This window comes from Ranitomeya variabilis, chromosome 3 (genome assembly GCF_051348905.1).
Source record: "Ranitomeya variabilis isolate aRanVar5 chromosome 3, aRanVar5.hap1, whole genome shotgun sequence".
NCBI classification, from domain to species: Eukaryota; Metazoa; Chordata; class Amphibia; order Anura; family Dendrobatidae; genus Ranitomeya; species Ranitomeya variabilis.
In genome coordinates this window covers 681,937,916-682,010,004 of record NC_135234.1, presented here as the reverse complement: position 1 = coordinate 682,010,004, position 72,089 = coordinate 681,937,916, and the positions used below count along the sequence as shown (strand labels likewise).

The following is a 72,089-nucleotide window of genomic DNA, read 5'->3' as shown; positions in this document are numbered from 1 at the left end:
CATTTATAACAGGACACCCTCATTAATTTGGCTGAATTTTAATTCTAGACAAAATAAAAGGGCACACAGTGGCTTCTGCAATGGGGTGCTTGAAGGGAATGGGCACAGCTACATGAAAAGTAAGTCGTCCACAGGTTCTCATAAAGACGAAGGATCTTGAATAGTGTGCGGGGAGGAAACGAGGCATTTCTACATAATTGGAGGACCAATTTTGATGTTTGCTATGGTTCCCCCTCAGTCTTCCATTAGGCATGGACCTTGCTTCTGGTAGTATGCCGCCATGTTTTCCTAATATCATATAAAACCATTATGATATTAGGGAAGTATCTTGCCTCTTGGACTCCCTTTAAATATAACTGTATGCCTTCTTCTGAAATGCCGCAGTGCTCCGAGTACAACACAGCAGGCTGAAATAATAGCGCCAGTGGTTCGCGCACCAGGTATCCGCTGTAATGTGTGCCCCCAGGTCTGTGTGACGCTTCTGCTCTTCTGTCCTCACCATTGCACAAGCTGGCGGATTGTATCTCTGCAGTGTTAGATGTGATGGTTCCCCACCACCGATGTGTGTGACTGTGCCCCAAAATATGTTGTGTGTTCTGCGCCGAGCGTGAAAAGTGACATGAGAGTGTGTCCCCTGGGGCGAGGGTGTGCGGAGTATGTTCATACAGCGTGTCTGCTCTGGGGAATGCTGTATGTCTGCATGTCTCATGTGTGGAGCAGCATTTTTACGGTATTTGTGTGGATCTTTGTGATAATGGTGTAACAGTGTGATACAAAGCCAGACACATCTGCTTTATCTGGGCAATTTACAGAATGACAAGGGAAAGCAGCAAAGGTCAGATCTGAGCTCTGTGTCTCTTCCAGATGATTGTCTTTCACTTTATCTCCAAGTCTCACCTTGCCGTAAAGCAGAAGTTACAAGCGGACAATGCTCCAGAGCCAGGTAGCCATGACACACCTGAGCTACTAATGATTCATCTGTACTTCAAGGAGGAACATATCTCCGAGTCCAGATGACCAGCTCACCCTCCAATCTGGCCAGACCGTAAAAAAATAGATAATAGGTGCAAAAACTTGATAAATATGGCTTCCTGCAATCGCTTCCTATATCACGTGTTGTTATGTGCCCACTGAAGATCAATGTTCTGGCAACAGAATGGCAGATGTGCAGGCGTGCCCGTCATCCAGAGGTCTTGGCATGACAATGCATCATGCAGTGGAGCAGATCTGGGTGTACTTTTTTTTAAAGAAAAAGCTATAATAAAATAGAGGGATTGTCTAGGAATTTAGAAATTGATGACGTATTCTTTGGATAGGTCATCAATATCAGATTGGTGGGGTCCAATGCCTAGCGCCCCCACATATCAGCTGTGTACACTGTGTTGTGGCTGTTCTCGAGGTGTCACTGCCTTTTAAAGGGAACCTGTCTTCTCAAATAACGCTATTAGCCTGAAGATATGGGGTTAATCTGCAGGGTAATAGCATTCTGATACCATGTGGTCGCCGCACTGAGAGCCCCACTGCCAGGAGGAAATTAACTTTATTCCTCCTTAGAGACTTGTTCTTTCAGTCACAGAGGCGGCGCTTTCATGATTTCAGTCACCAATCAGTGTATAGAGAGAGGTGGCTGTAACCACGTCCCTGCAACTGACTGACAGCCAGCCATAATGCTGAGCGTGCTGTCAGTCAGTGCCAGGGGCGCGTTTACAGCCACCGCTCTCTATACACTGATCGGTGACTGAAACCGTGTCGGCACCACCCCTGTGACTGAAAGAGGGAAGCTGCCAGGAGGAATAAAGATAATTTCCTCCTGGCAGCGGGGCTCTCAGTGCCGGCGCCAACTAGTGTCAGAAAACTATTAACCTGCAGATTAACTCCATATCTGCAGGTTTATAGCATTATTTTACACGACAGGTTCCCTTTAAAGCTGAAAGGTATGTGCCAATGTCGACAGAGGAAAAGTTCATGTGTTTCAGTACGTGTCACTGTGAATGTTTTCTGGTTTCCCAGATTGTAAAGTTCTGCAGATTGCTGTATTCCGCTGCAATAAATGACTGCTCTTATCAGTGTTTGTAGTGCCTGGCTAGTTGCTGTGGTGCTCTGTAGATGTTTCTTCCTGTAGGGGGCGTTATGTGTTCACAAATACATTTCTGCAGCCTCCAGAGTCCTCCACTCCTCTTATAGTGTAAACTGCTGGACAGGTCATGAATCCTGCGGCAGTCGGATACAATATTAGATCAGAAATACTCGATCTCGTATATACGGAGGTCCCCTGTTTTTCCTTTTATTTTTCACGTTGAGCTAGTTGTTTGTTCCTTAAATGCAATAATTCCCGGGTTTTTTTTATGTCTTCTATCTATTGTAGTGCTACTTATCAAGAGCAGATCTTTCATTTTTTTTATTTATCATGTTTGCTTGTGTAGTGCCATCATATTCTGCTGCGCAGTACAGACATTATTATCACTGTCCCCATTGGGTTTCGCACTCTAAATTCACTATCACTATGTCTTTGGAATGTGGGAGGAAACCGGAGAACCTGGAGGAAACCCACGCAAACACTGGGAGAACATACAAACTCCATGGGACAACCCCTTTAAGGTGGCCGCATAGCTGAGATAGCCGTCAGCTAACTACTCAGATAATAACTTTTCTTCTCATCTTTGCATGCATACCATTTACAAAAACCTCTGGCTGCAGCTTATCAACCACAGGAGCAAATGATCGGGCATGTTGAAATCCAGTATGCCTGATCCTTTTCTCCCCAACATTTAAAGATTTGTAAGAGCTAGGCCGCCCCCATACACATTTGGAAAGTCTTACCCCTAAAGTGTGTTCACATATTCATTCTCTGCTTTATCAGACTCGTACATCACCTTCCCTCCCAATAAAAGTGTTTAGCATTTGGGGACTCCATATAGTTCCAACTATCCAATCCCTTTAAGTAGCAATAAAATGTGTCAATTATAGCTTACACTTGCTCATTAGTAACATCACGCATGGTTAATTTTAGAAAATGGATGAAGGCCCGATACATAAATTGGGTCTAACCCTGCAACAATTATGACTAATCGTTAATTTGCTAATTATCCCCTAAAATGTGATACACCCATGCATCAATGATCTGTTCCAGAGTCAGCCTTGTTTTATAGGCCCCTTTATATTGTGTCATGTCAGGATATTGCCCCTCAGGAGGACCCTGCAAAGTCCTCGCCACCTCTGAAATTATCTGACTCCTAGGAGTCTGGGGATTAAGTGTTCAGATAACCTGCAGCACCCCCACAGGGGGAAAGAGGCATTACATGGTGATTTCTGAAATGAGTGGCCTGTCTATGTAATATAAACATATGCTGGATCCTCGAGAAATAGAGAAGAAATAGGTACTGATGTGACAAATAAACACTGCTAGTAATAAGTGAATGTGATGGGGAAACAAGAGCCATAATATTATCTAATTCTTCTGCACGTCTCCCACTTTCATCCACAGGGTGGTGCACTGTCGGGTAACATGTGCCGGGCGTGGTAGTAGTGCAGGGTTGGCTTAGCCCCGTCGGTACGCCTTCTGTTTGCTGTTGGACAGGCATGTGTGTGCTCGCCTGGAGCGCTGGGAATACATTATTCCACTTGTCCACCTCCTATTGGCTGCTATGTCCCATCATCCAGCAAGTTCCCAGTGTGACACGGAGCCGGCACTCCAGCGAGCAGAACTTCAGAGGGACGCGCTGCTGTTTGTTCTCATGCAGGTGGTATTACCTGATAGCCAAAGAATGTGACTCATCGGCTCGCTCCGCACTACTTGGCAACCACTCTGTTTACTGTATATACAGAATCCTCCCGATAACACTGGGGTATTGATGGCGACGTCTCATACATCTCCAAGAAATAATGTATAGTTCGGAAGGAGGAATAACCAGTTATTGACTAACCGAACAGGGACGCTCCATCTTGGCCTCACATTAAACATTTCATCAAAATAATTATCCGCAATTTGCTGATTTCTTTTTTTATGTAATATCTGTATGGGAAATATTTTATTATAGCGCAATGTAGGAGACATTCAAGGAAATAAAACAGGGCTGCTTCCTTTTAGAAATGGCGCCACACCTGCTCATGACTTGTGTCTGATATTGCAGCCCTGTTCCATTGAGGCTACACGAGTTAGCATTTTTTGATCAAAGAACAAAAGCTATCCAACCACGTCAAGGTGTACCTAAGTATGGATGGTCCCTAACCACTAAATGTAATACCTCTCCATGTGCCAAACCAGCCTCGTGAATGGGGAGTGAAAAGGAAGCCAGGCGTAGGACTCAATGAAAACCTTGTTTGGGAAACATGGGTGGATAAGGGTGCTGGAAGGGGTAGGACATATAGTAGTTAGGTACCACCAATATTTAGGTACACCTTGACGTGGTTGGATGGCTTTTGCGCTCTTTGATCAAGAAACGCTAACTATCGTTTTTAACGTTTACAGAAATATTGTAATATTGGAGTTCATGTATTCATTAGTGATGAGCGTACGTGCTTGGATAAGGTGTTATCCGAGCATATTGGGCGTGCTCGAATATTATGTTCGAGTCCCTGCGGCTGCATGTCTCCCGGCTGTTAGACAGCTGCAATGCATGCTTTGTTCAGCAATCCCTGCATGTGTTGCAGCTGTCTAACAGCCATGAGCCATGCAGCAGTGGGGACTCTAACATAATATATGAGCATGCCCAATATGCTCGGATAACACCTCATCCGAGCATGTATGCTCATCACTACTACACATTAGTCGCAGTGTATTGACGCATGATGTATGTGTATGTTCGTCTATTGGCCACATAGCGTATTTCTGCACCTGTGCATTAATTTAATACTAAAGGTGTGAGGCCCCTATTTTTTCTTTTTTGTGAGCTGCAATACCACACACAACCTATGCACAGGTGTGGCACTGTTTTTTTGAGGAAAGCAGCTGTGTTTTTCTTTTTATGGAGAACCACTGTAAATTTCCAGCTGCCCCCAATACCCATTAGTACTCTATGGCTGTCTCTTTTTATGTATCCCCTTCAGACCACACTGCACCTATGCCTGTCTGTCACATCACCTGATGTAACTGTAGTCTTTGCTATTATAATGGACATAGCCTTTGTTGGGAAGTATATATTGGTTTTTGTAGTGGTCTTTGTAGAGTACTTTGTCGTATTTATCATTAATACCTTGTTGTCTATTATTTTAAGATTTTTCAATAAATATTATGTTTTATGAGACTTTATAGCACTATCTGTCTGGTATTCATCATTAAGCAGTGCGTCTCTGTGTGTGGGTTCTACATATGCTCATGGTTTTGTTGGCATTAACATCCAATTCCAAAGCAGGTACAATCCGTTTCCTCTTTTCAGAAACGATTTCTTTGCCATAGCATGGATGTTTGTAGGCGTTTGTACCTTCTCCGTATCTGTGCTGAGACAGTGACGATTCATCAGTAATGTGGCCCAATGTCCTTCATTTCATGAACCTGCTGCTGAGCTTTGCGCTATCGGAACCATTGGAATAGGTGATGAGCTATTTGCTGTTCACTTCTGCATTCTTTGTGCCGAAAATACTTTGTGTGCCAGCAACTTTACACACAGGCACGTGTAGTTTTTTCTGTTTCTACTGCATGTTTTTTATGGAGATATTCCCACTAGAAACATTTACGGGAGAAAACTATTCCCAACATATAATGGCAAGTTGAATGTCTATAAACCTGTACAAAAAGAAATCCATAAGATCCAAAGATCTCCTTAAACACGGACGGTCCATGACGAAGAACGAGACAGTTCGAAATGCATAGATTTTTCACACTGCTGTAATCCTGGACATATTATTTTAAAAATAATTTTTAAATACTGAAGATTTTTACATTCAGAACTGCTGAATTGCGTATTTAAGGAGATCATGCGGATTTTATGGATTTCTTCTTAAAGGGTTTGTCCAGAACTATATTATTTTTTTAGTATCGGCTTAAATCCTAAATAGCTCTGAGCTGTTTCACATCAACAGAGCAGCTCTTCTTCCGGGCTGCTTCATCAAAGGGGCGTGTCCATCAGCGTCTTGCTGGTTTACAGCCAGCTCTCAAAGTTAGACAGTGAAAAGCTGGCTGTCAATTAGCATGATGTCAGCAGTCACGCCCCATCAACAGTGCAAAGTGGAAGAGAAGCCATGGCTCTGTCGATGTGACATCAGCGAAAGCTGCTGAATCGCCAGCAGTGCAGGGTATCCGCTCTGTGATGGTTGTAAGGTGGCTACCGGACACATAGTTAATTGGAGATATATATCACAAAGGTGTATGTCCTCTGTGATATAAACCTGGAGAAATTCTCTTGTACACATAGTACTAAGAGGGGTTAATCAGACATGACAGGTTGGTTGGGAGCAGCAGAAGATTCCAACCCTGAGTGTGGTTCACATTGTAAAATGAGGCCTGTTTGTGTCACAAATGTCAGTGTGTGGAGATTTGCAGACCTCCAGGATTGTATGCCTTTGCTAAAGGACTAAAAAACCAGACTCTTAGCCAAGCAGGTGAACCCGCATTATTTTATGGACTGTTTACTTTGTTTCACTATGTGCCGGACAAGGGCTGCATGATGAAACCTGCACCTCGCCACCCTGCCTGATGTCACTATTACTTCAGAAGGATCATGTAGTGTGGTCTCTCCATTTGCACCAACTTGACGCTCCGCACCCCCTGGGGACAGGTATGGTCAGCTCGGCACAGTTTTAACCAGACACCCACTTTCCACATGGGTGCAGGGAAACAGGGCGCGAGATTATGTGGCCCACGCCGTCATTGACGTGGCACCACACTCACTCACAACCCTGACAGGCTGAGAGGCTCCTTTCACTAGCACCAGAGAAACAGCACATGGTCAGCCCGGTAGGACTGCCACCAGTCACTTGTTACATATAATCCCATTAACAGACCAGGCTTATATGGGGCCAGGAACCAGCCCTGGTAGCATGGAAAGTTAAGCCGAGAACACAGACGGGTGGATTGAGATAAAACAGCGGCCCCCAAGGTTAAATTATATATTTAATCACCTAAAGCGCACACTAGACAATACACTATATTGACAATGGTTATAGATATACAATAGATAGATATGTAAGTACAGTAGTAGTAGACCAAAGTATGCAGAATATAAGAGTCAGATTAAAGGCCTGGCTTGCGAGGGAGGGGCTGCCACATGGGAGGCTTGTGGTCCCCTGTATTCTTTGGCTTCTCCCCACGCGATATGTCATTGTGACCTCCCCAGAAAAAAGCAATAGCACACGCTGTACATTTAACCCATGTCGCTAACTCCCCTCCTGCACTCTGGGCTGAACCTAAATCCCCTCCCCTTGCCTCTGGCAGCTAAAAACTCCAAAACCTAAGATGGGTCATAACTCCTTAATGCAAGCAAGCCTTTTGTCCTAAGCTTAGCTCGCTCAAGGTGTGAGATCTGTCACTCACAGCTTTTTGAGGCTTGACCACATGGAGAGCTAGGTGTCCTGTTACAGCTGCACATAATTCCCTTCCAAACAGGATACAAATGATTGACATGAAACTATATCTTCATTATTCTTCACAGGCTGTATTTACGTTTTCCTGTGACATGGTTTATGAGAACTGAAATAAACCAAACGGACTTTTAAATAGAAATGGTTCCTGTGATACCTCATATCACTCCCAAGTGAGAAGCATTGTTATATTTGTTACCGCATGTCTTGAGTGAAGGCGTCTAGAAGCCAGGGAGCAACGTCAGACAGCATGGAGAACCAGACTAAACACCTGGTGCAAGCCCAGCAGCAGCACCAACAATAACAGCTGGTACAACAGGAGACAAATAAGCTGTGTATGCAACAGCTTCAGCAGCAGCAAAACCAGCAGCAGATTGAATTACTCAGAGGCACTCTGTGGCACAGCGGCAGCTCAGACTCCAAAGTTATCTGATGATTTCCCTGTCTGGAAGGCGATGAGAAGAGCCTTGCAGGAAATGATCCCAGGTGACAACATTGAGGCCTTTTTAACCATGTTTGAAAGAGTTACTAATAGGGAGAACCTCCTGCCAGAGCAGTGGGCGGACGTTCTCGTGCCATGCTTAATGGGAGAGCCTACTATGATTTAGCCTTATTGGATGCCAAAGAATATGCAAAATGCATATTTACTATTATCTATCTGGGAGATATCCCCAACTTCTACTGAATTCTCTCCATTTGAACTCCTGTATGGCCAACATCAACAGGGTCTCCTTGATATAGCAAAGGAAACTTGGGAAGCCAATGTCACACCCCATCCGAGCAACATGGAAAATGTCAGGCAGATGCAGGTGAGGGTCACGAAGGTAATGCCCATCTACAACCGGTCAGTCAGGGAGAGACAGTTCAGCCCCGGGGACTGAGTCCTCATGCTTATTCCCACAGTAGAAAGTGAGTTGGCCTCTATGAGGTGGTAGAGAAGGTGCGTGAAGACGAAAGCCGTACAAGGTGTACAATGTCAATCTTCTCAAGGCATGGCAAAACAGGGACCTCATTGAAACTCCAAGTTTGCAAGTTAGCCAGAAGGAGACGTTGAAGATGTCACAATAGCTGAGAAGCTGTTGAAGGCCCCAAAACTGCAGTGTCAGGAATTGCTGTATTAGAACCAGGACCTGTTCTCAGATTTGCCAGGGTGTATAGATGTCATACAACATGAGGTTCTTTAAAAACCCCATGTGTTAGTGAACTTGAAGCCCTGACAAATTCCCAAGGTCCTGCGAGAATTGATCTCCAAGGAATCTCGGAGTCATTGAGGAATCTAACAGCTGGGATTATAGCCCGATTGTCCTTTTTCCAAAACTGGATGGTGAATGGAGATTCTGTAATGATTATCTACTGAATGAAGTCTCCAAGTTCTACGCCTATCCAATGCTGCTTGCTGATGAGCTGATCAAGAGATTTGGGCCTGCAAGGTATGTAACCACCTTGGATCTAATGAAGAGATATTGGCAAGTCCTCATGTCACAAGAAGCCAAGGAGAAAACCGCTTTCTCCACGCCCGATGGATGTTTACAATACGTCCAGATGCCGTGGAGATTGCAGGGAGATCAGTCCACCTCAAGCTCATGGACAGGATCCTTGCACCCCATAAGATTTACACTGTGGCATACCTGGACGATATCTTAATCTTCAGCCCGGATTGGGGAAGTAATCTGGGAAAGGCACAGGTGGTGTTTGCTCTCAGAAAGGCAGGGTTCTCTATAAACCCAAAAAAATGTACCATGAGGAGAGAAGAGGCCAAATACTTTGGATATGTAGTAGGTAGAGGCAAAAATCAAACCCCATATCAATAAAGTGGACGCAATCCAGATCTGTCCAAGAATGCTGTCAAACAAGAAAGTTAGGACCTTTCTGTTAATCGTTGGGTTCTACAGGAGGTTCATCCAAACTTTGCCATGGTGAATGCTCTCCTGACCGATCTCCTTAAGGGGACAAAATCAGTTAGGCCAAATGGATGTTGGAGGTGCAGACAGCCTTTCAAGAACTGAAAGTGGCTCTGTGTAAGCAGCCAATTCTGGTAACCCCCGACTTTAAGAAGGAATTTGTACTCCAAACGGATGCCTCAGAAGTTAGATTAGGAGTGGTCCTTTCTCAGGACATACACGAAGAGGAGCACCCTGTTCTTTACCTCCACAAATTTCCGTGGACCCGCCGATCCACAACAATCACCTGCTGTAGTCCTCCCAGGTACCTCCTGGACTGATGCCCGCCATCTAGCACCAATTGTTAGATAGCGCTCACTAGCGGGTTGGGGTATACTCCCTTGGCAGTGACAAAACAGACGGCAAGACTGTCTTTCCTTAAAAGTTCATGTGGGTTTATTTTTCCATAAAACCCAGAGGCACAAACACAAAATAAACAGCCTTCAGATTTGGCAAAACAAAATAGTGTCCATAACCGGGCTCTGCTCCATCAGGCCCATAGCCACACACACTCGGTTAGAGTCCAGTACTCAGGCTTGGTCTGAGCCAAACAGACACAGTTTCCCAGGCTCTGAGTTACCTGCTTAACAGTTGCTCCTCAGGTTTTCCCAGCCTGGCTTCATATAGGTCCTGTTGGTAGCCCAGACCCTCAGTGCTTTCTGGACCTAAAGGAGCACTAGCCAGCTAGTTTCTCACACATGGGCATCCTCCTCATGTGCTGCAAAAAGGCAGCATATAGGACCTTCCTGACATCACAGGAGCACACCCCTTGGGTGGTGTGTGGTTTACCAGTCCCACCCATCACTTCTGGTTAACCCTAAATCCAGCCCTTTACTAAGAAAACAGGCTTGTGGGACTACAAACCCCAGCAACCTGTACTGGATTCAGAACGCAACAGACTTCTGTTTGTGCAATGCACACCTACTACTTGGGGTAGAGCATTTCAGAGGATTGGTGCAACTTGTGAGAAGTCTTCGAACCAGGAGTGGGAGGTACAGATTAATGCGGATGTTAATCAAAAGTCGCTTGTGCTGCACCCCAGGTGACCGGTTGCTGCAGTGATGTTGCTTTTCCTTCGGAAAAGGTAATGTCATGCTCAGAGGCAATGGGGGTCCTGACACCAGGTAAGGTGTCAGGACTCTGAACATTTTTTACCTTTTGTCCATTACTGCCCTTTTCCAAGATGGCGTCTTTGGTCTCATGTGCACTGTGTCTTCCTGCTATAAAACTCCACCCCAGCCTTCAGTCTGTGCTAGAGTATTCTGCCTTGCATCCAGCTCCTGACCTCTGATTACTCCCTGGCTATATACCTGGTCCTGTGAACCTGTGTGGTGATCCTGCTACTCTGCTCTGAGTTCCTGCTGCATACACCAGTTCCAGTAATCCTCCTTCATCTGCTGCTCGTATTTACTTCCATCTGCATTTGCTGGACATGTAAGCATTTGCTGCTCTGCAAAAACCTGAGACTATTAACCAGGCCTCCCTGGTTGAGCTAAGATATTATTTGAACTGCCTTATAAGCTTATCTATCTGTGTTTGGACTAAGACAAGGATTTATTTGTGTCAAGTATCCTCAAGAATAACTGTGCTTCATAGACTTTCTGCTTGATTGCATTTTCCTCTGAAGTTTCCTATAGACAGCTAAGCTGCATTTAATATTTACACCAAGTGTTGTGGACTTGAGTTTCTCTCTGCACCTGTTTGAATCACCGTGTGATAATATAGACTTTACCACTTATAAAACTGTGTGCTGTAGTTGTCTTGTTCCACGCAAAGAGTCTCCTGAGTTATCCCCTATAATTATTACAGAATACTCTAGCACAGACTGAAGGCTGGGGTGGAGTTTTATAGCAGGAAGACACAGTGCACATGAGACCAAAGACGCCATCTTGGAAAAGGGCAGTAATGCACAAAAGGTAAAAAATGTTCAGAGTCCTGACATAAGGTGCACACATGCAACACATTCTGAATCCAGGCCAGAAGGGGGAGCTCAATACCCGGATTCAGGGGAGCTTCCCTAGGCTTTAGGTATCCTGACCTGGAGGAGGAGCTAGGCAGTTAGACCTAGGAGACCAAGCAGAACAGTTGTTTAGAGACACTGAAGTAGAAGGAAGTCTGGAAGTGAGTGCAGACAGAGAGGCCTGGCAGCCACAAAGGACAGATAACCTGGAAGGGTTGGATGTGGAGTAGCCAGAAGGGAAGCAGCAAGGAGCGGAACAGAGCTCATAGGGGAACGGTGGCAGGGCACCCTCAGAGCTGAAGCACAGTACTGGGAACCGGGAGCCCAAGGCTTTTGTGGGACTCTAGGACACAGAGTAGAACCGGAGGGCACGACACTACACATTAACTGCCCGCACCACACTTGAGATGCAGCAGCACCCGAGGAGCCCGGGACATCATAGAGTCCCTGTAAAAAGGCTCAAGCTGCCCGTCATGCAGGTACCTGTCTTAGGACAGGGGGAATAGAGGACTCGGCAGGAAGCTTCAGGCAGCAGGGACCTCACCTTTAACGGCGCTAGTTCGAAAGGCTCACGGACCTCTACTGGGACAAGGGAAACCTGCATTGCCTCTGAGCCTGCAGGACCACCATCATCCGTGCCTGGTACCCTGGACTGTGGCCAGCAACCTACAGAAAACCAGGTAAAGACTTACAGCCTGTCTCCTCCATTTATTTACCGGCTATACCATCCACGCCCTACACCATAGGACCCCTGGGGACCCCGCTTCACCTGTGGGAAGTGTAACATCTGTGCTGCTGCAACATCCCCCAGGGGACCCCTTTAATGCAGCATCAGTCCAACTACTGACCAAACTCCACAGGTGGCGTCACGACAAACTTAGAACATTTTCCCCTTTAAAGTTGAGGTCCAGGGCCACGGATCGGGTCGCAGCCACCGTGACATCCCCCTTGCGACCGGACCCAGTGCTGAGTATCCCTCTGCCCTGCGGGCGACTCAACTTTGGCGTCATGAACAGGATTTCGTGCCCTGGCATAGCTGGGTAATGTGCGCCATGGATTTACAATGGACTGTTATACTGTGTGGGATTGAAATATGGCCACCATTGCTGCACCACGAGGTGGATAAAGCAGGAAGATGATGTGCTGCCATGGGTGGAGTTCAAAAACCGGCGCGAAAGTTGGATCCACCCCCTTCAGAGACTCTAATGCTAAACAAAGATGTCCGTCACGAGGACGGGTCCACCCCCAGAGTGAGCTGGCGGGAAAGTGCGTGAGGCACAGAAAGAGGGAAAGCTTTGGATGTGCGAGGGAGAAGCACGTGGAACAGCGTGGCAGGATGGCTGCACGCTACCTGGTTAAGACCCCGGTGGATAGCGGAGAAGCACTGCCAGAACTAAGAGATACCCTGATAGATGTCCCCGGTTCGCAGTGGTAAGAAACCTCGGACCTGCAACCTATGCTGGACCCGGAGCTCCTCACCGCAGAGATGGAGGAGATGGCCCAGCAACTCATGAAGACCCAGATGACAGCGGTGGCTGCCTGGAAAGATTCCCTGGTCCGGAGAATGAAGACCGCCCAGCCGCCACGCCAACACTTACCAGACGCATCCCCAGCCCTGACGGAACCTGCACCGTCGACCACGGTGGAGCCAGAAGGCGACGCGCTGATGGAGGAGAAGACACTGCCGACGACAAAGATGGACCTCGCGACTGCTTCCCCGACGAAGCCGGAAAGTGAAACCCAGCCAGAAAGTGAGACGCCGAACACGGAGATGACCACGCCTCAGCACCAGGACCTGCAGCCCGCGGACCAGGAGCGGCAACCAGACGTCCTGACCCCAGCGAGGAGGCAAAACAAGACACCTGAACTGGTGAGACAGGTATGTTAACTGCCTCGGTAGCTAAAGACAACTTAGTGGGACCACTAGCACCCCCACCAACCTTAATGCTTAGACATATAACTACGGCCATAACCTGGGACTGCATAACACATGTGCACACATAATGCATGTGACACATTGACTGAGCCAATGACCCCAGAAGCATCACCCCTAAAGGCATGCAGGCCCAAAGAGACAGTACACTGGAAACATCCCAGCACAGATCTTATGGGATTCCCAATGGAGGCCCTATCAGCAGCTAATGGTGTACAACTAACTGACAAGGAGGACTATTGTAAACAGCAGATACTTCAGTTAGCAGCTAAAGAAAGGCAACGCCAAACTAAATGGGAGGCCATGGAGCAAAATAACTTGTTAGTCAAAGCTCAATCCCGCACCATTAAACCTGCCAGTAGAGGACCCATTAGAACTGGAACTGTAGTTTCCTTTAACTTGGACAGAGGTTGGGGATTTATAAGAGAACAAATTGGTCAAAGAGAACTGTTTGTTAACCGCAGGGTTGTGGAGTCATACTTGTTAAGAGGACACCCTGACTGCAATTTGTACCCTGGTGAAAAAGTCACTTATACCCGGCACCACGGAGAAAGGGGATACTACGCCCTTCACATTAAACGGTGCCATGGACAGCATAATCACACCTGTGTAGCCACTGAAAGTGGAACTGAAACGCAGACCCAGGCTACACAAAGTCCAAATGCTGAACTATTTTCAACAGAGTCACCAGTTGTGGACATGTTAATGAACTTCCCCAGTTAGGAAGCTGCACGCACAAGGACCTGCCCTGGATAAAGCAGAAGTAAAAGATATTCACCTGCGTGAAAGAACCACTGTAAATATGTTGTTTTGATGCTTTTCTTTTGCAGTACTTATGGACAAGATGTTCTCTGGAAACTGTTTTCTAAATAGTCTGGCACCTGTTCCGGTGCCCCTTTGCTTAGATGTTGCCGCATGCTGGTAGCGTGAGCAGAACTGTATGCGAATACCTGTTTTGCTTTTCAGGAGCAGAACCACATGGCACAGAAGAGACCAGGACTGGTCAATGCGCCTTGCTTACTACACTGTTTGCACTTTGCCTGTGTGCACGAATGTTTATTGTTATGTTATGCAACGTTCAAGAATCGTACCTCCCATGAAGGGATGCTTAATTTAACCTGTTTTACCTGTTGAAATGCATTTCCAAAAATTGTCTTAACCTGTAATGCCTATTTTTCTTTTCCCAGTCCGGGAGTACTGGTGTTAACGGGATGGGGGGGTGAGTGCAGCACCCCAGGTGACCGGTTGCTGCAGTAATGTTGCTTTTCCTTCGGGGAAACTTTGAACATTTTCCCCTTTAACGTTGAGGCCCAGGGCCACGGACCGGGTTGCAGCCAACGTGACATCCCCCTTGCGACCAGACCCGGTACCGAGTACCCCACTGCCCCGCGGGCAACTCACTTGCAGAGCATAACAAGCAGTTCGGTCAATAAACAGAAATGAGGGAGGAGATGCAGATGGGTGCCACACTGTGGAGAGCTTTGTGGGTGAGAACAAGCAGTTTAAATTGGATCCTGTAATGTATGGGAAGCCAGTGCAATGACTAGCAAAGAGCGGATGCGTCTGAGTACCGAATAGCCAGGTAGACGATCCTAGCTGCTGCAATAAGTATGGACTGGAGAGGGGAAAGTCAAGTGAGGGGGAGGCCAATTAATAGAGCATTACAGTAGGCAAGGCAGGAGTGGGTCAGGGCAACATTGAGAGTTTTTGATGTTCCCATGGTGAGAACGGGGTGGATTCTAGAGATGTTCTTTAGGTGTAAGCAGCAAGAGCCAGCAAGAGATTGTATATAGGTGAAGGTGAAGGAAAGATCGATGTCAGACATGACACCTAGACAGTGATCTCCTGCCTAGGCTTTATTGTGGTGTCACACACGGAGAGGGAGATGTCAGGTTTAGGGACGTAAGTAGATGTCGGGAGGAGAAGAAGTTCAGTTTTGGAAAGGTTAAGTTTCAAATAGATTGTGGACAGACAGTCGCTGGTTTTCTGTAGTACAGTGCGGGGGTAAGGTCAGAGGATGAGGTGTGTAGTTGTGTGTCATCAGTATAAAGATGGTTCTGAAAGTCAAATTTGCTGATAGACTGTCCGATTGGGGTCGTGTAGAGACAGAAGACAAGGGGGGCAAGAACTGAACCCTGTGGGGCCCCAATAGTGAGAGGAAGAGGAGAAATGGAGCCAGCAAATGATACACTGAAGGAGCGGTCAGAAAGAGAACCAGGAGAGAGCAATGTCCTTTATGCTGATTGAATGGAGCATAGAGAGTAGGAGATGGTGGTCAACAGTGTCGAAAGCTACAGAGAGGTCGAGAAGAATGAGCAGAGAGTGGTCATCATTACGTTTTGCTGTCGAAAGGTCATTGATCAATTTGATGAGCGCAGTTTCTGTAGAATGTAGGGGGCAGAAGCCAGACTGTGATGGATCTAGAAGAGAGTGAGTGGAAAAGTACTGGTTAAGGCGGGAGTAGACCAGGCTCTTTAAGACTTTAGAGATGAAGGTGAGATTGGAGACTGCCCTGTATTTATTTCTGCAGGATGGGTCAAACGAGGGTTTTTTAATATTGGAGTACTGATAAGAGTTTTTTAAGGATGAGAAGATACCAGAAGAGAGGGAGAAATTGAAGATTTTAGTTAGGTGAGTAATGACTACTGGAGAGAGAGACTGGAGTAGGTGTGAGGGAATGTGGTCAGTAGTGCATGTAGTAGGGCGAGAAGAAGAGAGGAGCCTGGAGAAGTCTTCCTCTGTGACGGGGTCAAATGTGGAGAGTGAGCCAGAGGAGATGCAGGAAGGGATGGGAATCATGGCACTTGGTGGCTGAGAGCTGATTTTCTCTGTGAAGTGTGAGGCCAGAGTATCAGCACAAATATCTGTGATAGTGACTAGTGATGAGCGAATATACTCGTTGCTCGGGTTTTCCCGAGCACGATCAGGTGATCTCCAGGTATTGTTAGTGTTCGGAGATTAAGCTTTCATCGCCTCAGCTGAATGATTTACAGCTACTAGCCAGGCTGAGTACATGTGGGGGTTGCCTGGTTGCTAGGGAATCCGCACATGTACTCAGCCTGGCTAATAGCTGTAAATCATTCAGCTGCCACGATGAAAACTAAATCTCCGAGCAGTCATAAATACTCGGAGGTCACCCAAGCATGCTTGGGAAAACCCAAGCAACGAGTATTTTCGCTCATCACTAATAGGGACCACTGTTTTCAGATTGAGGAGGGAGTGAAAGGTGTTGCAATGTTTTTTTTGGGTTGTTATATCGTGAGGAGATGAGCATTCGTTTACAGTCAAGGAGGCGAAACCGATTCAGTCACTTCTCTGAGAACATGGAGCAGCTGTAACCGCGTCTCCGGCCCTGACTGACAGCCGTCCACAATGTAGAGCCAGTGTCAGTCAGGGCCGGGGGCGCAGTTACAGCGGCCGCTCTGTATAGTCAGAGCGATAACTGAACCCGTACCTGCGCCGTCCCCGTGTCTGAAACCGGGACACTACCAGTGCGGGATATAAAGTTGATTTTCTCCCCTCAGCATTTGGCTAAGTGCGGGCAGGTTAGTAGCACTATTAACCTGCAGATTAACCCCATATCTGCAGGTTGATAGCGTTTTTTTCTGGAGACAGATGCCCTTTAAAGTGGCAGAACCTAAAAGTTGCTGTATTTGAAGTTGTGTTCGGTAAAAGTTGAATGTCTGAATTACATTGGTTTGCAATTGTCCTCTAGGAAATGGGATCTACCCGTGACAGCTACACCCGTGACAGTTACACCAGTGACAGCTACACCAGTGACAGCTACTCCTGTGACAGCTACACGGATGAAACTTGCACTTTTTGCAGGTCTGCATTCCTTTGTGAAGGATGGATCCATACTGTCATTCTACATTTGACTTTCCGCAGATAAGCTTGAGAAGAAAAGTTCACAACCATGACAGAAACTACTCTGTGTACTGAGTGACAGGAAGAAAAAGCCCTATAATCATTTGTTGCATTTTCACTTGTCAAAAAATGTCTAGAATATGAAGGCCCAGCTCTGCCCAGATTCAGCCTCAGGGTCTATATCTAGCATAGAGATTCTCATGACCATAAATAACACAAATAACAGGTTATATGAAACTCCAGAATTAGGTCACATCAATGCCGTACAATAAACTCATTTGTACATCTAATATTAAGCAAATATGGCCTGTAGGATCCTTTTTATTTTTTGTCCAAAGCATTTACAGTATAATAATTAGCATTTAGCAAATCAATATCTAAAACATATTTTCTTTATAAAATAATTAATAGAAACAGTTCAATATATAAAGCACATTAACAGCAGCATAAAGCACTTACATCAGGAGAATAATAAAAAGAGCAGTGCGATGCTTAGCGTTAGTCTGTGACATTTAGGGAATACATTTTCTTGTCTTTTCCAGCGTATTTCCATATAAACCTCTATATAAGGAGAACACGAGGAGGCACTTGTTATCATTGAAAGACAGTGAATACATGTAAAGGAAATGTAAATTTGTTATTCAACACCTTGTGATAAAAAAAAAATCACATTGTATAGGATTTTTATTGATCCAATTATCAAATGCAAAAGCTCCATTTTATCTTAGACTTTTTTTTTTATAACTCCCATACAAGTAAATATAGAAGTATTTTCATAGGGGGAGAAATAAAGGCCCCATTCTCAAGAAGGGCAGGTCCTATAAATGGTACCGCAAAAAAGAAAAAATATTCACCCATTTCTCCCACACAAGGTTGTTATTGTGAGCTACACCTGGATTTCTTTCACTCCCCATTCAGATGAGACCTAGTTTGGCACATGAGGAGGACACTGGTGATAGGGACTAGAGATGAACGAATTTGATCGGGTCAGGGCTTATTCAAGACGCTATAGCGCTTACCAAGTAAGCTGCAGAGGGAACCCGGATACCTGGAGCGCGCCGGCTGATCAGCTGTTCGCCATTGCAGCTGCATGTGTCGCGGATGTGTGACAGTCACAACAACCAGGCTCTCCATGCATGTGTTGTGACAGTGACACAGCTGCGACACATGCAGCTGCGGCACCGAACAGCTGATCAGCCGGCGCGCTCCATGTATCCGGATTCCCTCTCCAGCTTATTTGGTAAGCACTACAGCTTGCCAAATAAGGAAGGATCTGACCAAATTCGGTCATCTCTAATAGGGACCACACATATTTAGGTACACCTTGACGTTGTTGAATGGCTTTTGCACTCTATGACCAGAAAAGTTAGTACCTTACTCTTTTAGCGTTGACGTTTAACATATAAATACAGTGTGGAAAATAAATGTATGATACACTGCCGATTTTGCAAGTTTTCCCCTTTACATAGAATCGAGAGGTCTGTAATTTTCATCATAGGTACACTTCAACTGTGAGAGGCATTCCGATGTTTTGCTCGCACCTATTGACTTGAAAATTGGTAGATCTGCTCTGCCTCATTGAATAACATTGGTGCAGTGCAAGGTTTTCTAGCATTGAACTCCACCATGTAATGCGCCAGTGTGAGCGAGGCCAACAAGTCAGGATAGAAATCATGCTACCCTGAAGAGAACAGGAGCGATGCTCTAAACCGGGGAAGATGGCGATCACTCAGTGTATTACTGCTCTTACACTACACTACATATATATTTACACCGGCGTTAGGCATTAAAAGTTTTTTGTGGGAATGCTTTAAAAGGTTGTCCAAGCTAGTGGATAAAGTCTGCAGTCACTTTACGTGACTGCAGCCTTGTGAATCCTCACAGTGTGCACAATGCATACTGTCAGGATTCTTCAATGTCAGTCCCAAGAGCAGTCATGTGACCACAAGTATGAGATTTGCATGCTTTCAGCCACATTCCAACCAGATGTGTCCGGACTCACTCTATTCACTTGGATTGAGCGAGGCTGTGCATGTCTAGTCGGCACGTGACCAAGCACTGGCAGTGGAGAATTCTGACAGTGTAAAGTGCATGTGCTGTGAGGATTCACAAGTCTGCAGTCACATAAAGTGATTGTTGACTTTAACCCCAAGCCTGGACAACTCCATTAAGGAGTATACATATAAGAGTGTACATGTCATGTCAGTACACCTATGTTGATAGGCTGGTAGCAGCCATGTCCAAGGCCTAATACCTTTATACAGAGCAGTGACTGCCATGACCATCGTATAGACGAGTTATCTTGAATCTGTATGTTGTGAAGTGTTTATTCTTTATTTTCTTGATATAATGGCATTTTCTTATATCAGCTTGTCTCCATATTCTTTCTATCTTTACATGTGTTATTAGTATAAAAACAGAACTGGCGACCATTCATTTTTATCTTTGAAAGCAATTAACATATACACATAAGTGACACAAATAATACAATAATTTTAGGGGTAAAATCAGGAATTATCTATAAAAACATTAAATAGTTGTACACCTCGCATTCACACCTGAATGATTGTGGCACTGTTTTATCTGTGGAATTCGTAGTTTTCATATATTTAAAAAAAAATAGTTTTAATGATAAGAAGACAACGTATTTTACCGCTAGTGCTATCACGGCATCTAGCCGTAGTATGGCAGGTAGAGTAAGAGATGGCGGTGACATTAGGTGGTTGACTAGTACAAGAAGACCCTCAGTTATCTGACGTATTGCTCTTCACACTCCATGAGCTGCTGCTTGTCCGAGACCGGGAAGATCTTTGGAAATCGGGTCTTCTCACGTCTGCAGAAAAAAAGAGAGACATCATATTTCAAGTGTAATGTAGACATACCGTAGTTTTTGTTAAACATTTCTCGTTGTCACTTGTTTTAGGTTGGCTTGGTTGAAATGTAAATGTAATTCAGCCATGACATAGCATGTCCAGCACAGTACTTGTGGTTAGATAACTATTGGAAAGCTGATTTCAGAGCATTAGTGGGCGCCGCTCACCAATGTACAAGTTGATTGATGACTAAAAGCTCTGGGAACAGAATAATTGTGAATACAATATGTTCCGATGCAGCATCATATTGCTGATAACAGCATCTCATGAATGAGCATTTTGCTCCTTCATTGGGTGATCACCATCATGGCCGATAATTAGGTGTTAGTACAAAAGTGCATTTGGCCATTTTTTAGGTGGCCTTTACACTTAGATATTGACAAAGGACTATGGCCCCAATTCATCAAAGCTTTTATGCCAGAATTCTGTCCTAGAAAGTTTTGAAAAGTTGCAAAGTTTTAAAACAATGTGAAGCTACTTTAAAACATTGCGACTTTTTGTGTTCTCACACCGTTTTCACTCTTGGAATGAGTATTGGCATTCACTATGCCACAAATCTTACTCCAGTCCCTGACTGGAGTAATATTTGGGGAGAGGCACACACACTTGTCAGGTGTTCCTGATTCATTAAGAAGTGTGTCTGACTCAAGCTCGCCAGATAACCGCCGGTTTTGATCGATTGAGGCCGATGCCTCCTCAATACTAAGTATCTTTCTGCCTGTTTCGCTTCTCTGGGTGGTTACGTGGTGCAGATAAATTGGTACCAGATGAGTTTGGGAGCGAATTACTCTGCTCTCACCCCCGAGAACACAAGAAGAAACACCTAAATCTCAGGACTCAAGAACAAACATCTGAATGTTCTTCTCCACGTACTCGGGGAGCATTCAAATGTAGTTGGGCCAGTCATTCAGATGACAGTTACCTAAGATTTATTGGGCCCTTTAGATATCCTTGTAAATGGCCTTTTATTCTTCATACACTTTTTAATACAATACTCATTTAGATTTTTGCCCTTACCATTTTCACGGTGAATATTCACAACAGGAGGTGACTGTAACCTGCAAAATAAAAAGTGGGATAAAAATGAGAACATCACAATATGTGGCGTAACACCAGCAAGAGAGAACCCGTGAGATCAGAGACATTCTGATACAGGCACCATAAGCATGCTTAGTCTGCATAGCACCACACTTTCCATAGGGCTTTGCTTTAGGACACAGATCAGCTATGGTTAGTGATTAGTCTTCAATGCCCCTCAGGATTGATTCAACCTCAAGACTTGTTCTTCTCCATGCTCTACGCTGCAGCTCTGGTTTCTCAACTTTGATGCTATATTTTAGCTTTACGTGACAACAATTTTAGATACTCCCTCGTCACTACAATAAATGATTTAATCAGGCTCCTAAACCACACATTGATTAAGATTCACTTTATAACGATTGTATGGTCACAAGATAATGATGTATCCTAAGGACACCTCATCAGTATCAGATCAGTGGGGATCCAAAAATGGGGGTCCAACACTTAGCATTCCCTACTACTATCCCCAGCTTCCATAAGCTCTGCCAGTGGACGGATGTAATCATTGCAGCACCAGTTGTTCTGCAGTACTATGCAGCAGCCACTACACATTGAGTGGAGCTTCACATTGCAGCTCAGGTCACCTGTCATCTCCTGTCCTTCCCAGAACTTATAACAGCTGGGGGGGGGGGGGGTGTTGGGTGCTTGTCCTGTCAATATCCTGTGACCAGACAACACCTTTATAGACAAGACTTATGTGTCTGTAATAAATAGGGCGGCTCAGTGGTTAGCACTGTTGCTTTGTAGCACTGGGATCCTGGGTTCAAATCCCATTGAGGACCACATCTACCATGTTCTCCCCATGTTGGCGTGGGTTTTCTCCTGGTTCTCGGTTTCCTCCCACAGTCCAAAGATTGTGGGGTAGTGATGATGATGTTTGTAAAGCGCCGTGGAATATGTTAGTGCTATATAAGTACAGTAATCATAAAAATAAATATAGGGTGAGATACAGCACAGTATATTAATGTAGCCCCTTATGCAGTTTGGTGGAGCAGACCCTAGAACTGCTGGCATTTGTGATTTATCCAAATAGTAATAATTTGTACCTTAGGGACTCCAGGACATTGCGCTATGGTTGGGACCCTCACCTGCTCTCCTCTCCTTCCAGCAGTTTTTTATATGTAACAATCTCGATATCCAGAGCCAGTTTGACATTCATCAGCTCCTGGTATTCCCGCAGCTGCAGGGCGACATCCTGTTTTGCTTTTTGTAGGGCTTCCTGTACTTCCACCAGCTTTGCATTGGCGTCTTGGACAGACTTATTACTGTTTGCTTTGGCTGATGACACTTGTTGCTCCAACTGTGCGCTCTGCAGATGGTAACGTTTCAAGTATTAAGGCATGAGTGCGGTAAAATCATCCATAATGGTGGAAATAATTGTCCTTACACCAAAGCTGGTTCACATGCAAATGTTATATCTTAGCATTTTAATATCGGTGGATACCATTATTATCTTGGGTGAATCATTAAAGCCCGCCCAATATGAATAGTCATCTGGTTGTAGGCTTATAAAATCTACCCACCCTATGATAGATGAGGAGCTAGGGAAAGGTTGCCACAATCAGATACATTACATTTACATCAATGAATGGGAATATACTTCATCAGGGTCCATTGTGATTCATTTGGCATAGTTTCAGGCTGTCCTGTCTAGCTGCATCCTATCCCCTATCCAGCTTTAGGTATAAATCCCTTAACAATCTGTGCTGTACTATTACGTCACTTTTATCACAAATAAATCAATGGCGGAATTGCTGTTTTTTGTTTGCATTTCACCCTAAAAATAAAATGTGAAAACAGCAGAAAAATATATCAGAAAAACCAATGGTGGAATTACTGTTTGATTCTACCCCCCCCCCCCCCAAAAAAAAAGAAGAAATTAATAACATTTACTTATTGCTTTTTTGTACTTAAAAAAAGAAATAAAAATTACATCCAACAAAAGACAAACCATTGTATATCTAGATCCAAAGAGCAATAAAAAAAAGTTGTGTCTCCTGGAATCTGCCAATAACTAAAAAAAAATTACTGGGTCCCTAAGGTCCAAAATAAAAGAGTCTCTAAGTGTCAATAAATCTTCACCTTTAAGGCTATTTCTTTGGATCGTTACCGATTTCCACACTGAAAGGACTGTGATATTCTTAGGAGATCCTATGGTGACCAGAGATGACCGGTTACAGATCATATAGGTATGTGAATGAGCCATTAGTTTAGAACGTTGCTTCAGAGATTTCTGAAATATTCCAGTTATGGGCCACTAATAACATTTGTCACAGCTTGTTCCTATCAGGTCTAGTTTTTTCCTTTTTACCTCTATGACAATATTGATCCTTACAAGACTTATGCGGGACTATACGCCACTCTGATCATTTCTAAACGAGGCCTGAACTGATGGAAACCAGCTCCTAACTGCTCCTATCTTCTATCTGCTTTGGGTAGATTTCGCCTTTGTGTTTATAACTCAGAATTATTTAGAATTAATGTTTATATTTTATATTTAAAAAAAACTGATTTAGCAAATAAAGTATAGATTTTAGGTTATTTTTCTAAGACCTAATATAAAGGACAAATGGAGTCTTGCATTCTTCACACATCTCAATACGTTTGATTTGTTTACATTCTTCTTCTTATTGAGCTGGAGGAATCTTATGGGTGGTAACTATGAAAACCACAATAAACATCATAATGTTTTTTTTCCTTCATTGTGCACATCCAGCACTTGTGTAACTCCATAGGGCCGTGTTTGTGTTATGTAAATATTTCTATGTTTCATGGGAAAATTCCATGACTACAGTCACGGTAAATGTAAATGTAAGGGCGACCTAAATATCTAATATTTTAGTCTAAGGTTTACATATATCTGTACCATAAAGCCAATGTGACATCCATGTTGGTGTGTGACCTCTCTGATTCTGCTTCTGTCACCTGGTGGCATCATGTCTTCTTTGAGGGTGTCATATGGTGACAATGCAATAGTCCTGTGTAATTCTCTGAGGCTTGTGGTGTCATCCAGGTACAAAGCTTGGGGATTAACTCCCGTCTTTGGTTTGTGTTGACTGCCGGTTGTTAGCCCATGGGGGGGCCTGCTGGCTATTTAAGTTCCTGAATCTCTGTTCCTCACTACCAGTTATTAGATCTGCTTGACCTCGTTCCACCTGTTTCTGTGCCTCTGTACTAAGTAAATTCCTTTAATTTGACTTCGGTCCCTAATGTAACACTAATCACTATTCATGAACAGACCGTGAGGCAGAGAAGTCAGACGTTCTGGGGTTAGTACCAAGAGAGCATGTACATAACCAAGGGAAAAGACAAAGGCATAAGTCAGGTCACAGTCCAGGGTCAAAATACCAGGAGATAGAGGATCAAATCAGAAGGACAAAGCAAAGGGATAGTCAGAACACAATCCAAAGGGTCAGGCAGCAGAAGATCAGAACAACAGAATCAGGCAAATACTCCCCAGGAAGCAAAAACTATGCCTGACAGATATCAGGGGCTCAGACAAATATCAGACAGCTCAGTTCAATAGCTGGGGCGATCTCCAGAACACCTTGGCAAAGTCCCACACCTATCAGTCACAAATTGGAAAGCTGAGCTGTCCATCAAACTACCAAATGAAAACCTGAAACCTCCGATGGATCGCAATGTTCATACGATCAGCTTTTTCAGCTAGAGCAGAGACCCAGGATCTCTTCTCCAGTCTGTAACCTCTCCAATGAATGAATTACTGGAGGGAATTACAGACTTTTCGAGAATCAACAATCTTTTACACTTGAAACGACGCTAAACAAACGGAGGCGGAGATGAAGGAGATAAAACCGAAGGGACAAGCTCTTTTAGCAAGGATTTATAGAATACATTTGGAATGCGAAAAGGGGGAAGGAGTATTAATTTGAAAGCCTCCTGCTGAGCCACACCGAAACATCTTAGAATTTGCTCCAACAACTGATCTGTCCTCTTTGACTTCACTTCTGTAGTGGACGTTCTGACCAGATTCATACATCCTCTGAAGGGAAGACTGTTATCCACAAGTGAGTTCCAGGAGGCAGTTCCAGGTGGCCACTTGTGGAACACACAGGTGAAGTCTTCTTGGAGCACATAGTCGTTCAGCTGACTGAGCGCTGCCAGACGGAGAGCTCCTAAGTTTGGATATCGCTCCTTTTCAGTTGTTATGGGACTCATCTGCTTGTTGCTGTGACCTGCTGGCTAGCAGGACAAAAAAATGTAATGTAAAGATGTGGGAGACTGTTTTTTGGTATGTTCTCCTGTGTGTTGACAAGTTACTGCTGTACAACCAGACAAGCTATTGCACTGAATAAATTTTTTCAAGTGTTTTAATTAAGCAATTTACCTCTATGCTCTTATTTTTGGTATCTGTACCAGTCCATTACTATTTTATTTTTTATATATGTACAGACTGAATGAGTGCAATAAGGTTTGGGTAATTCTCTATGTATTTAATCTGTTTACATACAGTATGTGCAAGTTTTTTTTTTTTTATGTTTAAATATATCGCATTTGGTGGATAAATGCTTAAAATGCAGCAATTATGAACAGGTACAAGCGCTATTAGTGGTTTTATTGTGTGCTATATTAAATGTATGAAAAGGAAATACTTCTAGGGTAGAATATCTGTAATATGACATCCAATTAAAGGGGCTCTCCACTACTCGTTCATTCCCTTTTTAATCACGGTCTCTCCCCCAAGTAAAATATTACCCTCTATAATCACCTCTGGTTATGATGCTGTTCCAGCAGCGATCCCTGTGGTCACGCGCTCCCTTTGGAAATGAGAGAGCAGCGGCAGCTCTGACTACTTCCGGATGTCTGATTTATCCGAAAGAGGGGACAGTGAAACGGCATCTGATCGGCCACAAGGATCAAGTGACGTTACAGAGTCATGAGACCCTCGGGAGAATCGGTGCCGACACCGCTGTAACAGCACCAGTGTAACAGACCATAGTATACTCCGAGTCTCCACTATACCCGGGGTTAAACCGGCCTAGGCTGATTATACCCCGAGTATATTATGGCCTAGGGGTATAAAGTGGCCTTGGACATTTCATACGCCCTCATGCCAAATTATACCCCCCTTGATATCAGCAGCGTTGAGTGATATACATAAGAATTAAGTAATTTTTCAACATCTTATTAGGGGATCAGATTTGTCAGGTAAGTTATGTGAAAAGATAACTGACTTAAATCTTAAACTTCTAAACTCATAGACTTTTATTACTTGAACCAGAAAACTTAAATCAGTAAAATATTAGACGTCCACAGAGATATAATGACTGTTGTCTGTTACCAGTCGTATTGTATTGTAAGATCAATCTTCATCAACACAAATATCTTCACACTACGTGTGAGTCAGTGTTAAGTTATTAAAAAATGGCATCTAAAATCTATCTCATTTACAAGGGTTCATAACATAGAGGGGTATATTGTAGCCTGGAGGGGTATGGTTTGGCCTAGGCTATTTTACACCCCCAGGTATAGTTTGGCCTAGGACAGTTTATTCCCCAGGGTAGACTCTGGCCTAGGCCAAACTATACCTAGGGTTAATCTGGACAGGGGTTAAGTTGCTGGACAGGAGTTAATTTGGCCTGTCACACCGGCACTGGAGGTGAGTATAGGCGTTATTTTATTTGAAGGAAACATAATGATTGAGAAGGGGTTGTCTGAGTAGTGGACAACCTCTAAGCATTTTGTTTTTTTTTTTATCTTAATTAAACCAAAAAGTTAGGCTTCATGCACAAATTCAACCAGTAAGGCTAATGCTGGTATCTTCTTAGATTATTAAAAGTTTTTTTTTACTAACCGGGAGCTTAATGTGTATGTACCCCACCTAGGAAAAGGAGTGTTCTGGACATGATGACATCAGACATTATTGCTTCCAAGAATCACAACTGAAGGAGAAGCATTGGGATGGGTTTAATTATGACATGAAGAGCACTTGTCTGGTTTGGGACCTAATTTGCACCCAAATCAGCAACAAGAAAAAAAAATGTTTTAAGTAGGATACTCTATGTTATTTTAAGATTGAGAAATCTACTGACAGATTCTCTTTAAAGGGAACCTGTCATGTGAAAAAAATGTTATTAACCTGCAGATATGAGGTTAATCTGCAGGTTAATAGCGTTCTGAACCTTCTCAGCACCCACACTAAGAGCCCCACTGCCGGGGGGAAATTAACTTTAGTCCTCCTGCAGCGTTCGGGTTCCAGTCATGGGGGGCTACGCCAGTGCAGGCTTAGTCACTGCCACGTGTAAAGAGAGCGGTGGGTGTAACCGCACTCTCAGCACTGACTGACAGCCGACTCTAATGTTGAGTGAGCTGTCAGTCAGTGCCGGGGGTGCTCCAGCCACCACTCCCTATACACAGAGCGGTAACAGAAACCACGCCGGCACCACCTCTGTGGCTTATCGCTGCTGGGAGGAATAAAGTTCAGTTCCTCCCGACAGTGGGGCTCTCAGGGCCAGCGCCGAGCAAATTCAGTATGATAGCAACCGACAGATTAACCCCATATCTCCAGGTTAATAGTTTATTCATGAGACAGGTTCCTTTTAATAAATCTCAAAGCAACCAGCAGAAGTTTTCCATAAAATGTTGCCTGACACCTGTGTTTTAATACAGAAATATCAGGGGGTCTTCATTTTGCCTGTGTAGGACTGCTCTTAAATTTTTACTCTTTGAAGACCTTACATGCCTGGAGCCCAAAGGTGTAGATAGAGTCTTGTGGGCCCCAGCGAAAACTTTTGACCAGTTCTCACCATGTATATTATACCCAAATAATAGTAAGCCCTGGGGTTACCTGATTCTGGACGCTCACAGCCTCTGACCTCAGCCTCTGGATTTTGCTGTTGAGCTGTGTAATATGACTGCGGCTATTCTCCAGTTCGGTCTCATAACGGCTTGCTTGCTGCACCCCTTGCTGTAACTAAAACAGACCAAGACATTTTATTTTTCCAATTGTGATAAAACCAATTCTATCTTTGTGACTACAAAGTTTCATTTTTACATTTATATTATATGATGATAGTTCCATTTACTACTATTATGCTACAGCTAAGGTTTTGGATTTATGGTTACAAGTACCTTACTCTTTGAGAGCACTTGTGCCTCTTCCCGACTCCGAGCGGCAATGCTCTCATACCGCTCCTTCACCTCCTGCACCACGTTCTCCAGGTTTAATGTGCAGACATTGGACATATTCAGAAGCACTGAAATATCCCCAGACTCTTCCATTAACTCTTTGAGTTCCTTTGAAAATAAATCAGGCATTCTCCATTGAGTAAATGACAGTCAATACGTATAATAAAAAGGAACTTATCACTGCATGTTATGCCCACAAAGGTAAGTCCGCATCCCTTTTGTGATGGGCACTTTGGATTCCTCGTTGGCTCCGAGTCATATCATATACATTTTTCTGAAATCCGGCACTCCATAAAATCAATTTCTTTATTTGTACATGTTAAAATAGGGACAGGTAATTCACGTCATGATTAAGGGCGGTAACAATCGAAATGTGTATGAAATTTTTCAAATAAAGAAATTGACTTTATGGAGTTTTGAAAACATTAAATGACCTCAATTCTCACATTACTACATAATAATTGTAAGCTCCAAAGCTTACGGGGTTAAATTATATTAAAAGTAGAATATGAACCATTCATTGATGAAGAACTTTCCATAGAACGGAGCTCTAACACTTACCGCTTCATAGATCGACTTCATCAGCTCAATTGTTCCTTTTAACTCCTGGAATTTTGCTTCCAGTTCAGTTTTGTCCAAGCTACAAGTGTCCACATCCTGGATATGAAAGAAAGTCATTTATGTACATTGCGAAGACTTTGTATCACTGTAGTAAATTATTTAGTACAATATGTCTAAAACCGCTCATTAATACACTGAAGCAGAGCTCACAGAACAGATTTCAAAGAGCAGTCATTAACATGAAGTCATTAAAGGAAATTACTAAAGGGAATCTGTCACCAGATAATCTGATAGGAGCACACTGTAGAAACAGAGACCCTGATTCCAGCGATGTGTCATTCACTGGGCTGCTTGCTGTACTTTGGATAAAGTCACTTGTTATCAACAAGAAATTATCATTAGTGGACCAGAAAATCTGCTGACATGTCATCCTCCATATTTATGATCTGTGTATAACCAACCCCCACCACTGATTGGCAGTTTTCTGCCTATGAACAGTGTACACAGACAGCCGCCAGAGCATTAGAGAACAGCTAGATCTGCAGCAGATAATACAGTGATTTTATCAAAACGGCAGCAAGCAGCCTAGTAAGTCAAACATCACTGGAATCAGTGTCTCTGCTCCTACATCGTATTGCTCTCAGATGGAGCAGCAAAAACCTGATGACAGATTCTGTTTAACTTTGGCTACTGAGCCTCAGAATAGACTAATATTCCTTTACAGTTATCATTTCATTATCATCACAGACAGGATTAGAAAGCCAGGTAAAACTAAATATTAATAACACAGGATCCACTATTCTCAATAGGGGATGTTCACAGTTCACACCATTCTCCTGCATCTCTTAATAATGACCTTTGCCCAGGTCACAGACCATGCATAGACAGTTATGTCGAAGTCAATAAACATCTCCAAACTTTTGTTATCTATGGTCCATGTGGCTGCGGTAGAGTATATCTCCAAACAGAAACTCAGGATAATAATCGTGTGCAAAAAAATAGATCAGTAAATGAAAAGTCATTAAAGAACAGAATATTTATCAGTATCGACTTTTAATCGATAAGAGAATCTATAGGCGATACATCCTCTGAAGCTGCGTCATTCAGCCGAATTAAACTTTGCGGCCAAATGGAATTCCATATATCTAAACAGCTGAATTGTCTGCTACTGCCTGGAGCAGGGCTCTAACGTGGTTGTCTCGTTAAGAAAAGAACATCTATATTCCGTGTTAGGACATTTTCATGCCTAAATGTTGCTAAGGCTAAGTACACACCTGCGTTTGGCAGGTCTGCGTATGGCTGCCTACATCCTCACTTAAGCTCCGCCTACTTCCGCATGCGTCCTGCGTACCTATCTTTAACATTGGGTACTCAGGGACACGCGGCGTTTTGATGTGCCTGCCGACCTCACGGAAAGACAAATGCTCCACCTAGGAGTAATCGAGGAGTCCAGGAGTGAGTGGACTAGCCGCATTGTACTGATTCCGACGCCGGACGGATTGTTTCGGTTCTGTAACAACTTCCAAAAATTGAATGAAGTGTCAAAATTTGACCTTTATCCAGTGCCCTGGGTGGACGAGCTGAATGAGTGACTGGGGCAGGCCCAGTACTTTAACACGCTCGATCTAAGCAAAGGTCACTGGCAAGTGCCTCTTACAGAGTCGGCGAAAGTAAAGACCGTCTTTATAACACCGAAGGGTCTTTATCATTATGCTCATTCAATATTGAAAAAAGAAACAGCACTCACCATTGCTTCGTAAAAATGTCCTTTATTCCTTATGGCGGGACAATCCTTTAACATGCAGGAGGAGCAGGGAGGTGAAGTAGGACAACAGCAATTTTGTGCCCTTTCCAAGCACTTCTGTGGGTCGCAGGTTCACATCTAACTTTGCTGGGAGATCGTCACCCCTGACCAATGTCTTAAAGGGAAAGAAGTCGGTCATGTTTCAGTGGAACCCCCAGGAGGAGGAAGCGTTCCAATCTGTGAAGTTGGTGTTGTGAGGGCAGCCTGTCCTCAGAGGTAGGCCTAGGAGTGGTCCTGTCACAGCAGGTGAATGGAGAAGAACATCCGGCCACCTACTTGTGTAGGAAACTTACACCAGCCGAAAAAAATTATAGCATAGTGGATAAGGAGTGCTTGGCCATTAAGTGGGCCTTGGAGTCCCTACATTATTATTTGCTTGGGTGACAGTTTTGCTTGGTGACAAACCATTCAACCTTGGTATGGATAAGAAGTGCCAAGGAGAGGAATGCTCGAGTCACCAGATGGTTCCTGTTGCTACAAAAATTATAGCTTCATAGTGAAACATTGAGTGGGAAAGGTGCAAGGAAATGTGGATGCTCTGTCACGGGCACCCTGTATGGTGAATGGTGTTCAATCCCACAAGTCTGAACAGAGGGGGGAGATATGTAAGGCAGTGAGGGGTATCATATATGAGGACGAGTATGTGTCTGCCAGTATGCGTATGGAGACATATTAAACCCGCGAGAACGCATTGTGATTACAGAAAAGCATCTGTGATTACAATGCAGAGTAAAAGTGAGTGTGGATTTGGTCGAAGTAGTTGACCAAGTCAGATTTTAGGAATTCCCAACATGACCTTTCATTTTTGGAGGGATTTTCAGGTTTGATAGATTGTGGCGAATCCCTCCCTCCACTCACGGTTTTGGGAGTGGCTCTGTGTCCACGATTCCCATTTAAATTCTGTTTTGTCTTGGATGTGACTGGTTTTGCAAGCTGCAGAGCAGGAGGCTCTGCGCAACCCAGGCCTTTGTGAAGTTAACACAGAGCCAGGAACTTCAAGGCTGCTGACACACCGAAGAGATACGGCAGTGCATTTTGACAAAGACTGTATTGAGGACCCGGCTGCGAACCAGAGGATATCACTTAGTTGTTTTTGTGAGTTTTCGGGAATAAAGATGTTTTATGTTGAACTATCTGGGGTCCCTTGCCTATCTTTTACACTGTGTGAACCCCGCTGCACTACAATGGGTACAGTGAAGCCAGTGCTTATTGACTTGTTGGGATCACATGACATAATGTAACATGAGCCTCGGGAAAGCCAATGCTGACACCAATGGCGTGACGCTGACACCAATGGTGTGGTGCTGGTATGGGAGGTGAGAATAAGTGTTATTCTACTTGGGGAAACAGACTCAGAAGGGCTTGTCCGAGTACTGGACAACACCTCTACGTTCTGCCCCAACCTAACCCCTCTCAGTACTCTACTTCTCCCAGGAAATCCCACGACCCACCTGGCATTTATATAAACCCACCTTTCGACCAGAAGTATCAGGAATTCAGAGACCGTTGACAGCTATGAACAGTCCTCCAGTGACAATGATTTTTTGCTTGTACTTTTACAGTTTTTGTTGACTCATAATTTCTTTTTATTTAATGGGTCTTTCTACCTGTAGCTCCAGGGAACTGCGATGGGTGCGGATTGTGCGCCAGCCTATGCTAATTTGTTCCTGGGGCTGTGGGAGAAGGACCTATTCTCGTCAGATCGGGGTCTGTCAATGGAGCGGGTCCTATTTTGGGCCCGCTACATTGACGACATTTTCCTGATCGTACTTCTTTTGAGTTACAGACTTTCTTTTCTGAATTGAATAGCAATAATTTAAATATTCATTTGTCTTATTTAAATTTAATTGATTTTTTGGATGTCACTGTGAGGAGAGGTGAGGATGGTACTTTGATTGCCAGTGCCTTCCGTAAGGACACGGCGGTCAATTCTGTACTGCATGCATCATCATCCCACCCTCCCCATGTGATTAATTATGTCCCTGTTGGCCAGTTTCTCCGTATCAAAAGGATCTGTTCATCTAATGAAGATTTTGAGGTACAAGCCAGGGAGATGACGGACCGTTTTTTGGAAAGGGGCTACAGTAAGAGGTGTCTAAAAAGAGCATATAACAGAGCTAGAAATACCGGGAGGCACCAACTGTTGTATTCTTCTGGTGCGAATAAGGAAAGCTCACAGGTAAGATTGGTTACACAATATCATTCTCAGTGGAAAAACATGCATGATATTGTGGCCAAACATTGGCCGATTCTTTTGGCGGATCCAATTTTAAAGCAATATTTACCAACTAAATCATCAATTACGGCTCGTAGGTCCCAGAATTTAGGTGACCATCTTGTCAAGAGCTATCTAGTGCCTTGTCCTCCATCACCTATTCTTTCTTCAGGATCTGTCCCCCGGGCCAGTGTTTGGGGGTGCCAACCCTGTGGCAGGTGTGTGGCGTGCCCCAACATTGTCACGGCTCGTGACTTCTCGTCCTCAGATGGCCGCATGTTTGTGATTACACAGACCATTACCTGTGCAACCACAATGGTTGTGTATCACGCCTTGTGTCCATGCAATAAAATCTATGTGGGTCTTACTATACGAGCACTGATGGTACGAACACGTGAACATGTTCGTGACATTTTAGCTGCGGCTAAAGAGGATAATATAGAGGCTTTGAAAACTATCCCACGCCATTTTAGAAAATTCCACTCTTGTGATCCATCTGGGTTCCATGTGAAGGGTATCGATCGTATTGTTCCCAATCTCCGTGGGAGTAATTTAAGCCGTTTATTGGCGCAAAGAGAGTCGTATTGGATTTGGAGGCTCCGTACTGTCCATCCACAGGTCCTAAGCTTTGCCCCCTTTTTATAATCCCCTTGGTCTACTTCACCGTTCCTGATTTTATTTGGCATCTTAATATCTGGTGTTCATATTATTAACTTTTAATTTTTATCATTTTTAGTTTTTTCATTATTAATCTGAATATCTGCCCACTCCGCTTCAGATGAAATCAATGTGTCCAGCTACTACATATGAACTCACTCTGGATTCCACTATCTTCACTATCCAGTTTTGTTGCTCTCTTGGATTATTTTCCTATACAATTGTCTATTGTATTTTTATATGTATTTATTACTGTTTACTGGCATATACTGTTATTTTATATCCTGCTTTGTCACTATCGTCACTGTGGAGTTTTTCTCCTGTATATGTGTATTCGCATTTTTTGCTATCTATTGTCACTATTAGCATTCTAAGTATATATATATGTACCCTGATTGGGTGATTTTTGTCTTACTTCACATTTAACATGTAGTGCCATTGTTGCTTATTTCCACTTAGCCCTGTGCTTGGTTATGCACTGCACTTTATAATGTTTTACCTGCATTCTTGTTGCGTGTCACTACTTTCTTCTACTCACTGTTGTGCGCATGTGCGCCGGCCCCTGGCGGCTGGGTACGGATGACGGCATCTCATCCTGGCTTGGCTGGGGCTGCGCGCGGGTCTCCGCTCACGTGATCTCATGTGGGCGGAGCTCTGTGCTCGGACCGGTTTGCCTGGTGACGCCCTCGTCCGTCCCCACTTCCGGGCATGTCGGCGTTCACATGCGCCACCTGCACACAGTGATTCCTCTGACTCTGACAGGCTGGATTGGGCAGTCTGTTTTATTTAAGGCCCTGGTAATCTAAGGATGCCATCCCCCGGAAGAGGGCAAAAGCGCCGAAACGCGCGTTGGGGACGGTGGCACCTCAGAGCTCCAGTGTTCATTCAGGTAATGTACCTCTGCTATTCGGTCGTTTCATTAGACCTCCTGGCTCAGACTCTAAGTGTGGTATACAGCCTCTCTTGGTGTACTCGGTTTGAATGCGGTTTTTGCACATTACTGATTAGTATAGTCTTGAGCATTCACATTGTATCTTGCTGTACCTGAATGTACCTGTCTCTGCCTATGGTGCCACCTGATTCTGGCTTACATTGTCACATCCCTTGTTGTTTTGGTTCTTACCTTTTAAATATATTTACTTAATAAAATTTTGTACTCTTTATTATTTCTGGTTGTTGTGGTGCTTTCCTTTTATATGATTTTTATTTTTTTTTTAGCTATGAATGTTTGTCTGACTGACTTCCCCACCAAAATCCATTTTCTTTCCTCCCATTTGTCATACAGTTAAGAGTAGGTTGCATATTCACATTCCTAATTTCACAACATGTCGGTAATAATACAAATTATACTCCCACTGAGATGATATTTTGCAGTTTTCTATGAGTAATACTTTGTTGTGCCACTAAGTCATCAAACACATAACATCCATCATTAATTTCTAAGCTAAAAAACAGATTAGTCATGACATTTGCTGAGTTAATGAAAGTAGTGAATCCTTTGGCTCTAACATTAATACTCTGTCACTACATTATTACTAAAGGTTATCCACATGAATTATTCTCAAATCTTGAAGAATCCATATGAGTAATAGGAATCCCTAGGTTTTATCCATTGACAAAACATCAAAGTATTTAATATTCAAAATGTATTCAGTGTAAAGAAATATTCAAGTAGGTGACTATAATAAAAAGACGTGTCACTAGATATCCATAGAGCGTCATGTACATGGCCCTCGTATGGAGCTGTAATCGCGCACCCACAATAGAAAAGGTATTGATTCATAAATTTATAGTAAATGTGCATTCTCACATGAAAAGTAAAAGTGATCAACATAAAAAAAGACTTAAAGGTGGGTATAGATTGCTAATCTGTTCTATATGTGGAGCGCCCCGACACAGGGCCGCGGGGTACTCGGTACCGGGCCTCTCTCTCTCTCTGTTCTGGGGTTGTCACGGTGGCTAGACCCGGTCTGTGACCCTGCTAAGGGGCGTCCAATGAAAGATGTATTGGTAATGCGTGGTGCAAGTTACGTTGAATAACGAGGACACAGGGTTGCAGTCTCTTTACCTCTTTACTGAAGGCTTCAGGATCCTCAATCCAGAGCACTGCTAACAGGGCTGGCTGAGACCGGCCGGTCCGAAGGCACATCCAGAGTTTCCTTTGCAGGTGGAAATCTGTGCCTACCTTCTAGCGCCTGTGTGTTGTAGTACTTCCCTGCTGAGCACCACGGGATAGTCCTCACAACTGTTGTGTCTGTTTCTGATGTTCTTTCTCACAACTCGTATCTGTTCTGATGTTCTTTCTCCGTCCCCCAGATGATATGGATAGGACGCACCCGTATGACGGGTAGGCCTGGAGTTCTTCCGGGACCCTAGCGTCGCCCCTCTCCCACAATTGCCCCCTATGTCTGCTTAGGTGATTTAGGTGAGACCGCCAACCTAAAATTAACTGTCCTGCCGCTGTTTAAAGTAATGCTTGGAGCCTAATACTTCCTCGGCGTTCCGGCCACCGGCTACGCGCCTCAGTAGGATGTTGCCTCGATCTTACGGCACGACTCCTACTGGCTTTATCTCCTTTTTGCTGCGATCTCGTTTCTCACTTCTCCACAATAAACCTCGCTTTGTTTCCTTTCTTAGGATGCCGCCGCATTCGAGTGCAGGCGCGGCTCCGTAACGTTCTGTTCTGTTCGCTAGGTCACTGTCAGGATCCCACCCCTGACAGAGACCCCCCTGAATCTTCCCCTGCAACACCCTCTGCCACAGGATGTTGCCTGGATCCAACCCAGTCAGCTTCTGACTAACTTCCTATCCAGCCCCCAGTTTTACCAGATTGTGAGGAGTGGCCTAATACAGAGAACCCTTTGCTCCCCCTGGTGGCCAGAGTGTGAAGTGTAAAGTGTGACTGTGATACCTGGTCAGGTGAACTCCTTAAGTGCCATCAGATGTACCATCACTCCCCTTAGTGGCGGAGCGTCAGTACTGCAACGACCAGGACTCTGGGGCGCTGCATATGCGTATATAATATAAAACATGAAAAACTGGTATCTGGATCTGCACTTATTGAGGTATATTTATCACTTTTAACTAATTTATAGTGGTTAAAGGAGTCTGCTAATCTTCAGGAGCGCAGCACTCACCTTCCTCTCAGCTTTCTTACACACCCCTGAAGATTGAAAGTCAGGCGAGTAAAATAGTCTTGCAGCTGGTGCAAACCATCACTCTCCCATACTGGCAGCAGAAGAAGTTTTACCACTGTAATGTTGCACTTTAGCTTCAGAGTATCGCTTGCAAGCTTTAAAGAGGTTGTCTGTTATGACCCCAATGGCGAGGGTCTCAGAGGAACGTGGAAGTCTGCAGAATACAAAAATCCAGCTCATAGGGCAGTGGTAACTGGGTTGACCATATATCTACTCCTAACGCCAACACTAGAAGTAGCCGGGGATCATTCCTACGTTGATTCTAGATGACACGCGCCAGCCGGAGAATCTAGCTACCCCTAGTAGAGGAAAATAAAGACCTTTCTTGCCTCCAGAGAAGGGGACCCCAAAGCTGGATAGAAGCCCCCCACAAATAATGACGGTGAGGTAAGAGGAAATGACAAACACAGAAATGAACCAGGTTTAGCACAGAGAGGCCCGCTTACTGATAGCAGAATAAAGAAAGGTAACTTATATGGTCAACAAAAACCCTATCAAAATCCACACTGGAAATTCAAGAACCCCTGAACCGTCTAACGGTCCGGGGGGAGAACACCAGCCCCCTAGAGCTTCCAGCAAAGGTCAGGATATAGATTTGGAACAAGCTGGACAAAAATACAAAACCAAAACAAATAGCAAAAAGCAAAAGGCAGACTTAGCTGATATAACTGGAACCAGGATCAGTAGACAAGAGCACAGCAGACTAGCTCTGATAACTACGTTGCCAGGCATTGAACTGAAGGTCCAGGGAGCTTATATAGCAACACCCCTAACTAACGACCCAGGTGCGGATAAAAGGAAAGACAGAAAAACCAGAGTCAAAAAACTAGTAACCACTAGAGGGAGCAAAAAGCAAATTCACAACAGTACCCCCCCCTTAGTGAGGGGTCACCGAACCCTCACCACGACCACCAGGGCGATCAGGATGAGCGGCATGAAAGGCACGAACTAAATCGGCCGCATGAACATCAGAGGCGACCACCCAGGAATTATCCTCCTGACCATAGCCCTTCCACTTGACCAGGTACTGAAGCCTCCGCCTGGAGAGGCGAGAATCCAAGATCTTCTCCACCACGTACTCCAACTCGCCCTCAACCAACACCGGAGCAGGAGGCTCAGCAGAAGGAACTACAGGCACAATGTACCGCCGCAACAAGGACCTATGAAATACATTGTGAATAGCAAACGACACAGGAAGATCCAGACGAAAAGATACAGGATTAAGGATTTCCAATATCTTGTAAGGCCCAATAAAACGAGGTTTAAATTTGGGAGAGGAGACCTTCATAGGAACAAAGCGGGAAGAAAGCCACACCAAATCCCCAACGCGTAGTCGGGGACCCACACCGCGGCGGCGGTTGGCAAAGCGCTGAGCCTTCTCCTGTGACAACTTCAAGTTGTCCACCACATGATTCCAGATCTGCTGCAACCTATCCACCACAGAATCCACCCCAGGACAGTCAGAAGGCTCCACATGACCCGAAGAAAAGCGAGGATGGAAACCAGAGTTGCAGAAAAAAGGCGAAACCAAGGTGGCGGAACTAGCCCGATTATTAAGGGCAAACTCAGCCAACGGCAAGAATGTCACCCAATCGTCCTGATCAGCAGAGACAAAACACCTCAAATAAGCCTCCAAAGTCTGATTGGTTCACTCCGTCTGTCCATTAGTCTGAGGATGGAAAGCAGACGAAAACGACAAATCAATGCCCATCCTACTACAAAAGGATCGCCAGAACCTGGAAACGAACTGGGATCCTCTGTCTGACACAATATTCTCAGGGATGCCGTGCAAACGAACCACGTTCTGGAAAAACACAGGAACCAGATCGGAAGAGGAAGGCAGCTTAGGCAAAGGAACCAAATGGACCATCTTGGAGAAGCGATCACATATCACCCAGATAACGGACATGCCCTGAGATAGCGGAAGATCAGAAATGAAATCCATGGAGATATGTGTCCAAGGTCTCTTCGGGACAGGCAAGGGCAAGAGCAAACCGCTGGCACGAGAACAGCAAGGCTTAGCTCGAGCACAAGTCCCACAGGACTGCACAAATGACCGCACATCTCTTGACAAGGAAGGCCACCAAAAGGACCTGGCCACCAGATCTCTGGTGCCAAAAATTCCCGGGTGACCTGCCAACACCGAGGAATGAACCTCGGAAATGACTCTGCTGGTCCACTTATCCGGAACAAACAGTCTGTCAGGTGGACAAGACTCAGGCCTATCAGCCTGAAATCTCTGCAACACACGTCGCAGATCCGGAGAAATAGCTGACAAGATAACTCCATCTTTAAGAATACCAACAGGATCAGCGACTCCAGGAGCATCAGGCACAAAGCTCCTAGAAAGAGCATCGGCCTTCACATTCTTTGAACCTGGTAAATACGAGACAACAAAATCAAAGCGGGAGAAAAACAATGACCAGCGGGCCTGTCTCGGATTAAGGCGTTTAGCAGACTCGAGATACATCAGATTTTTGTGATCAGTCAAGACCACCACACGATGCTTAGCACCCTCGAGCCAATGACGCCACTCCTCAAATGCCCATTTCATGGCCAACAACTCCCGATTGCCCACATCATAATTTCGCTCGGCAGGCGAAAACTTCCTAGAGAAAAAGGCACAAGGTTTCATAACAGAGCAACCAGGGCCTCTCTGCGACAAAACGGCCCCTGCCCCAATCTCCGAAGCATCCACCTCAACCTGAAAGGGAAGTGAGACGTCAGGCTGGCACAAAACAGGCGCCGAAGTAAACCGGCGTTTCAACTCCTGGAAAGCCTCCACGGCAGCAGGAGCCCAGTTAGCTACATCGGAGCCCTTCTTGGTCATATCCGTCAAAGGTTTCACAATGCTAGAAAAATTAGCGATAAAACGACGGTAGAAGTTAGCGAAGCCCAAGAACTTCTGAAGACTCTTAACTGACGAGGGCTGAGTCCAATCAAGAATAGCTCGGACCTTGACTGGGTCCATCTCCACAGCAGAAGGGGAAAAAATGAACCCCAAAAAGGGAACCTTCTGTACACCAAAGAGACACTTTGAGCCCTTGACAAACAAAGAATTTTCACGCAAAATTTTAAAGACCAACCTGACCTGCTCCACATGCGAATCCCAATTATCAGAAAAAACCAAAATATCATCCAGATAAACAATCAAAAATTTATCCAGATACTTCCGGAAAATGTCATGCATAAAGGACTGAAAAACTGAAGGCGCATTGGAGAGCCCAAAAGGCATCACCAAGTACTCAAAATGACCTTCGGGCGTATTGAATGCGGTTTTCCATTCATCACCTTGCTTAATGCGCACAAGGTTGTACGCACCACGAAGGTCTATCTTGGTGAACCACTTGGCACCCTTAATCCGGGCAAACAAGTCAGACAACAGCGGTAAAGGATACTGAAATTTGACAGTGATCTTATTTAAAAGCCGATAATCAATACAAGGTCTCAAAGATCCGTCCTTTTTTGCCACAAAAAAAGAATCCCGCACCAAGAGGGGAAGAAGACGGACGAATATGTCCTTTTTCCAGAGACTCCTTGATATATGAACGCATAGCGGTATGTTCAGGTACCGACAGATTAAACAGTCTTCCCTTAGGAAATTTACTGCCTGGGATCAAATCTATAGCACAGTCACAGTCCCTATGAGGAGGCAGTGCACTGGACTCAGACTCACTGAAGACATCCTGATAATCAGACAAATACTCCGGAACTTCCGGAGGCGTAGAAGAAGCAATAGACACAGGCAGGGAATCCTCATGAATACCACGACAGCCCCAACTTGAGACTGACATAGCCTTCCAGTCCAGGACTGGATTATGGGTCTGTAACCATGGCAGCCCTAAAACGACCAAATCATGCATTTTATGTAAAACCAGGAAACGTATCACCTCGCGGTGTTCAGGAGTCATGCACATGGTAACCTGAGTCCAATACTGCGGTTTATTTGCTGCCAATGGTGTAGCATCAATACCCCTAAGAGGAATAGGATTTTCTAATGGTTCAAGAGTAAATCCACAGCGCTTAGCAAATGAGAGATCCATGAGACTCAGGGCAGCACCTGAATCTACAAACGCCATGACAGGATAAGATGACAGTGAGCAAATCAAAGTTACAGACAGAATAAATTTAGGTTGCAAATTACCAACGGTGACAGGACTAACAACCTTAGCTATACGTTTAGAGCATGCTGAGATAACATGTGTAGAATCACCACAGTAGTAGCACAAGCCATTCCGGCGTCTATGAATTTTCCGCTCATTTCTAGTCAGGATTCTATCACATTGCATTAAATCAGGTGTCTGTTCAGACAACACCATGAGGGAGTTTGCGGTTTTTCTATCACATTGCACCGAATTAGGTGTCTGTTCAGACAACACCATGAGGGAATTTGCGGTTTTGCGTTCCCGCAACCGCCGGTCAATTTGAATAGCCAGTGCCATAGTATCATTCAGACCTGTGGGAATGGGAAAACCCACCATAACATTCTTAATGGCTTCAGAAAGGCCATTTCTAAAATTAGCGGCCAGTGCACACTCGTTCCAATGTGTCAGCACGGACCATTTCCGAAATTTTTGGCAATACACTTCAGCCTTGTCCTGCCCCTGAGACATAGACAGCAAGGCCTTTTCTGCCTGAATCTCAAGATTGGGTTCCTCATAAAGTAAACCGAGCGCCAGAAAAAACGCATCAAGATCAGCCAATGCCGGATCTCCTGGCGCCAGCGAAAAAGCCCAATCCTGAGGGTCGCCCCGTAAGAACGAAATAACAATCTTTACTTGCTGAGCAGAATCTCCTGATGAACAGGGTCTCAGGGACAAAAACAATTTACAATTATTCACGAAATTCCTAAACTTAAACCTGTCTCCGGAAAACAGTTCAGGAATCGGTATTTTAGGTTCTGACCTAGGATTTCTGATAACATAGTCTTGTATGCCCTGCACACGAGTAGCCAGCTGGTCCACACTTGTAATCAAGGTCTGGACATTCATGTCTGCAGCAAGCATAGCCACTCTGAGGTAAAGGGGAAGGAGAAAAAAAAAACTCAGAATCTTCTTTCTTATAATCCCTCTTCTGCAATGCATTAAACATTTAATACTGGCCTGGCAAACTGTTATGACCCCAATGGCGAGGGTCTCAGAGGAACGTGGAAGTCTGCAGAATACAAAAATCCAGCTCATAGGGCAGTGGTAACTGGGTTGACCATATATCTACTCCTAACGCCAACACTAGAAGTAGCCGGGGATCATTCCTACGTTGATTCTAGATGACACGCGCCAGCCGGAGAATCTAGCTACCCCTAGTAGAGGAAAACAAAGACCTTTCTTGCCTCCAGAGAAGGGGACCCCAAAGCTGGATAGAAGCCCCCCACAAATAATGACGGTGAGGTAAGAGGAAATGACAAACACAGAAATGAACCAGGTTTAGCACAGAGAGGCCCGCTTACTGATAGCAGAATAAAGAAAGGTAACTTATATGGTCAACAAAAACCCTATCAAAATCCACACTGGAAATTCAAGAACCCCCGAACCGTCTAACGGTCCGGGGGGAGAACACCAGCCCCCTAGAGCTTCCAGCAAAGGTCAGGATATAGATTTGGAACAAGCTGGACAAAAATACAAAACCAAAACAAATAGCAAAAAGCAAAAGGCAGACTTAGCTGATATAACTGGAACCAGGATCAGTAGACAAGAGCACAGCAGACTAGCTCTGATAACTACGTTGCCAGGCATTGAACTGAAGGTCCAGGGAGCTTATATAGCAACACCCCTAACTAACGACCCAGGTGCGGATAAAAGGAAAGACAGAAAAACCAGAGTCAAAAAACTAGTAACCACTAGAGGGAGCAAAAAGCAAATTCACAACAGTTGTCCACTACTTGGACAACCCCGTCTCGAGTCTCAATCAGCATGTTTACAAGCAGTAAAATAATAACACCTATATTCACCTCTGGTTTAGGCACTATTCCAGCAGTGTCAGCACTGTTATGTCATGCAATCCCTGCAGATAATCAGTGCTAACTTCACTCTCACCGCTTTCAGACGAATCGGACATCAAGAAGTAGTCAGAGCTGTGGATGGCCGCTCAATTCCTCTTGATGTCTAGTTCGTCCAAAGGTGGGGAGAGTGATGCTGATTGGGCGCTGGACTCACGTGACATAATGATAAAGGTTGCACCATTATCTACCAAGAATGATTACTCTAGAACATTGAAAATGCATTACTGAAATAGAAAATAGGAAAAAAGTGCTATATAATGTGCTATATAATGTACACATGAAATATTTATCTGCAAAAATTGCTATGAAAAAAGGTAGGTACTTCACGCATAAATTGGGCAATGTATGTGAGCCCAATTGCCACGTCTAGGCTCCTTCGTAATTGGGTCCCTGTCCTGTTTTGTCACCTCTCCTGGGCAAAAAAGCCTACAATTTATGGGTCAGGAGTGGACCAGCTAACAACTTAAAATCACCTGTGGCTATTGGGAGTGGGAGTGCACATGTCCAAAAAGGCTTAATACAAATAGAGAACATGGCCAGCACATCCAAGCTAGTGTGAACAGGCGCCAACCAAAAAAACAAATAAGTTGAAAAACGATAAAGGTTGCACCATTATTTACCAAGAATGATTACTCTAGAACATTGAAAATGCATTACTGACATAGAAAATAGGAAAAAAGTGCTATATAGTGTACACATGTGTCACGCTCACGCCCTGACTGGTGGGCGTGAGTTCGGGGGGTTTGTGGCCCCACTGCGCCACAAACCAGACTACCCTGGAAGGGGCATGACTATGACAGCTGCCTGGGTTTTCACTGGAGCCTCTGATGGTGAGGTCAGGCTTGTGCAGCAGGCAGCTGCCAGGTGCTACTCCAGGGTGGTGTCTGGCTGTGGCTGCTGATCCCACTTGGGAGACAGGAACACCAGGACTGGTGCAGGCATCAGGCAGGACTGGCAGAAAAGCACGGCTGAAACTCAGACGAGTAGGCTGGCACGGCTGAGAAACAGGGCTGGCAGAGACACAGCAGAGAACACAGGGCTGGCAGGCACGGCAGATAACACAAGCCTGGTTGATGTGGTGTATGAAGGAACAGGTAGAGACCTGTTCACACTGAAGGTGCAGGTACGGATATGTAGTATGGAGGAACAGGTAGGGACCTGTTCACACAGGAGATGCAGGTACGGAAACAAGCCAGAAAGAAAGGAGAAAGAAGGAACAGGTTGGGACCTGTTCAGACTGGAAGAGAACCGCAAGGCTGCGGATAGGAGCGGTAGAGCAGCAAGAGATAGCGCAGCAATAAAAGCTAAGCAGAGCAGAACCACAAGGAATATGGAGAGGAGCTGCAGCAAGAGATTACTGCAGCAGCAGAAGCTAAGCAGAGCGGAGCCACAAGGAATGTGGAGAGGAGATGCAGCCAGAGGTTTCTGCAGAAGCTAAGCAGAGCGGAGACACTAGGAATGTGGAGAGGAGCTGCGGCAAAGATTTCTGCAGAAGCTAAGCAGAGCGGAGACACTAGGAATGTGGAGAGGAGATGCAGCCAGAGGTTTCTGCAGAAGCTAAGCAGAGCGGAGACACTAGGAATGTGGAGAGGAGCTGCAGCAAGAGACTTCTGCAGCAGCAGAAGCTAGGCAGAGCGGAGCCACAAGGAATGTGGAGAGGAGATGCAGTCAGAGGTTTCTGCAGAAGCTAAGCAGAGCGGAGACACTAGGAATGTGGAGAGGAGCTGCAGCAAGAGACTACTGCAGCAGCAGAAGCTAAGCAGAGCGGAGCCACAAGGAATGTGGAGAGGAGATGCAGCCAGAGGTTTCTGCAGAAGCTAAGCAGAGCGGAGACACTAGGAATGTGGAGAGGAGCTGCAGCAAGAGACTTCTGCAGCAGCAGAAGCTAGGCAGAGCGGAGCCACAAGGAATGTGGAGAGGAGCTGCAGCAAGAGGTTACTGCAGCAGCAAAGCAGAGCAGAACCGCAAGCAATGTGGAGAGGAGCTGCAGCAAGGGATTACTGCAGCAGCAGACGATAAGCAGAGTAGGACGGAGCAGAACTGCAGGAGTGCGGAGCAGAGGTAAAGCCACAAAGGTACAGAGCAGGCAGAGCCGCAAGAGTGCGGAGCATAAGCAGACAGAGAAACACAAGGAAAGACACAACAGGGAAGCAAGCCACAGACAAGGAGACCGAGATAAGACTAAGTTCAGACAAGGAAATGGAACAAGACAAGAAACAAGAAAAAAGACACAGGGACCAGGATATTCTGCCTCCTGGAGGGCGGACAACAAGATCTAGGCAAGGCAAGGAGAAAAGCCTCTAGAGAGGGAGTAACACAGAACAAGGCCTGGCAAACTCAGAAGCTAAACACAAACTGAGCTAACACATTGCACAGGCCCAGTCCACTGGGTGGAGCTGCACTAAATACTGGAGGCCTCCTGGCAATTGGTCAGGAACAGATTAGACAGATGCACCTGATTCCTATAAGAACCAGAGAGTTCAGGCGCCGCCCCCTATGCACACAGCCAGGAAGCATGCAGAGAGCAGAGACACAGAATATGGAGCTGGCATGAAACAGAAACCACATCATGACCTGGAGCAGTGGGTAAGATAGTGTGAGAGATGAGAGGCCATGCCGTGATGCCAGCAAAGTTGTTACATTACCCCCCCTTTACGACCCCTCTTCTTCAAGCCCGCCAGAATATCTTGTAGAAGAAGGATAGGAGCACACATAGTCAGAGCCATCACAACATTCCTCTGGTAGAATGAGGTAGATGAGACATTAGAGAAATCAGGTTCCCCAGTCTCTTTGAGTCCAGTAAGATCAGCTTCCCACACAGAAGATGCAAGGGACAGGACATCTTTCACCTGGTTAACTGAAAGCAGGGACTTGGAAGCTTGTGATTTGACCACAACATAATCTGATTCTTTGGACACTGAAGACACCTTCACTGGATCCAACTTAAGCCCATCATCACAAGAAAATGGAACCTCCTCCTTTAGACTGGTGGAAAGCAGAGATGAGAACACTTCTGTCTTGGGATCTTCACCCAATAGCCAGATGGAAGATGGAGGCATACATACAGGAAACATCTTCAGCCTGGAACCCTGAAAAAACAGGTCTTCCTCTTCCGGATTAGAGGATGAGTAAGTCTCTGTCTTAGTATCAAGTAGCCACTTGGAAGCAGAAGGCACACATTCAGGAAGCCCCATCAGCCTGTTACTCTGACAAAACTGGACATCTCTTCCTCCGGATTGGTGAAGAACAGATACAAGAGCTTCTGCTTCAACTTCTTCATCCACCTGCCACATGGAGTCTCAAGGCATCTTTACAGGAAACATCTTCTGCCCATAGTTCAGAGAAAAACTTTTAAGTGACAGGGATGTTCCTGGGAACTGGTCACTGGTATTGTCACTGGAGGTGTGCGGAGAGGACGCCACTACTTCTTTACTTCAGTGAGGTCAGCACACCGTGATTCAATAGCCAGCAGATCAGATGGAGAGGATGTTAACACTGTAGACGGACCTTGCATTATAGGAACTAGAGACCTCTGGAGACTAGGTAGTTCAAAATGCAGCACCATGCTGGGTCTTCGGACCGGACTGGACAGTAGAGTACCCAGCTCAGAACGACCGATGGGCAAACTGGTTAGCAAGTGGAAAACAAATTTCTTTGCATATAATGCTCCGATTTGGAGCTGTAGTTGTCCCTTTGACACTGGACTGTTCATAAGTAGGGCTCGATCATCACCAAACACCTTCACAGGATTCTGGAGCAGTGGAACAGGAACCACACTTAGACTCTGTCTGGTTAGCAGCTTGAATATATCTGCAGGACCGAAGCTCCCACAAGTCACCAGAACAGACACAGACTTTAGCGGAAGGGAGTTATTCTTACCGAGGGCAGTCTCTCCTACTGACCCAAGGTTTTGAAGCTTTAGATCCTTTGGACAGAGGCCGTCCGGGTGTTCTTCACAACCACAGCAATATAGTAAGCCCTTCTTATGACTGGTCTTAGACTGGTGCTTTGCCAGTCCACTCTTGACAGTCTTTTTGGGTTCTATTTGAGTAGCTGCTTTAATGGGTAGAGGAACTGGAGGATCACAGACGGTCACGGCTTGATGTGGGGGTTTCTTCACGGGTTTCGCCCGTCTTGAGTGCCTCTCAGATCTAGATGGGGAAGACTTCACAGGAGCAGCAGGACGAGGCATGGCAAAGACTCTACGGAAGGACACCAGGAAGGCCCCAAGACTCATGACGATAGGATCCCCAGCTTCCCAGAGGGGACAGATCCATAATAAAGCATCTCCTGCTAGGTAGGACATAATGTAACCCACCTTAAACCGGTCAGAGGGGAAACAAGCTGCATTCTGCAGGATGTAGCGCAAGCACTGTTCCAGGAAGCTTTGGCATTCTTCTGGATTCACGTAGAACCTAGGCGGGTATGCTGGGTTGTGCTCTTCCTCAAAGGCCAGAAGTTGATTGTAGAGAGCATTTGAAATTGATTGGGCCTGAGGTCTCCTCAATTGGAACGACACAGGGCGGAACAAATTCTTCAGGTTGCTCATACGGGTAGAGAGAATGTTCATCATGCTCTGCGAGCGGTAGGACATGGGATACAGTGGAGGCCATGGCCTGTGCAAACTGTCACGCTCACGCCCTGACTGGTGGGTGTGAGATCCGGGGGGTTTGTAGCCCCACTGTGCCACAAATCAGACTACCCTGGAAAGGGGCGTGACTATGACAGCTGCCTGGATTTTCACTGGAGCCTCTGATGGTGAAGTCAGGCTTGTGCAGCAGGCAGCTGCCAGGTGCTACTCCAGGGTGGTGTCTGGCTGTGGCTGCTGATCCCACTTGGGAGACAGCAACACTAGGACTGGTGCAGGCATCAGGCAGGACTGGCAGAAGAGCACGGCTGAAACTCAGATGAGTAGGCTGGCACGGCTGAGACACAGGGCTGGCAGAGACATGGCAGAGAGCACAGGGCTGGCAGAGACACGGCAGAGAACACAGGGCTGGCAGGCATGACAGAGTACACAAGGCTGGTTGATGTGGTGTATGAAGGAACAGGTAGGGACCTGTTCACACTGAAGGTGCAGGTACGGATATGTAGTATGGAGGAACAGGTAGGGACCTGTTCACACAGGAGATGCAGGTACAGAAACAACCAGTAGGAAAGGAGAAAGAAGGAACAGGTTGGGACTTGTTCAGACTGGAAGAGAACCGCAAGGCTGCGGATAGAACCGGTAGAGCAGCAAGAGATAGCGCAGAAATAAAAGCTAAGCAGAGCAGAACCACAAGGAATGTGGAGAGGAGCTGCAGCAAGAGGTTTCTGCAGAAGCTAAGCAGAGCAGAGCTGCTAGGAATGTGGAGAGGAGCTGCGGCAAGAGAATTCTGTAGAAGCTAAGCAGAGCAGAGCCACAAGGAATGTGAAGAGGAGCTGCAGCAAGAGACTACTGCAGCAGCAGAAGCTAGGCAGAGCGGAGCCACAAGGAATGTGGAGAGGAGCTGCAGCAAGAGGTTTCTGCAGCAGCAAAGCAGAGCAGAACCACAAAGAATGCGGAGAGGAGCTGCAGCAAGAGATTACTGCAGCAGCAGAAGATAAGCAGAATATGACGGAGCAGAACAGCAGGAGTGCGGAGCAGAGGTAAAGCCACAAAGGTATAGAGCAGGCAGAGCCACAAGAGAGCGGAGCATAAGCAGACTGAGAAACACAAGGAAAGACACAACAGGGAAGCAAGCCACAGACAAGGAGACCGAGATAAGACTAAGTTCAGACAAGGAAATTGAACAAGACAAGAAACAAGAAAAAAGACACAGGGACCAGGATATTCTGCCTCCTGGAGGGCGGACAACAAGATCTAGGCAAGGCAAAGAGAAAAGCCTCTAGAGAGGGAGTAATACAGAGCAAGGCCTGGCAAACTCAGAAGCTAAGCACAAACTGAGCTAGCACATTGCACAGGCCCAGTCCACTGGGTGGAGCTGCACTAAATACTGGAGGCCTCCTGGCATTTGGTCAGGAACAGATTAGACAAATGCACCTGATTCCTATAAGAACCAGAGAGTTCAGGCGCCGCCCCCTATGCACACAGCCAGGAAGCATGCAGAGACCAGAGACACAGAATATGGAGCTGGCATGAAACAGAAACCACATCATGGCCTGGAGCAGTGGGTAAGATAGTGTGAGAGATGAGAGGCCATGCCGTGATGCCAGCAAAGTTGTTGCAACATGAAATATTTATCTGCAAAAATTGCTATGAAAAAAGGAAGGGACTTCGTGCATAAATTGGCCAATGTGTTTAAGCCCAATTGACATGTCAAGGTGTCCTTCGTAATTGGGTCCCTGTCCTGTTTTGTCACCTCTCCTGGGCGCAAAAATGCTTACAATTTATGGGTCAGGAGTGGACCCAATTACGAAGGACGCCTTGACATGGCAATATTTCATGTGTACATTATATAGAGCTTTTTTCATGGTAAAAAAATAAAAGCAAACAAAACAATTGTGTAATTGCACTTTTTTTGCAATTTTAGTGCACTTGGAATTTTTTTCCGGTTTCCAGTACACTACATGGCAAAACCAATGTTGTCGTTCAAAGGTACAACTCACCTCACAAATATTAAGCCGTCACATGACCATATTGACGAAAAAATAAAAAAGTTATGACTCTGGGAAGGAGAGGAGCAAAAAACTGAAACTCAAAGAGGGAAAAACCCAAGGCGGCAAAGTGGTTAAGGCCATGTTCACACTTTGCGGTTTTTACCGCGGAACTGCCGCGATTTTGCCGCTGCGGGTCCGCTGCAGTTTCCATTGCGTTTACATTTACATGTAAACCTATGGAAACCGCAAACCGCTGTGCACATGCTGCGGGAAAAACCGCGCAGAAACGCAGCGGTTTACATTCCGCAGCATGTCACTTCTTTGTGCAGAATCGCAGCGATTCTGCACCCATAGGAATGCATTGAACCGCTTACTTCCCGCATGGGGCTGTGCCCACGTTGTGGAAAGTAAGCGGATAATGTGCGGGTGGTACCCCGGGTGGAGGAGAGGAGACTCTCTTCCAGGCCCTGGGAGCCATATTTGTGTGTAAAAAAAAGAATTAAAATGAAAAATCATGTTATACTCACCTCTCAGCGCTGCACGCGGCCGGCCGTTCAGAGTTGCTGTGCAAACAGGACCTGCGGTGACGTCGCGGTGACATGACCGTGACGTCGCGGTCACATGACCGTGACATCACGAAGGGTCCTTCTCGCACATCATCTTTGGAACCGGACTGCCGGGTGCAGCGCCGAGGAGATCGGGACGTCAGAGGGTGAGTATATAAACTTTTTTTTTTATTTTAACATTACTATTGATGCTGCATATTGCTGCATATGCAGCATCAATAGTATAGGCGGAAACCCGCAGCAGAAACCGCGGAACAAACCGCGATAAATCTGCAGGGATAACTGCAGCGGTTTTGCCCTGCAGATTTATCAAATCCGCTGCGGGAGAACCCGCAGAGGTCACCCGCAAAGTGTGCACATAGCCTAATGGTTGACGAGATGTTCTTTTCCTGAAACTCTGTCCCCTTTTTTCTTCACACATACCTTTGATCATTGTGGCCATGGAGTTCTATTTTAACCTCATCGGTCCAGAAGACTTGTTTTCAAAATGCTTCAGGCTTGCTTACATGTTCTTTTGCACACTTTTGACGCTGAATTTTATGGTGAGGATGCAGAATAGGTTTGTTTCTGATGACTCTTCCATGAAGGCCATATTTGTGCAGGTGTTTCTGAACAGTAGAACAATGTAACTCAACTCCAGAATCTGCTAAATCTTTCTGAAAGTCTTTTGCAGTCAAATTGGGGTTCTGATTTGCCTCTCTAGCAATCCTATGTGCAGCTCACAATAAAATGTGCTTGGTTTTCCAGACTTTATCTTGACCTCCACTGTTCCTGTTAACTGCTATTTCTAAATTACATATCGAATTGATGAAAGGGCAACTTGAAAATGCGTTTCTATCTTCTTATAACCTTATCTTGCTTTGTGGGCCTCTAACATTTTCATTTTCAGGGTGCTAGGCAGCTACTTAGAAGAGCTCATGGCTGCTGTTTTTTTGCATGTGGTTAGAGGAGGCAGGTTTTTTTTATAAAGCTGGGAAATTTGCATCATCTGGTCTTTCCTAACAATGATAGTGAATAAGCCATGACCTTAACAGGCTAATTAAGGTCTGAAAAATATTTACTAAATAATTGGATAAATCAATTAAATCATATTACTTTATTGATATAAAAGGCAATGTACACAATATACATATTAAAACAATATTTTATTAAAATAATTTAAAATATGATAACAAATACAAAAATAAATAAGCACTGTATGTGGGGGGATAGGGCACGTCAAATTGATTGGTAAAAGAGAATTTTGATCATAAATTATGTAAATTATATATAAAATAATAATAAATATATTAATTGATAAAAATAAAAATAAATCACGTATATGACTGGAGAATCCACTTAGCGTTTCATACTGAGGTAAAGTGCAATGGCAATCGGGCAATATAAGTAATGATCACAAGAGATATGCAAACAACTAAAGTACACTCAATGTTCCATATGAAAATAAAGTGCAATGACAATAGTGCAGTATGAGTGAAAAAATATATAAATATAAGAATACACAACCTGATTGCACAACTTGTACTGATGTGAAAAAAATATAAAAAAGTCATATACGTGATTTATTTGTTATTTTTATTTTGATCAATTAATATATTTATTATTATTTTATATATAATTTACATAATTTATGATAAAAAATATTTTTTACCAATCAATTTGACATGCCCTATCCCCCCACAAACAGTGCTCATTTATTTTGTATTTGTTATCATATTTTAAATTATTTTAATAAAATATTGTTTTTAATATGTATATTGTGTACATTGCCTTTTATATCAATAAAGTAATATGATTTAATTGATTTACCCAATTATTTAGTAAATATTTTTTTTGTGTTTATATTCATTGGTAATATTTACTACTGGTTATTCATTAAATATTTTTTGGTATTTCTTTTTCTATATAGGTTAAGATCTGAAACCTTGGTCAAAGTTATCTGAGCATACAAATCTCCAACGGTGCCCAAGCTTTTGCATCAGCCCATTTTCCTTTTTGTAATTTTTAAAATAGAAAAATACTTTTTATGCAAAAAAAAATATAAGGATACATGTCATCATTAACTTTAGGCCTTTTAGAGATCAATTATTCTGTGACTTGTCTAACTGTTCACTCACAATAAGGGCAGTCCCACACGTCCAGATAATTCCGGTACCGGAAAAAATCGGTACCGGAGTTATCCGTGTCCGTGTGCCCGTGAGCTCACGTAGGCCATACGTGCAGCACACGTGTGCCGCCCGTGTGGCGAGTGGGTACCACACGGAGCGTGCAGGAGACAGCGCTAAAGTTTAGCGCTGTCCCCTGCATCGTGCTGAAGCCGCGATTCATATCTTCTCTGCAGCAGCGTTTGCTGCATAGAAGATATGAATAATAGTGTTTAAATGAAAGATCTATGTGTCCGCCGCCCCCACACCCCCTGTGCGCCCCCCCGCTGTTCAGAACCCCCCCCCCCCCCCCTGTGCGCCCCCCCGCTGTTCAGAAAATACTCACCCACTCCCTCGTTGGCTGTCGCTCCTTCCTGGTCTGGCCGCGGCTTCCACTGTATGCGGTCACGTGGGGCCGCTCATTTACAGTCATGAATAGGCAGCTCCACCTCCCATAGGGGCGGAGCCGACTATTCATGATTGTAAAGGAGCAGCCCCACGTGACCACATACAGTAGAAGGCGCGGGGCAGAGAGGAAGCAGCGACAGCCAACGTGGGAGCGGGTGAGTATTTTCTGAACAGCGGGGGGGCGCACAGGGGGTGGGGGGGGCGGCGGACACATAGATCTTTCATTTAAACACTATTATTCATATCTTCTATGCAGCAAACGCTGCTGCACAGAAGATATGAATGGCGGCTTCAGCACCATGTGGGGGGGACAGCGCTTACTGTAGCGCTGTCTCCTGCACGCCACACGGAGAACGTCCGTGTGAGGTGCGTGTTTTACACGGACCCATTGACTTCAATGGGTCCGTGTAATACGTGCGCTCCCACGAACACTGACATGTCTCCGTGTTTGGCACACGGAGACACGGTCCGCAAAAAAATCAATGACATCTGAACAGATGCATTGATTTTAATGTGTCTACGTGTGTCAGTGTCTCCGGTACGTGAGGAAACTGTCACCTCACGTACTGGAGACACTGACGTGTGAAACCGGCCTCACAGCAATTTTGACAAGGGGTGCACAAACTTTTCCATGCCACGTGTGTGTGTGTGTGAGTGTGTGTATATAGTTCATCTCTCTGAAAGGAGAATACGCTTTTATATAATCATCTTAATTTAAGAGATTAATATTCAGTCTTGATCTATGTATAGACTGTATTTTTCTAAACTAATGTCCCATTCCGATGTACACACCCAATCTATAATTACATTTTTAAGAAGCTTCTTAACTAAAGTATTTTTGGAGTATGGGAGGAAACACACTAGACTCTTATCTGATCCCACCTACAACTCATGTGCTCCAGGGCAGCTGTGCTGCTAACCTCTAAGGAAGGGATGGGGAACCTTTTTTCTGCCCAGGGTCATTTTGATATCTTTAACATCATTCGTGTGCCATACAAAATTATCAACTGAAAAATGATCCTCATATATATCAAACACTTTATTAACTCACACCTAATGTGATGTTAGCTGGTATTGATGATGCTGCTACTCACAACTGCTTTTCCAGATTTCATATGGTCTGGAGCGCAGTTGACTTTTTGCGATCTTAAGTTTTGTACAGAAAAGCTCACAGCAGTAAATTTTTCCCAACACCAATGTATATCATATTGCTTTTCTCCTTATAGTGGGAAATTCATCAATGCTCATGTTACACTTATAAAACTCAACCAGTAGGAGGTCTGCTGTCTACCTCACATAGTATACACCAAGACTGCTGTATATACATCACATAGGAGATACTGTGACTGATTTATATACATCACATGGGAGAAATTGAGACTGATGTATAAAAGGAGAGTCAGAGATTGCTGTATGTACAGCACATAGGAAACACTGAGACTGCTGTATATACAGCACATAGGAGATACTGGGACTGCTGTACATACAGCACAAAGGACATACTGAGACTGCTGTATATACAGCACATAGGTGACACTGAAACTGCTTTATATACAGCACATAGGAAACACTGGAATTCTTGGACTGTATACACAGTACATAGTATACACTGGGACTGTTGTATAGACAGCGCTAATGGACTACTGCCTTCATCATAGAGATGGGAGCACAGTAGACCATGGTAACTCCACCCACACAGAACGTCCTGATGCTAACAATGGCCAGCATCAGGATGAAATCCTTTATTGTATGTACTGCAGCGTTTAGTAGTGAGTGTGCACTATCATGCGCCTTCCCGGTGGCCCAAGCACTGCAGTGCCAGGGAATCTGCCCATGGACGAAAGACGTGAGACTGTGGACCGTTTACGGCTCGTGGGCCAGAGGTTGCCCACCCTTTCTGTAAGGGTATGAGCACATAACATCTTTTTCAAGTGGTTTGCTTAGAAACCCACCTAAAAAAGTACTAAAGAAATAAATAAAACAATGAGCCTATGCACTGCAATGTCAAAAACAACTTGATGTGCATATGTCCAGTATTTTTGAGCTTATTGGAAAGAAGAAAAGCAGTTAAAAGAAGTTTCCTGAGTAACCAGACCATTCTTCAGGCCTCTTCTGCTAGGACGTTGGTCAATATGGTATACATAATGGAAAATATTACTTTGTTCCTAATGCAACTGGAAATAGCCAATATATCGAGTGCCTTTTTGGTGTACTGTTTCTCCATATATTGGCTAGTCCTAAGTCCTAGTGACAAACACATATGGATAATTAATGCACAACAACAAATAACTAATGATAAGGATGATCCAACTGGATGTATACATTTCCTTGATCTTAAAGGAACCTGTCGTCTGATTCATACTGTTGAACCATGGGCAGCATGAATCACACTGTCTGCGTTATTTCAGCCAACTATGTTTTACTCTAAGGGCCCCTTCACACTGTGCAATCAAAGTCTGAACGAGCGTTCAATTTGTGACGTTTATCCGTCCTCGTTCCGAGGTTGCAAAGTGTGACATGGCGTTACGATCTGCGACGCAGCCCAGCATCGTACGATGTGAAAGAAAGAGCAGAACTTTCTTTCGTCGTAAATGTCTCGCTGTGGCGGTCGAAATCGTAGTATGTGACGGCGGTCATACGAGCTCGTAATGCGACTACGTGGGTTGGGCTTCCGCATACCTGTCTCCTGATTGGGCGTGACGTTTTAGCACGCCCATGCTGGTAATACGTCACGCTCGGAGTCGTAGGACTATGGCGGTGTGAAGGGTAGCGTACGATTGCGACGCGTGACGTTCACATCGCAACTACGTCAGAAAAAGCGTTAACATCGTAGAGTGTGACCGCTGGCTACGAGCTCGTACTGCGATGTCGAATATGACACAAATGCGTCGTAATCGTAGCAGAATCGACCAGTGTGAAGGGGCCCTAAGACACTGCTGTGTTTCAGAGAAGACATACTTTGTAAAGATTTCTGGGGAGTATGTGTCTTGGAGGACTTGTTCAAGTCAGGTCTTTGGCGGTTATTCCCAACTCCAATTCACACATCGTTTCAGAGTAAATCATACAAACAAGAACGCAAGAACGCATCCAGTGTCTGAACCACTGGCAGCATGAATAAGACTAGGGTCATATTGAGTTTTGGGCTACTCTCAGTGGCTCCGTCTAGACTTACGTCTGAAGCCCTGGAAACCACAGTTCTGACATTTGTGCTGATGTGGCATTTGACTTTAATGATGCAGACGGAGTTAATGTTTGTCCTGTCAGACATTATTTTCAGCAGTATCCACTTATGTGAGGTGGGAAACAAAAAGTAGTTGACTGCGCTTTGTTACCTGACTCAAATAGGCACACACTATTGAAAATGATGCCCGACATGGCAAAATGTGACTCTATCTGCATCATTAAAGTCAATGGCCTCATCAGCACAATATCTGAATCCTGTTTTCCAATGCTTCATCTATAAGCCCGGACAAAGCCACTGGGGTAGCCAAAAACACAATATGAACATAGCCTAGGATGGCATGTTCCCTTCAACCCTTTCCAGCCGCAGCCAGTTTCCATTTTTTCATTTTCGCTTTTTCCTCCCCTTCTTCCTAGAGCTACAACTTTTTATTTATTTTTCTGTCCACATGGACGTCTTATGGCTTGTCTTTTGCAGGATGAATTGTACTTTTGAATTACACCATTTATTTTATCATGTGATGCCCTGGAAAGCGGGTAAAAAAACCCCCAAGTGCGACAAAGTTGCAAAAATAGTGCAATTCTACAATTGTTTTTTGGATTTTTTATTTACCACATTAAAGAAAGAAGAAGAAGCAACTAAAATAATGAATGTTGTCGTTTGCAAACCATTTTAAATTGTCAATGCATAAGCACAAATGTTGCTTAGAAGACATTTAATTTATAGAGTTATTACTGTACCTTTTTCAGTTGCACAAAGGCATATTCCAAGTCAGTACGTATGCACAGTTCATCCTCAAACCTAGGAGGCAAGGAAAGCATGAGTGTAAAGTTAGTAATTATCTTTACATAGGTCACATTAGTCATATACTACATTTTACAAGTGGTACAATTAGTTTCCATTTTACTTTGTGGCTTTATAAAACAATTCTTTTAGCTGCCGTTTGTGCATCAGAGCTTTGTCCCATTACAAACACATCTGTAGTGCTCTTCACAGCGCTGTCAGCTCAGCTCTATCAACTCCTCCCACACTAACTGCTGTGAGAGGAAAGCTGAAAGTTGTTTTTAATCACACTCATCTCTGCTCCAATTCCATCGCTTTGTAATTTTGCAGTGAAACCACTCATTCAATGTTTCACGCAGGAGAAAGGCTGTTCTAATGTATTGTGATGGTGTTTTCTTTTCCCCCCAGTATGTTGCTGTCTTCTTATGATTGGTCATCAAAACTAAGGAGAAGAAGCAAATGCCCCCAGTGAAAAATCTATAACACCCCTTGAACTTAGCATAAGTTATAACCTAAACTTTACTAGTTAATATCTCCACAAATGAGAGAAGAAATTAAAAAATAAAAACTACATTATTACATTATTCAGCTCTGCAGCCACTATTCCATAATGTGGCCAGTTTAATATGCTAAAACCGAAGAAAGGTCCTCTTTAAGGATATGGCCATGAAGAACAGACCATCAAGGACAGGGTAAGACTTGGAGTGGAAGGTGAAACTGTGGGTGAGTATAGTTTTTTTTGCCTTTTTTTTAAAGCAGCCTGATGCCTTTAAATAATCATTTGTATTCCCTTCAAAATCGCTTTAACTCTATAGGCCCCCATACACATTTGACTATAGTTGGCCGAACTCTGTGATATTGGCAGAATATACCAAAAGGATCAACTGCTGAAATTCCGCAGGCCAGACCCTTCTCCCCTAGCATGATCTGTCGATGGAGAGTCTGGAGGCCACCATACACTTTAGACTGTCAGCCAATCCTGCTGGTATTGACGGGTTAGGTCAGATTTAATTTAACGTGTGTAAGGACCATAATTTGGCAAAGGTGTTTTTGAAGACTATTTATGGGATTCTAATGGATGTATATCAGGTGTAATCACAAACTGGATAATCTTATATTTTGGGTTGCTGCTGAATTTGGGCTGATTTATTGACTCTAAATTATAGGTTCCTCCCAATCATTTGGTTTTGCATCTTGGAGTTTCACCAATTCTATAGGTCATATATAGGCAATATGTTGTGATTCAGCGTAATAGGTATAATTATGAGCTAATAAGCGATTTACTCACTACCTGGCGCATAGAATAACAAATAGGAGTTTTCTCCAGTCCTACCTATTAAGATGTGCAAATTTGATAATATATGGAGTACAGAGAAGATACAGTCAGTACTGATTACAGTAGATCAGTTGACTGAATCATGACCCCACAGATCTATATTACTTAAACATCATGATACTTCTGTGTCCTACAGTAAACTTTCAATCAAACATACCAGATCAATTGACCCTGACAATAAAGATAGCCATACAGGTGAACTCTACCAACCATTATCTATCCACCTTCTTTCATTCTCTATCAAGAACTGCCATCCCACTCAGGTCATCCCCACTTTCCATACTTATAGAAACATACAGGTCATTAACACCCAGAAACTTATGCAGAACTTGCAGTCCTCATTGGCCCCTATCTCCTCCATCTCATGTCCTGATTCTGCACTGAAGCATTACAATGAAACCCTCCAAAGTGCCCTGGATGAAATTGCACCTCCTATACATAGAACAACTCAGCACAGACGGTGACAACCGTGGCACACGCTGGACACACGTTTCTTGCAGCGGTGCTCCAGGTGCACCGAACGTCCGTGGAGAAAATCTAATCTACCCGAAGATTTCATCCATTATAAGTTTATGCTTAAAACATACAACTCTGTCCTTCACCTCTCCAAACAAACCTATTTTAACACCCTCATCACCTCGCTGTCCAATAACCAGGTTGTTAACTGGTTCATGCAGCTTTACATGAACACCCGAGCCTTACACTATGGCTGGTCCAAATAACTAAAGCAATTGTTACCATCCACCTCTCGTGTCTCCCTTTTTCCTATAGATTGTAAGCTTGCGAGCAGGGCCCTCACTCCTCTTCATATCTATTTTGAACTGTGATTTCTGTTATGCTGTAATGTCTCTTGTCTGTACAAGTCCCCTCTATAATTTGTAAAGCGCTGCGGAATATGTTGGCGTTATATAAATAAAATTATTATTATTATCTAGACCTCTCCCCAAACACATGCACACTTTGTTCAGATAGGCGTTCATATGTTTTTAACGACGAGAGTGGATGAAGCAGTGGGAACAATCGGACCTGACATTGAATTAAACATGCTCAGTCCTTCTTATGCCCATTTAGATAAGCTATTAGTTGGAGAACGAGCTTGTCAAAATGAACGCTCATTGCAATTCTTATTGTCAACTGTTGGCACTTCAAGTAGGTCAGAAAACATCAGATGAACAAGCTCGTTCATGGAGTGGGATAATTTCTACGCATTGTTATCAGCGACATATTGTCCTGTGTAATCAAGAGAACGATTAACATTTACTCTACACGTAGAACAATTGTATCAACAATCATCCAGTGAAGTAACATGTTCGTCAGACGGTCTAAACAGGATAAGCGACTGCCTATCTGCATATACAGTATATAGACAATCGTTAGTTGTTTAATGGCCTGGTTCTTGCCGTATAAACCTGACAATCACCATCACTGGGTCCTTCTGAGATGAATCTAATGTGTATGAAGGCCTTAAACATGTGTTAAACATTAATTGAATCTAATATTTGTTAAACTTTATTCTAACTATTGGTCTATGAGGACCTTCTTAAACACCAGTGAGTGGCTAAACAAGCATGTCAAGTGCAGGACTGCGCAAAAGTTTTAAGCAGGTGTGGAGGAAATGCTGCAAAGTAAAAATGCTTTCAAAAATTGAATTGTTAGTTTATTTTTATCAATTAACAAAATGTAAAGTGAAAAAGCAAAGAGAGAAATCTAAATCACATCAATATTTAGTGTGACTTTCCTTTGAATTCAAAACAGCACCAATTCTTCTAGATACAATTGCATAAAGGTTTTGAAGGAATTCAGCAGGGAGTTTGTTCTAAACATCTTGGAGAACTAACCACAAATCTTCTGTAGATGTAGACTATGGATGCAAATCCTTCTTTATCCATGTAATTACACACAGACTCGATGTTGAGAGCAGGGCACTGTGGGGGCCTTATCATTACTTCCAGGACTCTTGGTTCCTGTTTGCGCTGAAAATGGTTCTTAGTATTATTGGTTGTATGCTTGGGCTTGTTTTCCTGCTGCAAAATAAATTGGTATGATGATGATGGATAAGTATCTTCCAATATTTCTCAGCATTGAGGACACCAGTAATCCTGAAACAATTCCCTACTCCATTTACTAAAATGCAGCCCCAATCTTGAAAAGAACCTCCACCATGCTTCATTCAGACACTCACTACCATACTGCTCTCTAGACCATTGATGAATAAACTGCCTTTTGTTGCAGCCAAATATTTTAAAATTTTCATTATCAGTCCATACTGCCCATTGCCATTTTTCTGCACCCCAGTTCCTATTTTTTCACGCATAGTTTAGTCAATTGGCCTGGATTCCATGTTTTTGGCTGCAATTCTTTCATGAAGACCACTTCTGGCCAGACTTCTCCAAACAGTAAATGTGTGTAGCTGGATTTCACTGGTTAATGTCATTCCGGGTAGATGGCACTGCTGGATATCTTCTCATTTTGAAGGGAAGTAATCATAATGTGTCTTTCATCTTCTGCACTAAGTTTCTCTAGTTGATCACTTCGTCTACTGTCCTCAACGTTACCCATTTCCTGTTGTCCTCAATGCTGAGAAAATACCAACAGATATTTATCAATCATGCAATATCAATAGAGAGGCATCCCTTTGGCTCCAAATTTATTCTGCAGCAGGAAAATGACCCCAAACATGCAACTAATTACATTAAAAACTATCTTCAATGTAAGTAAAAACATGGAGTTCTGGATATAATGATATGGCTCCGACATTATTGAGTCTGTCTGAGATTTCACGAAGAAACACAAGATGTTTCCAAGATGTTTGGAACAACCTTCCTGCCAAGTTGTTTCAAGGACTTTGTACAATTATACCTAGAAGAACCCAGTTTTGCAGGCAAAGGGCGGTCACACCAAATATTGATTTGATTTAAATTTCTCTTTTGCTTTGTATTTTGTTATTTTTTTTTTAAAATAAACTAATAACGTTTCTATTTTGAAAGGATTCTTACGTTGCAGCATTTTTTCCACACCTGCCTAAAACTTTGGTACAGCACTGTAAATCATCAGCACGATCCCACAAACAAAAACTAACTTGTCTTTTATGTCATTGACAGAATCCACCACTTCCAGCAGGTTCTTCTGCGTCTCGTTGTTTCTCTTGGTTACACCATTGACTTGTCCAAGGAGGCGACTTATATATGAAAGGTAAATAGGTTCTAGGTCTTTTTCAGAATTTTCTTCTTTCTGCAACATTGACCAGCGTTCCTCCAAAATCTGACGTTGTTTTTCCAGGAATCTAATCTGCAAATCACAATTGGATAATGAGACAGAATATTTAGACTTTGCATTTCCTAGTTGTCATATCACACATGCATGTGAACCTTCAAAGATGTTTCTCATCAGAGATTTACCTTCTGTTCCACTTATACATGAGATTCCACCATCTGATGTCTACATTCATATTACTCTCCTAGAACCTAATACGACTCAAGGTGTCAGTAGTTACCTTTCCCCATCTTGCTTATATGTCAGATTCCACTATGTCATGTACATGAATGTCACAGATTGCGTGTTGTCCTTACAAGGTCTGCCTATGTCTTCATTTCCTCTATGGGGATAGCCCATTAATTGAGATGACTGATAGAGCTATCGTATGATTGCCTAACAACTTCTTCCTATAGATGTATGAAAATAAAAATTTGGAAATGCATCCAAGATAATTTGGAGTCATTATGGAGGAGAGCCATTTTAAGGAATTGCCTGATGTAGAAATCCCCTTTTCAAATACTGTTAGAGAATTTTGAATAAATTGAGGCGTAGTCTACTTTTCTTAGGTGTAAATAGTGTATGTTATACTGGAAGCCCTCTCACCTCTTGTGCATTACCTAGACAAGCTATTGATTTCAATGGCTTAATTTAAGCTATGGTGGCGCTGTAGTGAAATCAACCACTTGCTCCCTGGTCCCCCCCACATATTACAGATGTTTTCTGGGGGATTCCCTAGCCAAGAACCCTGGATGGTAATATTTTAACAGTGCAATCAGACCCTACTTGTCACCAAGTCAAAAGTGATCAGTTTTCGCTCTTATTTTATTCCCACTGCTCATCTGGCTAGGCCTTTTTTTTTAATCCGCCATGGTCTTTATCAATGGGGTGTTTTTTTCAGGATTCTTTGGGGACTTGTCTTTAGGCTGGTCTTCATTATTACCCTCTGAGCAATTAGGTAACACTAGACTAATTCTTATACAACTGACCTGAGTATTTTTTATAGTTACCATACGTGCAAATATGAAATTGAGATAAAGGTACCATTTACCATAAAGATGGTGGATGAACCGTAAGAATAATTTTCTCTGGTGGACCTAATAAAACACAGTCCTTCACCAGTGAGTTAGTCTGAAAAGTACATCATCAGAGCCCCAGACTCCTTTCCTCCCCCTTTGCTTTCCTACTCACTAAATCTTTTAGTGAAGTATAATGTTATTTTATTAGAGAAAAAAGACTGCATAGTTTTTATTTATGCCTTAAAAAATATAGTGTAAGCTTCAGTTCACTGTTCTTCGTGGCGTCATGACTGCTATTTATACCAGATCCATGACAACTTTCTGGACTCATTTTCAAAATGATGTTGGCAGATCCTGAAGGACCTCATTGATTTTCTTGTATTTTGTTACAGTTCAAATGTTGGTAATGTTTTTTTTTACAGCTATTCTTGCTGTAAATGAAATAAAATATAAACAAAGCCTTAATCTGAAAAAATATTTATTAGCAAAGCTTATTTGTGATGGAGAGTTTACAAGCAAACATTTTCAGGCTGTTGTCTCTATAGTCATATACCAGTATATTAGGGCTATATACTGTAAGTGGTGGGAATTTAATAAATAGCACCTAGCCACTGTTTCCTGCCTGGTCTCCTTGTGTAGTTTCATATATTACATTTTCAATGTTTGTCCAACATTTTCTACACCTGAAGTTATCTGGTGGGGCGAAGGCTATTTGTGATCAGGTGAGGTCTATATGTGATCAGACCAAGCCTAAAAGTGTGATCAGACCATGCCCCTGTGTCACCAGATGAGGCCTGTGTGTCATCAGACAAGGTTGTGTGTCATCAGTCTAGGCCTATGTGTCATCAGACGAGGCCTATATGTAATCAGACTAGGCCTATATGTGACCAGACCAAGCCTAAGGGTGATCATACCATGCTTATGTGTCATAGATGAGGACTGTGTGTCATCAGTCTAGGTCTATGTGTAATCAGAGTAGGCCTATATGTGACCAGACCAAGCCTAAGTGTGATCATATCATGCCTGTGTGTTATCAGTCTAGGCCTGTGTGTCATCAGACGAGGCCTGTGTGTCATCAGTCTAGGCCTATGTGTCATCAGACGAGGCCTGTGTGTCATCAGTCTAGGCCTATGTGTCATCAGACAAGGCCTGTATGTCATCTGTCTAGGCCTATGTGTCATCAGACGAGGCCTGTGTGTCATCAGTCTAGGCCTATGTGTAATCAGAGTAGGCCTATATGTGACCAGACCAAGCCTAAGTGTGATCATATCATGCCTGTGTATCATCAGTCTAGGCCTATGTGTCATCAGACGAGGCCTGTGTGTCATCAGTCTAGGCCTATGTGTCATCAGACGAGGCCTGTGTGTCATCAGTCTAGGCCTGTGTGCCATCAGTTTAGGCCTATGTGTCATCAGATAAGACCTATATGTAATCAGACTAGACCTATATGTAATCAGACTAGGCTTATATGTGATCAGACCACGTCTGTGTGTCATCAGTCTAGGCCTATGTGTCATCAGATGAGGCCTATGTGTGAACAGATGAGACCTATATGTTATCAGACTAGGCCTATATGTGATCAGATCAGCCTTATCTGTAATCAGAAGCTAGGGAATGTATTCGCATCCTATGCAGCTCCCTTCCTATAGAATTGCGCACCAATTGTGATTTAGACCTCTTTAAGACAATAGAGATTTTTTTCATACTACACAAAATAACCATCCGATATAAAAATGTGAATTATTTTCTCCTCATATTAAATTCTTTCTAGACAACCTACAGCTGGATGCTCTTCTGGTGACCCTTGTGTATTAAGTAAGCAACATCCATCTCAATGATGTCATAAGGAATGATGCAGGCCATAGCCATTAGATAATTGAAGGCCAAACTACCATTCAGCAGAGAAACGGCTATCTCTCCTGACTGCCCAATCACAGAAACTCTGGGATATTCTGAATTATGTTGCAGTGTCTTAATTCACTTCAGAACAAAAGGATTGGACGATTAAATTCCAACCATCTCATCCTTATGTCCAACAACATCATCTGTCAGGAGAAAGTCAGAAAGTCCCGATACACATTCGATAGTTGGCAGAACTATCCAAAATCTGCTCGATTTTTATCAAATGTGTAAATTCCAAAACGCACAGCAAGTGGTATATGAAGCAAATAACTTAGAAAAAAGACTCATGTATTGCTTATAACAGGTCTCCACATTTCACTACAAGTGAATGGAAACTGATGACAACTGAAGTGATCTATTATCATATATTTTACATCCCTTAATATGTTTAACCTGATCTAATACAATTACTTAAATTGGGCCATGCATATTCACCAACGAAGGCCATAAGGACAATTAGTCTTATATCACACAGATCAAAAAATGAAACCTAAGTGTTGACAATGTGTCCAACAGATGACCACCGGCCTGTTCTATACATTCAGTCAATTAGTGAATAATTGTGAAAAGTTGATTTTCTATAATACACAATGAATATTACTTAGTGTTCCACCATTTTCTATGAGAAAACCATGCTACGCAGTAATGTAAAACGAATGCACGGAGCGCTCAGTCTCCTCTCCACACTTCCTCATTGAGTTGAACCCTAGCATATTTGTAGTATGTAGACATGTAGACTCCCATCATCATCTGCCCTTCCCTCTGCACTCACCTTGTCCTTGAAGGAGGCCAGTTCGGTGTTAAGCTTTCCCTCTCCATTCTCCAAGCGTTGTGAAGTCTGGCTGTCACAGTTCACACTCACTTTGGTCTTAATGGTTTCTTCAGTGCTTTGGGAATAGGATACCTTTGTAGTGCTGGATTCTGTTGTGTGGCTTTCGGATGACGAAGGGCTGAGGAACAATTTACGTTCAGTATCAACAGCATCTGGACGCCAAAGTGGCAAGTTATAAGAATAGGAGAAGGCAGCCATTTAGACCAGTTAGTATACTTGCTGTGGACTCTGGTAATAAAATCTCTTTTTTGTTTCCAGAAATTTGTGAGAAGCTCTGATTCCAGAGCGGGAGAACACAGCCTGGGTGTGCCTGACACAGGGAGAGGCTGCAATTACCAGCTGTCTGAAAAATACAGCGGGGTGTCAGCCATACGGTATGCTAATGTGGCACACACACAAATCCCTCATATGTCTTTAGAAATACCCTGATGTACTGAATGAGCGTCCACTCTTTATAGGCTTTATATATAGGTACTACGCACTACAAGACGTACTGTAAATGTTTCTATTTGGGCACCAAGGACAGAACTGCAAACAATGCCTGTCTGTGCTTCTGCACGTCGAGACAAGTGCACATAGCTGTTTCAAAAGAATTCTACCCATTTTCAGAAGCAACTCTAAGGTGTAGGATGTAATTGATGCCATACTACCGTGCATAAATGCAGAGGGGCACCAAATCAATCGTGATGGACTCACGGATGCTACCAGACTGTTCCCCCACAGTATGATTCACTGGTTAGCGGTGGTGGACAGTGTTGGACTGGGGTTCCTTGGTCTCATAAGAGAAAATAATTCTGAAAGTTGCACCCTCTGTGTCTGGGACATGTGCACGTTCACTCTTCATTGCTTTGCAATCTTTGATGCTATTGTTGAACACGGGACATATATAGATTATTTATTAATCAACCTATAAGAAATGGAACCCTAGCGGCAAGTGATGGCTCCAAGGTCTAGCATTCTCTTCTTCTAGTACACTCGAGGCTTAGACCGTAATTTTCTAAGAGTTGGGTCTCACTGAAAGATTCTGATCATGGCGGTCAAATCATAGAGCTACCAGAAAACACTCCATCTTTAAAAATATGCTATATGTTACTTTACATATTCTGCAGATCTAATTTTAGATCTTCTCTGCCCAAAATGTAAGGTGCATTTATACAGGAAGATTATCGTGAACCCGGTGAATGAGCAAAATGCTCTTTTGTTGGGTGCAATAGTCTTTTTGGCTGCACAAAAAATAATAATTCTCGACAGCGCATCATCCTGTGAAAAGCAGGACTTAGGCTGCCGAGAACAATGGCAGCCTTATGTGGACTATGCACATCTTTTACCACGGTCTGCCTGTCTAAAGTATTAAACAATCACCAATTGATAAAATATTTTTTTTAATTAAGTATTAAAATTAGAATTTTCATTAAGTTCCTTTGAGCTGGTATAATGGGCACTATACCCTTCCAGTGCTGTTATACTCATACAGTAAAGTGTAGTAACACTCACCCAAAGTCTTAACGGGAACCTGACCGGTCCTCCATACCCTCCAACCCACCAGTATTAGACTATTTATTGCTAAATACCCTGCCTATCCAGCCTTCTATAGTATTTAACACATAGACCCATGTTTAAAAATAAGCTTTATAGACTTTGCGCTTCATATTAGCATAATATTCATGGACTATTTAGGACTTTGACTAGATGATGTGATGTTGCTTTCCCCAGACTGGTTGGCCTCACAGCATGTTATCACTCCTCTGTGGATGTCATTGCCGACTCTCTGCAAAACTCATGTATGTGTGCAGCTTTTTTCACCCACATCATTGCTTCTCTGAAGTGGGTTGTACGCTTCCCGGGTTCAGAGGTGGACTGCGCTGGTCCTTTAGTGAGGAGGCATCAGGCATGGCTCTGATCTCCATCTCCTCTCTGAATCCACACACTTCAAGGTGTAGCGAGCGATGGCCACAGCCTGGCAGGAGACAGAGGTCAGATAGTGCCCGTACCCTCCCTGAGTGGTTGCCCAGACTAATAATGTCAGCTTGATACCGGGCTCCTCCAAAGTCAGTGCAGGAACAGAGTTTTAAGCTTAGGCGGCGATCACTGTCAGAAAACAAACTCTGCTCTGTCAATCAAGCTCAGTAACGGTGCCAAAAACGCTATTTGCCATGCCAAGAGTCCACCAAGGGCCCTCATTTGCATATGGATTGTAAGTGAATTTTTCTGTATCTACAACACTAAAATGAATGTTACTGCTATAATTTTTATAGGGGTTCAGTCTACATGAATGTTTAAGTAACTGAATCTGCATTTTGTCGGAGACAAGTTTCTAAAGTTTTAAAATTGAAAAGTGCTTGTAAAAACAAGCAACTTTGAAACTTACCTCCTAGTAAAAATCCTCACTGTTCCCAAGGAGGGAAGGATTTATAAATCTGAAGTGTACTGCTCATTGCCTAGGTTACCAACCACCTCTGCAGTATTTCAGACAAGGAGCACGGGACTTGCATGCTCTTTGCTTTAGAGCCTGCATGTGCTGCACTGAACCTGACTTGGTCCAGCCAAGTCCAGCGTCCCTGCCCTCCTCTAATGCTGCCTTTGCTGGAAGCATGGGAGAGCTCTCAGGCTTGGAGCACTGGTGCGACCATGATCGTGGTCCTAACTGTCAATCTTCATGAACCCACTGCCCCCTAACGAGCAGGAAGCAGAGTGGCTCCTGAAGAAAGAAGATTAGACCACCTCTTTAAAAGATTGAGTAGTAATCTATAAAACATATAATCCAAACACTATAAAATGGTTTATTGGTTAATCCCTTTATTCCTAATTCTTTTAAACTAATTTCCATCAGTTATTATTGAAGTTGGATGAAACCTCAATAATAATGTCATATAATCTGTAGAAGGAAGGGCCAGAGATTATGAGATTACTCTGACAAAAAGATAAAGTGTTTACATCGTTGACTTATTCTCAGAATATTGACTTAAAGCAGAACACATCCTGTCAAGTAGAGGCAGATCCCCCAGTTCCAGTCGGGCCTCCTCCTATTTCTTTGTACATTTTTGTTATCGAACAAAACTCTTATATAGGGTGTATCAGGTTCGATTTTTCAGTTGTGTTGAAAGGTTTATCTTGGCCATAAAAATCGCTCCAATTGCAGTTTTTTTTTTACCTCGAACTATACTTTCTCTAATGCACATTTCGCCTTATTTACCAAACATATTGAGTGTGCTGAATAAATGGAATTTTGTTATCTGACCTGGGTGGTTCCTGACTCAGAGTTAGGCACCTTGTGGATTTCCACCGCCCACCTTTCTTTGTAATTTACTGCAACACAGCTTCTGAGCAGAGCGCCAGGAGGCGGGCGGAAGGTGCTCCAGAGCTCCAGGACCACCGTCTTTCATCGCTTAGCATCAGCGTTGTGCCTGTCATGCACAACTACCAGAAGTGAGTAGAGATGGGTGGACCCCTGGATGTTCAGGTTCGGCCAAAGAGTTAAAAAAAGGTTTGGGTACCAGAAAAGTACCTGAAACCGAATCCCATTCACTTGAATGGGGGGCTCGAACATTCAATGTTTGCCACACTGTCATGTGCATGACAGCATGGCAAACACTGCCTCTGATTGGCGTAAAATCATTACCACCTGTCAGACAGCTGCAGTTCCCACGCTCAAATGAGAGGTAAAAAGTTTACTACTGCTCCCATCAGCCTACACCTGCTGCCGCTAATAACAGTGAGCAGGTGGCAGCTGATGGGAGTATTCATCAGCTGACACCTGAGCTCTAAATAAGTAATTTAAAAAAAACGTCATGGGATCCCCTGTACTTTGGATAACCAGCCAGGTAAAACTGATAGCTGCGGGCTACAACCCTCTTTTGTCAGAATTAGCAAGGCTGGTTATCAAGAATAGAGCGGTCCCCAAGCTGTTTATTTTAATTATGTAAATATATAATTTTAAAAAATGTCATGGGGTCCTCCCCAGTTTTGACAACCAGCCAAGCTAAAGCAAACAACTAGGGGCTGGTATTCTCAGGCTGGTATAGGGCCATAGATATTGGCTCCTCTCAGCCTAACAATAGCAGGTGACAGCCACCTATTAGATGCAATGGGCGTTAGGTGAGTATAACTGTGTTTGTTATTTTTAAATAAAAAAAGGAAAAGTGTGGTTTGTTTTATTTGAAATAAAAAACTTTATACTTTGTGTGTTTATTTACAATATAACTATAGGATTAGTAATGGATAGGTGTCTTATAGGCGCTTCTCCATTCCTAAACCATGGGCTTGATGTTATTGGACAATACAAAGGTGACATCAACCCCACAAATATAAACCCTACTTTCCACCTTCACAGGCCAAGTGGGAAGAGCCGGGCAAAACACCAGATTTGGCTCATGCTCCGCAGCGTCTGACTCCTCTTCTATCCATTCTTGCAGTGGAGGCAGGCAGCATGATGCAGTGACGTTATTGCTCTGCTGAAGTCCCCTGTTGGTGCTGTCCTCCAGCAGTCGCAGACAGAGGGCACGCCTGTGGACTGCTGCAATAAGTGACTAAGCCAGCAACTTTGAGCTCCGTTTCAGTATGGGCATCTTAAGGATGCCGATTCTGATAACAATGTAGCAGACAAGGCAGCCCATGACCAGACAGGCCCTGCTGACATTTGCCAGAATTGCCAGATGGCCAGTTCAGCCCTGGCTGCCAGGAAGCCAAGCATGAAGAGATATCCTAAATCCAGACTCCAGCCTGAAGGGAGCAGCTGAAGACTGCTCTATATGATGGAGGCAACTATGGTGGCCTATACTGCTCCAGTTTATTAAAACATTGTAACATAATCAGGTGTAGGGTGTTAAAGGGGCTGTCCAGGCTTTGACACTGTAGATCTATTGTGAGCATTCTCACCAATTACGGTAGGTGATGTCAGCTTCAGCTAAGGCTGATTGTAAATAGTGAACACAGCCAGGACAGCACAGCTCCATTCACAGTGTAGTGACTTTTGCTGAGAACTGCTCCTCAGCTTCTATTCATTACAGTAGGAGTTAGATTGCAACTCTTAACAATGGCCACAACACAGTGAACAGATTTGTGCTTCTTTTGGCTATGGATACAGTACACATTTGGACCATACTGGATCTCAAAAATTGGTGGGGGTGAGGGGTGTCTGAGTCCCACCATTCTAGGTACACCCCACCGAATTATCCTGAGGATAGGTCTTCAGTATTATAACCATGAACAACATCCTGAAATAATTGCTAATTATTATGGACTTTTTATTTGGCTTTTGTGTTTTCATTGTTGCCTTGGTTTACCTGTTGCAAATGATGTTTCATACTTACATGGTCTGCTCTCTGTATAACAGAACCTGCCTAACTAGTAGCGGACTCATCGTAGGACAGATGTCACCTTGTATTGCCATTTTTCAGCATAGCTTTATAGTAGTTATTTTTGGTGAGCCATGTCGCAAACTATGAGCATCTGAATCAGTAAGCAATTATTACATGGTCTTTATGTAGTTAGACATCTGTGGAATAACATGTTGTGTCATTTATTTCTTGTTATATAGTTGTTGTGAATGTTCAAGACAACACAACTTAAAGTTCATTCAATTTAATAAATGTGAGTCAGTCAGATGAATTGGGAGAAGCGTAAAAAGGATAAGATAAGTGGTGACCAATCTTGTACACAGTAGGGGAGTCCCACAAATGAGTGGCCTGCTATGGATACATGGGCAGGCGTGGTCCACCAGAATGGGCGTTGCTTTTATTTAGCGGCTTTTTGGTCTGACAAATAGAATGAGTCCTTAGCTGTGGCTGTCCCTACATCCCTCCATTGTGTCATGTCCTGGTAGCACATTTGGCATGAATTGTCTTGATGCATATTGGTTTCCAATAGTCTTACATTTGGCGTGACTGTTTTGAATTTTGCGAAAACGATACTGAAACATTTAGACATGTTCTGGTCCAAAAGGGGGATCCTGTGATGCAATTTAACGAATGACTCCCGTGAAGGTTTTTTTCCCTAAATCTGTGTACATGTGTATCTAATGTACTGAGTGTGTGCTAATATAATCACCTACCGGTATCTTCTCCAGTATCCTCGCGTTCTGCTCCTCTTCTCAGTGACGTCACTGCTCTGCAGACTCTCCTACTCTCACGACGCTCTGTGTTACCAGGAAGTGGCGCTTACAGTGTAATTCTATTGAAATTCACAATGGAGTTTCATAGACTTACATTGTAGAAGAGATTCCGGCTCACACATAGAGCATAACGTGACCTGGACAGTCTGGAGAGCGGTGACTTCACTGAGAAGAGAAGACATCGCTGGATACTGGAGAAAGTGGCGTTAAGTGGGTATATTACCACGCTGACTCTATGCTATATACACACATTTAGGGGAGAAAACAGTTAATGGAAGGCTGCATTAAATGTCTCTATATCACCAAACACGATGGGATAAATATGGTTGATGATATTGTTATGATTTATTTTGGAGTACTCTTGTTTAGTAACAAAATTAGTCTCAGCTATATAAGATGTAAAGACTTTTATCCACTTAAAATCTTGTGAAAAACTATGTACACCCTCTTTGTATTTTATGGTTTTATGCATCAGGACATAATAAATCTCCTTTCAGGGAAGGTGGTATTTTGGTGCCCTAAGCAGATGAAGCCGATGGCACTCCCCACCCGATGAACCCTCAGTCCACAAGTAGGGGAATGGGTCGGAGACTAATTTAAAGGTGTGAGGCTCAACAGGGAGTGCAATTTCAAAGTTACAGTAGATATAGAATCATTCATTGTTTGGTAACCATTTACACAATATGAGGGACGAATAGCGATATTCATCCCCGTCATCCTATATTTTATATATGAGACACAAGGACAGTTATGGAAACTAGTATTACTTAACTATAATGGGGCCAATTAGTTTCAATTAAGGGGTCCAGTTTTTTGTTAATATCCTAATGGAAAGTAAACAGATCCTATTATAGATAAAGCAATGCTTATGATGGTTTTTACTTTCGTCATGAGACAAATACAGTTTGCAACAAAACCGATGGTGGTTCTGGTGCCATATTCATGTACTAATGGTGGTTCTGGTGCAATTGTATTGTACTGATGATGGTTCTGAGGCTTTATTTATGTACTGATGATGGTTCCTTTGTTGTATTCCTGTTCTTATAGTGGTTCTGGTGAAGTATTCCTGTAGTGATTGTTGTTCTGGTGATGTATCCATATACTACTGATGACTCTGGTGATGTATTCATCAACGTAACCATCATCACTACATGAATACAAAACCAGAGCCATAAACAATACATAAATGCAGCACCAGAACTATAATCAGTAAATAAATAGGTCACTAG

The 72,089-nt window shown here is 43.8% G+C and overlaps 1 protein-coding gene and 1 long non-coding RNA gene across 2 annotated transcripts in view; one reads left to right on the top strand and one right to left on the bottom strand.

The window, feature by feature from the left end:
* The window catches only part of LOC143817003 (uncharacterized), a 6,012-nt gene extending 772 nt beyond the window's left edge, over window positions 1-5,240 (top strand). The window contains exon 3 of the long non-coding RNA XR_013224039.1: window positions 3,485-5,240. This is a non-coding gene — a long non-coding RNA (uncharacterized LOC143817003). The remainder of the gene's footprint in view (window positions 1-3,484) is intronic.
* Window positions 5,241-19,569: 14,329 nt separating this feature from the next.
* On the bottom strand, window positions 19,570-65,087 carry LOC143817005 (keratin, type II cytoskeletal 80-like). Its single transcript, XM_077298047.1, has 9 exons — window positions 64,692-65,087; window positions 60,826-61,034; window positions 56,368-56,428; window positions 28,879-28,974; window positions 28,261-28,425; window positions 27,977-28,102; window positions 22,257-22,477; window positions 21,106-21,146; window positions 19,570-20,048 (listed from the first exon to the last, which is right to left on the bottom strand). Exons 1-9 carry the CDS (start codon window positions 64,947-64,949, stop codon window positions 19,960-19,962), a joined length of 1,266 nt encoding a protein of 421 aa, XP_077154162.1. The 5' UTR covers window positions 64,950-65,087; the 3' UTR covers window positions 19,570-19,959.
* Between the last annotated feature and the right edge of the window lie 7,002 nt (window positions 65,088-72,089).

Bases quoted from the DNA above. Each gene is read 5' to 3' on its own strand.
- LOC143817005 (XM_077298047.1), bottom strand. From the start codon at position 64,949: ATGGCTGCCTTCTCCTATTCTTATAACTTGCCACTTTGGCGTCCAGAT. The intron at 61,035-64,691 runs GTGAGTGCAGAG...TGTGATTTGCAG, and splicing joins TGGCCTCCTTCAAGGACAAG to ATTAGATTCCTGGAAAAACA. The intron at 56,429-60,825 runs GTTAGTTTTTGT...CTTGCCTCCTAG, and splicing joins GTCAATGACATAAAAGACAA to GTTTGAGGATGAACTGTGCA.